Source organism: Pelobates fuscus, chromosome 3 (genome assembly GCF_036172605.1).
Source record: "Pelobates fuscus isolate aPelFus1 chromosome 3, aPelFus1.pri, whole genome shotgun sequence".
In the NCBI taxonomy this organism is placed as follows: Eukaryota; Metazoa; Chordata; class Amphibia; order Anura; family Pelobatidae; genus Pelobates; species Pelobates fuscus.
This window is the reverse complement of record NC_086319.1, coordinates 390,634,342-390,702,188: the sequence shown is the minus strand read 5'-3', so window position 1 is coordinate 390,702,188 and position 67,847 is coordinate 390,634,342. Positions and strand designations below refer to the sequence as shown.

The 67,847-nt window shown below is 43.8% G+C and overlaps 2 protein-coding genes across 2 annotated transcripts; both read right to left on the bottom strand.

Moving 5' to 3' along the window:
- Positions 1–13,383: 13,383 nt before the first annotated feature.
- Positions 13,384–19,564, bottom strand: LOC134601883 (histidine N-acetyltransferase-like). The gene is made up of 4 exons (XM_063446387.1): positions 19,382–19,564; positions 19,007–19,231; positions 13,758–14,097; positions 13,384–13,676 (listed from the first exon to the last, which is right to left on the bottom strand). The coding sequence occupies exons 1-4, from the start codon at positions 19,562–19,564 to the stop codon at positions 13,384–13,386; spliced, it is 1,041 nt and encodes a 346-aa protein (XP_063302457.1).
- A 17,589-nt stretch (positions 19,565–37,153) lies between these two features.
- LOC134601505 (histidine N-acetyltransferase-like) lies at positions 37,154–52,093 on the bottom strand. The gene is made up of 3 exons (XM_063446006.1): positions 51,874–52,093; positions 51,507–51,731; positions 37,154–38,042 (listed from the first exon to the last, which is right to left on the bottom strand). The coding sequence occupies exons 1-3, from the start codon at positions 52,051–52,053 to the stop codon at positions 37,338–37,340; spliced, it is 1,110 nt and encodes a 369-aa protein (XP_063302076.1). The 5' UTR covers positions 52,054–52,093; the 3' UTR covers positions 37,154–37,337.
- Positions 52,094–67,847: the final 15,754 nt, after the last annotated feature.

Here is a 67,847-nt window from a genome sequence, read left to right as displayed (position 1 = left end):
CGTCCGGTAAGGTGCTGGACTTCTTCAGGGATGTCTCTGGGTTCGTCCTTGTGGGTTTTTATGGCGTGAGTAATCCCCATTCATCCGGAACACTGGTTGTTTAGCGTGTGTTTCAATCATGGAACGCAAAAGGACACCAAATGTCCGGGATTACGAAATAATAGTTCCGGGTGCTAAGACACATGCGCGTAACACGTAAAACATATGGCGAAAACGCCTGAATGTCTGACTGATAAGAAAGGATAGAATCAGTGTGATAACACCAGAACCACTACTGCACATTAAGATATGGAAAAAATATATGTATAAAAATGATAATAATAAAATGATAATAAACAATATATGGTAATAACGAAAAATAGGATAAATTAAACACATATCAATAATATATATATAAACATTATAAAAAAATATTATACATATATATATATATATATATAAAAATATATATACGGAAAATATACATTGGAATATATACAAAATAATATATATAAAAAGAACTCCAAATATATTAAAAACAAAATAAAATAATATATTATATACAATATTACAATGTGTATATGTATAGTGTTCTGATGCATCACACTGAGTAATATTTGTATAACCATATATAACCATTTGTTAAGGAGGTAATGTCATAAATAAAGTATTCGTAATCAACCATAGTTATGTAGAGGTGATAGCCATTAATGCCCAACATACTCATGCGTACACAATTTGATCCATTAATTATACACATAAAAATTTGGTAAGGAACAATGCATACATAATTGTGAAAAACACAAAGAAAATAATACTTTTAAATGAGACCTTGTAAGTCAATTCCTTGATTAAGTCCTAAATCTAGAGTTTTGAGGTTAAAAATCCATGAAGCCTCCTTTCTAACTAACTCCTGCATTTTGTCTCCTCCTCTCCATCCAAATTGTACTGAGTCAATTCCAAAAGCTTGGAAAGTATTCCAGCAAAATAGAGGGCATGAATTGCAGTGTTTTGGTACACTGTGATCAAGTTTATTTTTCTTTATATTGTTGAAATGTTCCAAGATTCTGGTATGTCATTTTCTGGATGTGCGGCCCACATATTGGGCCCCACAGCCACATTGCAACAAATAAATAACAAAGGAAGAAGAGCAATGAACATGTTTCTTAATAGTGTAATTTTTTTTAGTATAAGTTCCCACAAAATCCTTAATTTTCCTTTCTTGGTGTTTACTAGTCGAACAATGGCCACAACTATAAAACCCCTGTATTATTACAAGACGGCATTATTACAAGACGGTGTTGTAGGTAATAAACTGGGTGCCAATTTGTTCTTTAGATTGGTTGATTTTTTATAGATGACTATTGGGAGTTCAGGTAACACATGTTTTAAAATATCATCTCTCTTCAAGATGTACCAATGTTTTTTTAAGTACTTTTTCTATCTTTTTTGCTTGAGAATTAAATTGAGTTATGAAGGCAAATTCAAATCTATTGTTAGTATCTTTACTTTTATTTTTATTTTTATTGCTATATATAAACCTATTTTTCTAGCGCCCCTGGCCCGCTGTCCAATGCCGGGGGGTGCGTGGGAGACTTCAAATGGAGCTGACACGCGGTCCTGACGGCACCTCTGTCCCGGGCTCCTATACAAGGCTCGAGGTGAGGCATCTGGGCTCAAACAAGCAGGCGGGCAGGAGCACCGGCCTGTGCTCCTGCGGCCTACAGGGGCTGTAGCCACGATGGAGGCCCCAGCAGAGGCCTGAGCTCGGGGGGGGGGGCACCGACACTGGCGGCCACATCAAAGTTCTCACTAAGGTGCCAACCGCCATCCAGGGCAGCTGCAGCTCTGAGGGCAGAGAGGATGCCTTCTGTATCCATCCCTCAAGCAGGAAAAGTCACCAGGCCCAGGAGAAACATGAGCTCAGAGGCAGGGAAGTTGTTTGCTGGCCAGAATCCCAAAAGGCACTGAGGTAAGATGATCCCTGCCCCACTCCAAACCCATAACCACTCTCCTACACACATGCAGCCAATAAGCAGCACCACCCCACACTCATACATGTCCCCTTGTCAATTTAGCTGTGCTAACTCCCCAGGGCCTAAGTCAGCATTACCTTAACTAATTTCATTGTCAGCCAGTCTACTGCCACAGTTTCCATAGTTAAGCAAGAGTATGCGAAAAGTAGTTAGAGCTGCCTCCTTTCTTCGAAAAACATACCAGCCTTACTAATTTGCATAATTAATTATGTATGGGTGACATCACATTATGTAAATCACAAGGAGTGACCTAAGGGAAAATGCTATAAAATCACAAAAAAAACTACTTAGTTTGATTCTGCTGTACAGAGGATTGCTCCATGTGTCTCCCTGTCGCCCAGTGTGTCAAGTCTCCCACTGTCTCAGTGTCCCTATGTATAAGTGTCCCCATGTCACTCAATGTCCCCATGTCACCCAGTGTCTCAATGTCCCCTAGTCTCTCAGTGCCCTCATGTCTCTCAGTGCCCTCATGACTCAGTGTTCCCATGTGTCGATTACCCCAGGTCTCACAGTGTCCTTATATATCACAGTGTCTCCCTGTGTCCCCTAGTGTCATGTCCCCAGGTCTCCCAGTGACCCTATGTATCACAGTGTCCCTATATATCACAGTGTCTCAATGCCTCATGTCTCCCAGTGTCCTCTTTTGTCTCAATGTTGTGCAGTGTCCCCATGTCTCCCTGTGTCCACCAGTATTCCCATGTCTCTCAGTGTCCCCTAGTGTCTATGTCCCCATGTCTCCCAGTGTCCCCTAGTGGCTGTGTCTCCATGTCTCCAGGGGTCCCCATGTCATTAGGACACTAGGAACACTGAGAGACATGGGGACACTGTGAGGCATAGGGCAACTGAGACAGGGGACATTTGGAGACCAGGGGACACTGAGAGAAATGGTGACATTGAGACACTTGGAGCACTGGGAGACATGGGGACACAGACACTAGGAACACTGGGAGACATAGGGACACTTGAAGACATGGGGACACTGAGACACCAGGGACACTGAGACACTAGGGACACTGGCTGGGAGACATGGGGACATTGAGACACTTGGGGCACAAGGAAACATGTGGACATTGGGAGACATGGGGACACAGAAACTAGGGACACTGAGATGCTAGGGACACTGGGAGACATGGGGACACTGAGGCACTTGAGGACATTGGTTGGGACACATGGGGACACTGGTAGACTAGAGGACACTGGGAAACTAGGGGACACTTGAAGACATGGGCACACTGAGACACCAGGGACACTGAGACACTAGAGTCAATGGCTGGGAGACATGGAGACACTGGGAGACATGCGGACACTGTGTCCCTAGTGTCTGTATCCCCATGTCTCCCAATGTTCCCAAGTGTCTCTGTGTCCCCAAATGTATGTGTAATAATGTCTCCCAATGTCCCTTAGTGTCTCAGTGTCCCCATACCTCCCAGTGCCCCCATGTCTCCTTACAGCCTTTTTCCCCATCCCTCACTTCCCTGAGCTGTAGGCTCTGCAGGCTGGGGGTTGTTGTCTGGACTCTCTGTAGCTGCTCCCCTGCGGATCAGTGAGTAAAGATAGGCAGGGAGGGAAACCTCCTATCCCTTCCTCTCTCCACATACAGCGACCCCTACTGGCCAATGCTGGTATTGCATCATAATCTCTGTTTATACTGAGAAAAATACCAGCATTTGTATTGGCAGTATGACTGCAATATGTATCAGCCTGCACATCCCAGATAGCTAGCCAATCCAAACACACCAACTCTGAATGCCTGCCTCCTAGCTCTGTCATGGCCCATCTCAGATAGCTAGCCAATCCAAACACACTAACTCTGAATGCCCGCCTCCTAGCTCTGTCATGGCCCATCCCTGATAGCTAGCCAATCCAAACGCACCAACTCTGAATGCCCGCCTCGTAGCTCTGTCAAGGCCCATCCCAAATAGCTAGCCAATCCAAACACACACTAACTCTGAATGCCAGCCTCCTAGCTCTGTCACGGACCATCCCAGGTAGCTAGCCAATCCAAACACACCAACTCTGAATCCCCACCTCCTAGATCTGTCAAGGCCCTATTCCACTAAGCTGTGCTGCTCCATGGGCTACAGCATACTGCACTGACTTGCACAGCTTTGTGGGGGCATCATTTTTTGTAGCATGATGCCCTTAAGTTCGGCAGTTATTTTTAGTATCCTTGCGGTAGGCACTCTGATTGGAGCACTTGTCTGCGAGGACAATTTCGGTTGGAAAATGCGGTATAAAAGCAATTTTGTGGTAACGGCTTGGCGCCAAAAGAATAAAATAGTTAAATGGGCGCCTTCAGAATGTTATGCTGCTGCTGCTGCTTGCCTTGTCTTTCCTGCTGTGCCTACTCCCTGCTGCTTACTGTGCAGGGAGAACAAGCCGGTACTTCTGGTATGGTTCCTGAAGTAGGAGCAGATAGTCAAATGGGTGAGTGCCTCCCTGGGGTTAATCAGCAGGCAAAGCTAGGGGAGGTTTTGTGGTCATTATTGCAGGTTACTCAGGGTAAGGCTGGTAATCCAGCACAGGCTTGGTTACAGAATAACACTGTGGATTTTACACATTTACCTCAGTGCACACATTTAGTTAAAGTACCAGAGAAAAATAATACATTGTTAACGAACCTGTTTTGAAGAAGCATTGGCTTGTGAATCTTCAATACTGGGTTTTCATTAAGTAAATTCCATTAAGGAGAAAATATGGAATGATGAATATATTGATATTCTGTCATTAAAGGGACTCTCCAGGCAGCCCCTGTTTACTCACCTGGTTCCAGCGCCGGGAGCCTCGTGAAGCCGCGCCCCCTATTTCGTCAAAATGACAAAATAGGCGGGCGCGAGCAGGGAGCAATCAGACGCTTCCATTTGGAAGCGTCATTGCTCCCTTGTGCGAATGCGTGGCTTCGCCACACATGCGCACAGACTTCAGAGGGCGGCATTCATGACTGACAGCTCAGCTCGCGGTCTTTGACCCGCCCCCTCTCCTCTATGACAGGCTGGAGAGAGAAGGCGCGCACACAGTGCCTTCTCTCTCCTGCACACGTCAGACGTATTTTCAAACGTCTGACGTGTACAGGGCCTTTTTAGGGCCCTGCATGATAGGAAGTCCCTCTAGTGGCCGTCTGAGTGATGGCCACTGGAGGTATTCCTATCAATCAACGAATTTTCTCTGAAAATACAGTGTTTACATTAGATTGCCTGCAGGGAGCTATAGATCTCACCTGAACACATACATTAAGCTGTAGTTGTTCAGGTGACTATAGTGTCCCTTTAATACTGGCTTCAAAAGATTTTTTATTGCAGCATGACAGAGAAGAGGATAGGAAAAGACTAGTCACCAGGTCCTTTAACAATTGGCTTCAAACATTTAGCATTTTTGCAATTTGCAATTTTAGAGGCTTTTACGAATATTGGAGGATTGTCCTTGTAGAATTATGATAACAGTTTTATAAAGCAAATTTTATCGGTTCACAAGAACATAAAATGAGGAATGAAGGAGGTAGGGCCTTAGGCAGGGGCGGACTGACCGGTCGGGCACTTCGGACATGGTCCGAGGGCCCGGCCGGGAGGGGGCCCGCCATCAGGGGGCCCGCCCGCCCCTTTTAATGCTGCAGCCGCCTGAGCGCTCTCTTAAGAGCGCTCAGGCGGCTGCAGCTTCTCACCTCCCCTCCTCTGTAGCGTGGCCGAGCTGCTGTGCGGTCCGGTGCCCGCCCGGAGTGATAGGAAGGTGCTCAGTGTGCACCTTCCTGTCAGTCCGGCCGGGTACAGGAAACAGAAACTCCTGTTCCGCGCGGAACAGGAGTTTCTGTTTCCTGTACCCGGCCGGACTGACAGGAAGGTGCACACTGAGCAACTTCCTATCACTCCGGCCGGGCACCGGACCGCACAGCAGCTCGGCCACGCTACAGAGGAGGGGTGGGTAAGAACAGAGAGGGAGGGGGTGGGGGGGAAATGAACGGAGGGGGTGGGGGGGGGGAAATGAACGGAGGGGGTGGGGGGGGGGAAATAAACAGAGAGGGAGGGGGTGGGGGGAATGAACAGAGAGGGAGGGGGTGGGGGAAATGAACAGAGAGGGAGGGGGTGGGGGGGAATGAACCGAGAGGGAGGGGGTGGGGGGAAATGAACAGAGAGGGGGGGAATGAACAGAGAGGGGGGGAATGAACAGAGAGGGGGGATGAACAGAGAGGGGGGGATGAACAGAGAGGGGGGATGAACAGAGAGGGGGGAATGAACAGAGAGGGGGGATGAACAGAGAGGGGGGGATGAACAGAGAGGGGGGAATAAACAGGGAGGGGGGAAATGAACAGAGAGGGGGGGAATGAACAGAGAGGGAGGGGAGGGGGGTAAGAAGAAAGAGGGAGGGGGTAAGAAGAGAGAGGGAGGGGGGTTAAGAAGAGGGAGGGGGGTAAGAAGAGAAAGGGAGGGGGGTAAGAAGAGAGAGGGTGAGGGGGGAGAAGAGAAAGGGAGGGGGGTAAGAAGAGAAAGGCAGGGGGGGTAGAAGAGAAAGGGAGGGGGTAAGAAGAGAAAGGGAGGGGGGTAAGAAGAGAAAAGGAAGGGGATAAGAAGAGAAAGGGAGGGGGGTAAGAAGAGAGAGGAAGGGGGGTAAGAATAGAGAGGGAGGGGGTAGGAAGAGAGAGGGAGGGGCGTAAGAAGAGATGGGGGTTAGGAGAAGAGAGGGAGGGGGTAAGAAGAGAGAGGAAGGGGGTAAGAAGAGAGGGAGGGGGTAAGAAGAGGGGGGAACAGGGGTAAGAAGAGGGGGAGGGGAGTAAGAAGAGGGAGGAGTAATAAGAGGTGGGAGTAAGAAGAGGGAGAGGGGGGAGTAAGAAGGGGGGTAAGAAGAGAGTGAGGGGGGAGTAAGAAGAGGGGGAGGAGGGGAGTAAGAGGAGGGCAATTGCCCCCTCCCCTGTCTGCAGGCACCGTGCGGGCAGCCGGCAGGGGAGGGAGGAAGAGAGGACCCGGGAGCTCAGCCTGCAGCTCCTCTGGGTCCTTCTTGCACGAGCACAGATCGTTGCCGCGGTTACCACGGCAACGTTACGGCTCTTGCGAGAGTAAACTCTAGCCCTGGAGCTACGGGCTAGAGTTCACTCTCAACACTGTGACCACCAGGGATTCCTGGTGGTCGCAGTGGTGAGAGTGAACTCTAGCCCCATAAACACACTGCCCCCACACACCATACACATTCACACACTGCCCACCATACACCCACACACACCATACACATTTACACACATTGCCACACACACACATACACTGCCCACCCATACACACACAGCCCCCCATACTAACATTGCCACACACATACACAGCCCCCTCATACACACATTGCCCCACACACCCTACACATTCACACACTACACCCCCTCACACACACTGAACCTTTCACACACACTGCACCCCTTACACATTGCACCACTGCTCCTATACCCTACTACAGCCTCATATCCCAGCAGACCCCAGGTAAGTTGTCAAACTGTTCTTAAACGGTTTGACTACTTACTCTGAAAGGGGGGTCCGGCCCTCCTGGCACCATAACGACTACACAGAGCAGTAGTGGTTATTGTGCATGGATTATTTCTTTAAATAATCTACAAGTGCCCCAGTAGCCAGAAAGCCAGCCAGCCCACAGGCCGGCCGGCCAGCCAGCCCACAGGCCACCAGTTAGGCTTACAGCCAGCAAGCCCGCACCCTGCCAACCGCAGCCAGCAAGCCACAGCCAGCAAGCCAACAGCCTGCCAGCCGCAGCCAGCAAGCCAACAGCCTGCCAGCCACAGCCAGCAAGCCCACAGCCTGCCGGCAGTAGCCAGCAAGCCCACAGCCTGCCGGCAGTAGCCAGCAAGCCCACAGCCTGCCAGAAAGCCCACAGCCTGCCAGCAAGCCCACAGCCTGCCAGCCGCAGCCAGTAAGCCCACAGCCTTCCAGCAAGCCCACAGACTGCCAGCCAGCAACAGTAATTAAGGTAAGAGGAGCTAACTTGGCCTAGGTATCAGCGAGCTATGTTGTGTTGCTATATTGTGAATAGGAACCAGAGTGTTGGAGAGACCCCCCTCCAGGCCCCATTAGACTCCATTGTAGTCTCTAATGGGACCTGGAGGAAATTCTTTCTAACACACTCTCTAAAGGACACTGAGATAGCCTCTGCTAGAATGCTCTCCCCCCCCCCCTCCATGGCCCATTAGCCCTCAAATGTAGTCTCTACTGGGGCCTGGAGGCGACTGTTTCCAGCAGGGACACTGAGATGGCCTCTGTTAGAAAGACCCCCTTCCAAGCCTATTAGACTCCATTGTAGTCTCTAATAGGGCCTGGAGGGGATTCTTTCTAACACACTCTCTAAAGGACACTGAGATAGCCTCTGCTAGAAAGACCCCCCTCCATGGCCCATTAGCCCTCAATTGTAGTCTTTACTGGGGCCTTGAAGGGATTATTGCACTTTTGTTCCTTGTGTCTAAAGATTGCGTAGGGTGTGGCTGGAGGCGGTGCATGGAAGCGGGACATGGGTGGCGCTTGCTGCGGAGTATGGGTGGGGCCTGTAAGGGGGCCCTTGATTTATTTTGCCCGGGGGCCCTGAGGGTTCTCAGTCCGCCCCTGGCCTTAGGTAAAGCTAGCAAGCAGATTTCCGCAGAGCCCATACAGATCACAAACCAAACTAATGTTTCTCAAGTGTGCCCTAAAGGTGTCTGTTGGGCTTTTAATGAAGTGTAGTATAAGTGGCCAAATTCATGCAAATTTAGGCATGAATGTTTGACTTGTGCCAGATACCACCCCTCCTTTCAGTGTTTTAAAAGAATGGATTCCACCAGAAGGGAGCAGATTCCTAAAAGCCAAGACCTCAGTGAAAATACAAAATCTGCTCCTTTATTTAAAGGGACACTCCAGGCACCCAGACCACTTCTGCCCATTGGAGTGGTCTGGGTGCCAACTCCCTACTCTTAACCCTGCAAGTGTAATTATTGCAGCTTTTTATAAACTGCAATAATTACCTTGCAGGGTTAACTCCACCTCTAGTGGCTGTCTACTAGACAACCACTAGAGGGCACTTCCTGGTTTCTAGCACAGGAAACCTGTGCTAGAGCGTCGCTGGACGTCCTCACGCTGTTTGAGGACCTCCAGCGTCGCTCATTACCCCATAGGAAAGCATGCGCCTCAGGTAAGTTACTGAAGGGGTTTTCACCCCTTCAGCAACTGGAGATTGGGGGGTGGGAGGGAGAGGGAACCTGCAGTGCCAGGAAAACGGATTGTTTTCCTGGCACTGGAGTTTCCCTTTAAGTTACTATCCAAACCGATAGATAGAGATAGCACAGTTAATTGAAGATGGTTTGTCATTTGGTTTTAGGATACCTGTTCCTTGTTCATCAATGCTTTTTGTAGAAAATCTTAGGTCTGTTTATTTCAATCTTGATATACTTAGAGATAAAATTACTAAAGAAATGTATTTAGGGAGACTTAAAGGTCCCTTTTCAGTCCCACCTTTTAGTTATTTCAGAGTGTCTCCTCTTGGTTTGGTACCCAAAAAGAGAAAGGAACGTACAGGCTTATCCATCACCTATTATACCCGGATGATGCTTCTTTGAATTATGAGGTCCATGCTTCCATCATTTCGGTGTCGTACACTTCCTTTGAAGGTGCTTTGAAATGGGTGAGACTGTGTGGTCAAGCTGCACTCATGGCTAACATTGACATTGAGGCAGTATTTCGACTTTTACCTATTCATCCTGACTGTTTTGGATCATTAGGATTTAAATCTGAAGGCACATTTTGCTTTGACAAATGAATGCTTTACAAACAACTATTCACTATCTGGATGATTTCATTGTCATTGCTAAAGCAGGGTTCTCTGATTGTTTTAATTTGTTAGTGTTTTATGCTTTTAAGTCAACAATTTGTCATTCCAGTGGCTGGTGAGAAAACTGTTTGGCCTACTACCTGCTTACATTTTATCATTGACTCTTAAAAAAATAAAATGTAATTTACCCGATGATAAGATCAGCAAAATGACACAGGACATTTTCTATTTATTAAGTGTTAGTAAAATAATAATTAAGAGGTTGCAGCCTGCTTTGGGCTTATTACGTTTTAATTTGAGTGTAATACCTATGGCCAGAGTCTTTGCCAGGCATATGTCCAGAGCGTTGACCGGGCTAGAAAATGCATCATTATATGTGTGCATCCAATCAGATGAAGGAGGATTTACAGGTTTTGAATGTATTTTTAAATAACCTTCTACTGTGTTTCTACTGTGTGGCAAAGCAAATTTATGTAAATTGGATCAATCTGTCTTTTATTGAGGCAATAGAAGTAACTTCACAGAATAAAGAAAAGGAGTTGTAGCAAATAAACACTTCACATATTTATTTATTTATTTACTTATAATTATTTTACCAGGATGGATACATTGAGATTTCTCTCATTTTCAAGATATGCCGTGGTACATAAACTCCAATGCTTTTTTTTTTTTTTTTTTAACAACCACACAGAACAAAGAAATCAAGCTAGACAATCCCAATTTACACAGGCTAAAGTAACCAAGACAGGTATAAGATTCTTAGCTAAATAGTTGAGGGTACTAAAGACTGGTTTTGTCTGTTCTCCATGTCAGTCAATAACTCGTTTTGATGTGCCGCTATAGCCTCTGTTTGGAGAGGTTCATGCCCACACCTTGTCTCACCAAATCAAAGTGGGGTTTGGCCCTTCCTAACTTTAAGCAATGCTACCAAGCGGGACATATGCTGAAAATTCAAGAATGGCATGTCACAGATTTAAATAAGCCTTGGTTGGTTTTGAAAAGGTCAGGAGCCCCATCCCATTAACTGACTTGACATGGTTACAAACTTTAACAATCTCACAACAGATACCCCCATCTAGCCTTATCTACACAACATTGAGAGTTTGGTTTCAAGTTAAAAAACAAACATCAGTTTCACCAATGTGTAGTCCCCTTTTACCACTTACATACAATCCAGATTTTTTGGAATGCATCCCTAAGATTTCTATGAAACTGGAGGACTTTGTAATTAATCACATCTACATATATTGAGAAATTTCGATATGCTCAGATTAAGCGCTTTTATAAATCTGTACCAAAAAATGCCTGTTGATGAGAGGTACCACTTAGTTTGAGGACTTATGCAGCAGGGGGCATCAATTATGCACGGTATATCAGCAATGTATCAACTGCTCCTTATACAAAAAATAAGTTTTTAAGCGGAGATGGGAGGAGGCCTTGGCGATTTCATTCTCAGAGGACAATGGTCAAAGGTTTTGATACTTAATCACTAAAGCACGGTATGCACTAAATCTCAAGAAACACATTACAACATACTTTAATTTTGGTACCTTACACTGACTAGCTTACATTACATTTTTTCCTACAAAATCAGCACTATGGTGTTGTAATGAACTTCCCAGTACACATCTGCATTTTTGGTGGTCCTGCCATGCTTTAACAGCTTATTGGAAGGGGATCCGAGTGACTTTGGAAATAATTTCGGGTGAAGTTCCACTATTTTGACCCAAGAATGTCCTCCTACACGACATGGTTCTATCAATGTTAGAATTATTTTAAATGCTGCTAGGGCCCTTATTCCTATGTTTTGGAAGTCTAAGGTACCTCCGACCTTACAGAACTGTGTGGGTAAAGTGAGTGAGATTGAAGTTGCTGAATCTAGGATCGCAATCCTACTAAATGTAAGTGAAAAAGATCTGATGTACATGAGATAATTGGTATACACCTTTATATACTTTCAAGGTTTATATGTATTATCTTGACCTTTGGGTCCGAGAAATGGTGTCTTTGAACTAGCTGTATATTTACATTTTATGTATTTATCTTGGGTTTTCTTACTTATTACTTTATTTACTTTATTTTCATTAAAGATTTTTAAACTTAAAATTATGGTTAAAGTTGGGAGAGCCTGTAGGAATCTCTTAGCTATCAGTGGATAGTACATTTATGAGATGTTCTCTCCACAGAATGAATTATACTGAATTTTAGTTAGCTTTTTTTTTTTTTTTTTTAATTCTTTATTTTTGTGGTGCATTCAATGGGTACATACTCTTGTAATGCCACAACAGCAGTAACAAGAAAGGTGGAGTACATAGTTTTACATACATATGGCATAGATGATTACTGCATACATTTTTATAGGAATTAGCATAGTCACAGGCTTATCTACCGTGTCTAGAGTATATGCAAAAGTGTGTCACTGTTAGCGAACTAGACATAATGGTAATCACACTTAAGTGTGTTACATAACAGGTATTTAACTAGCATGCTTTTGTACTTAGGAGAGGTTTATAAATCCTAGCGAGTAAAACATATATACATATACAGTGCCCCTTAGATGATACAGCGGGTCCTGGTGTAAGCCGACCAAGTGTGTTGTGATAAAGCAATTAGGAGAGCATTTAAATCTATTTATCTCGTATACAGGCTCAGAAAGTATTGTACTGAACTAGAGATCTAAGAGGGTGTGATCTAATCTGCTCAAAGTTTAAGATGGTTAGGTTAAGACATTTCAAAACTCTAATGCAGCAAGACATACTAATAGGTTTGAGTAGTCTCATGAGCCAACTCGAGATGCAACCCTCAACTTTTAGGTGGTAGTCCCCCCACATCTATATGCATAAACACTTCCGCCCCCCCTAACTTGCAGCGTCCATGTTTATCAGGAGGACCGGAGTGTCTCGGCTCCGTGCCGATATCAGCCGATGCCCTGCGGGGGGGATCCAGAGTCCCATGGTACTATCTGGGATGTGCTCAGGGGTACCTTAATCCCATAGAAAATCTGTGGAGGGAGCTGAAGGTTTGAGTTGTCAAACGTCAGCCTCAAAACCTTAATGACTTGGAAAGGATATGCAAAGAGGAGTGGGACAAAATCCCTCTTGAGATGTGTGCAAACCTGGTGGCCAACTACAAGAAACGTCTGACCTCTGTGATCACCAACAAGGGTTTTGCCACCAAGTACTAAGTTGAAGGGGTCAAATACTTATTTCACTCATTGATATGCAAATCAATCTATAACTTTTTTGACATGCGTTTTTCTGTTTGTTTTTTTTTTGTTATTCTGTCTCTCACTGTTAAAATACACCTACCATTAAAATTATAGACTCATCATTTCTTTGTCAGTGGGCAAACGTTCAAAATTAGCAGGGGATCAGATACTTTTTTCCCTCACTGTACATTGCAACATTTTGAACTTCAAAAATTAAGAACATTTTGGCATCATGATGGGATGAATGACTTTGTTTCAATAAAAAAATATAATTCATAAAGAGAAGCAGCAGGCATGGTTTATAAGGTATACGCGTGATATTGTCCTAGAACAGATACTAGCAAGTCACATCCTGCATAATCTATTACTTCAACAAGGATAGATTCATGCAATCTTAATAGATGTGAGGTCCATTTCGAGGACCAGCTGCTCCCTGCAGAATTTGAATGGAGTGAATCCTTCAAAGAAGTCATTGAGCCCACCATGTAGACTCTCATCTAGGTACACAAAGCAGATAATGCTTTCCCCGGTGGACAATTTCTTCACAGCCTCCTTGAATTGATATAGTATATGTATTTTGGCAAAAGACAGGTCAGTTCCAAATACATCTATATTCAGGCGGTGCTTCCCTTCCCCTAAGGGCACTGGAAACATGGGGGATCCAAGGCTGAGGAACCCTAAAAAAGTTTTGAATGATGCAGGAGTAGTGAAAGCAATGAGTTCATCTTTGCTTGCAAATTGTTTTGTCTTTTTGATACCAATATTGACATCAAAGCTACCTTTGACATCATGCAATTCGGAGGAGCCAGTGACATCACATAATGCATCACATGGGTATGAGCAGAGCCATTGGACCTTCCAGCGCTGCATTAGATCAAGATTGGCTTTATTGGTGGTAATTGGCAGCCAGGCTTGCATCAGGAAGCCTCCAGGAAGAAGATCCTCTTCTTTAAGACGTCCAGGAAACAAATTGTGCACATCAGAATATTCCAGAAAGACAGGAGGAATGCAATTATCACATGTAGAGGATACTCGAGATTCCAAAATCTTGATTGTCTCGTCCAACTGTTCAGCAGAAATGAATACAGAAATAACAGCCTGGATAAGACATAAATGAGAGATCAGGACGTGTAGGACACCTTGAAAATAGCAATGAGACCAGAAATAAACCTTGTTAGATAAACATCATAGGCAACTCCCTGAAAAGAGAAATAAAGTTGCTACATGAAATGGTTCTAGTGATACAGTATAACAGGCATAGGCAAACTTCGGCACTACAGATGTTTTGGACTACATCTCCAATGATGCTTTGCCAGCATTATGGGTGTAAGAGCATTATTGCCGAATATTGCCTACCCCTGCTGTATAAACGTAGGTATATCCAATTATTAAGTTTTAAATGGTGTGTTACTTGCCTAAAGAATGGATTTTTGCATTCAAAAAATGGCCTTGTAACCAAAAAACCTACACATGCTGGATATTATAGTGTCAGGATTACAGAATGATCCAACACGTAGAATTGTGTAACACAGAGGACTGATAGGTAACATATACCAGACCTTAGAATGGCCGGACTAACGTACCAAAGAATAGTCAGGAATATCCAAGGTCAAGGGAAACAGAAAGAGACACAACGATAAGGAAAAGCCAGGAGTCAGGGATGCCAGAAAACAGGGAAGTCAAAAACAATGCCAAAGTCAAATAAAATGGAGATAGTATAGTGTAAAAATAGAGATAGCTCAGTGTAAGGGTGGTGGAGATGGGGGGGATGGGAAAGCTCAGTACAGAGCAGGTATATAATATTGATGAAAATTCACAAAAAGTACAAATGACTCATGACAATATCAAATGTATGCTTACTAATGCAAGGAGCCTATATAACAAAATGGGGGAACTAGAGGCAATAGCATACACTAAACAATATGATATAATAGGCATAACAGAGACACGGTGGGATGAGACAAATGACTGGGCAGTTAACTTAAATGGGTACACATTATTTAGGAAGGATAGGAAAAACAAGAAGGGTGGTGGGGTATGTTTGTATGTCAACCATGAGTTAAAGTCAAATCTTAGGCATGTGGAGTGTGATGAGGAAAATGTGGAAGCTTTATGGGTGGATATCTGCTTGGGGCAAATGAAGGGAAATCAGCTATTGGTTGGGATATGTTATAAACCACCTAATGTAAATATTAATGAGGAAGAACAGCTGTTAGAGCAAATTAGGAAATCTGCAAATCGGGGTAAGATGTTAATTATTGGAGATTTTAATTACCCGGACATAAATTGGGATAGAGTGACTCCTACTTCAGCAAGGGGAATCAGGTTTTTACATTTGTTAAATGACACCTTTATGTCACAACTGGTGCAAGCACCAACTAGAAAGGATGCTTGTCTGGATCTCGTCATAACAAACAATGTTGATCTTTTGATCAACATTCAAGTATGGGAGTATTTCGGAAATACGGATCACATTATGGTAATTTTTTAAATAAACTCAAAAAAGCAAAAGCATGTGGGGTATAATAAAACGTATCATTTTAAAAAGCTAATTTCAATAAGATAATGGCAGCTCTACAAAATATCAACTGGCATTAACTCCTTAGTGTCAAAAAACACTGAGGATAAATGGAAACTATTCAAACAAATATTAGAAAGGTACATTTCTCAGTATGTACCATTGGGTAATAAATATAAAAGAAACAAATTTAAACCAATGTGACTTAGTAGAGAAGTAAAACAAGAGATTCAAAATAAGAAAAGGGCATTTAAAGCATTTAAATTGGACAAACCAGAGGCATCCTATATAAGATATATGGAAGCCAATAATGCTTGCAAAAAGGCAATTGAAGTTGCTAAACTAGAAAATGGGAAATTGATAGCCAAAGAATGCAAAACCAACCCCAAAACGTTTTTCAAGTACATCAATTTAAAAAAAAATAAAAAATGAAAAACATCAATTTAAAAAAAACTAAAAAATAAAAAATGAAAGTGTAGGTACACTGGATACACAGTTAATGAAGACCAGGAAAAGGCAGAAATTTTAAATAACTATTTTTCTTCAGTATATATTAATGAGGATCCTATGGCAAGAGATTTGCAAAAAAGTTGCAGATAACTTGTGATTGGATAACTCGAGACAAGGTGCTACAGCTGTTAGAGAAAATTAATGTAAATAAAGCTCCGGGGCCTGATGGTATTCACCCATGAGTACTTATGGAGCTAAGTAGGGATATAATTGAACCTCTGTATTTAATTTTTCAAGATTCTTTTGTTTCAGGATTGGAGGAAGGCAGATGTCGTTCCTATATTTAAAAAGGGTTCAAAATCCTTGCCTGGAAATTATAGACCTGTAAGCTTAACTTCGGTGACTTTGTTATTAGCGATAATCAGCATGGTTTTATGAAACATAGGTCATGTCAAACTAACCTAATTGCATTCTATGAAGAAGTAACGGTGTTGCAGTGGATGTGATCTACTTGGATTTTGCCAAGGCATTTGATACGGTTCCTCACAATAGGTTAGCCTTCAAACTAAAATAAATTGGTCTAGATGATTATTCTTGTTCTTGGGTAGAACATTGGCTTAAGGATAGAGTACAACGCGTTGTCATTAATGGTAAATTTTCAGGCTGGACAAAAGTAGTAAGTGGTGTCCCTCAGGGTTCTGGTTTTTTTAAATCATATTTATAGATGATCTTGAAATGGGCATTGAAAGCCATGTTTTGGTGTTTACAGATTACACAAAACTTTGTAAAGTAATAAAATGTGAGCAGGATATTGCTTTGCTGCAGAGGGATTTGGATAGATTGGGGGATTGGGCACTAAAATGGCAGATGAAATTTAACATAGAGGAATGCAAAGTTATGCACTTTGGGGTCAAGAATGCACAAGCAACTTACACCCTAAATGGTAGTGAATTAGGGATAACCACACACAAGAAGGATTTGGGAACTGTTATAGATAACAAATTAGGCAGCAAATGCAATGTCAATCTGCAGTTGCTAAGGCCAGTAAGGTTTTGTCATGTATAAATGGGGGCATACATTCTTGGGATGAAAATATAATTTTGCCTCTTTATAAATCACTGTTAAGACCACACCTTGAATATGCTGTGCAATTTTGGGCACCTGTTCTAAAGAAGGATATCATGGCACTAGAAAAAGTGAGGAGACAAGCTACAAAATTGATAAAAGGAATGGAGCATTTTAGTTACGAAGAAAGGTTAAAAAAATTGAAATCTCTTTAGTTTGGAAAAACAGCGCCTCAGAGGGGATATAACATTATTTTGGGGTCAAGAAATAATTTTTTCCTAGTTTGTTGCAAAATTGGAAGTGCTACAGACTGGGTTTTTTGCCTTCTTTTGGATCAACAGCAAAAATATATGTGAGGAAGGCTGAACTTGATGGACGCAAGTCTCTTTTCAGCTATGTAACTATGTAACTATGTAGGTGTAGGAAATTAACTTTAATTGCCATTTTCTCTTGTGTTTGTCACCTTGTGTGTCTGTAACTGTCACGACCCCTGGTGCTTGTATCGGCCCGGCAGCGTCTGGTCAGAGTGGTCATGCTGTAAAGGGGAATAACATACCTGGATCGTGGTGGATTGCCACTTGATCCTCATCCCCGACGGTGCCCAGCTGGTGCAGCATTTTTACGGACGCCGGCTGGTGCGGTCTCAAAATTTATAATAATAAACCTATTGCCATTAACAAAAATGGCGCCTACGTGCGTGTGGCATCATCGACACACACGAATGTTTTTTGGTCAAAAGTCATCTTTAAACCAATGAATGCACAGATAGGCATATTTAAGCCTGAATAGCCTTTTATCAGTGCCCTGTCGTGGTTTCCACTTGCTGGTTGTCTGAGAGTGCATTCCTGTTCATTGATATTTCTGGTATTTGACTTTGGCTTGTATTCGAACTTCCCTACCTCTAGTATCCCGACTTTTGGCTATTATTACGTTTAGTGTTTGTTTCTGTACCCTTGACTTCGGATTGTTTATTGACTATTCTCTTACATTAAGTCCGGCCATTCTAAGGCCCGGTATACGTCATTTGTGTTTACATAGTTCTGCGTGTTGGGTCATTTAGTAGTTGTGACAGTAACAAGGTCAAACATTCAAGGGTATGTAAACTTTTGATCAGTGCCATTTGGGTGATTTCTATTATCATTATGATTTAAAAAGGAGCCAAACAACTATTTGATAATAAATGGCTTCATATGATCACTGTCCTTCAATAAAATATTTTATTTTGCATGATCAGTCATATTTTCTGACAGGGTATGCAAACTTTTGAGCACAACTGTATGAGGGGCATTGCGATAGTCAGGAGATAAGAGGAAACATAGATTATCATCATTTGTATTACTGAAAAAAAAAACAGGTAATCCAGTAGACGTACTGAAAATAGGTATTTACTTATATGTAGGCACTACAAAATAATACATATATGATATTTTAAACAAACAAACAAAAAAACAATGACAGTTCTTCTGTAAAATAGCCATGCCTTCTTTTCAAATATAGAGGCTTTGTTTTAGCAGGTTTGGTACACTGCCTATTATTAAACATGATCAGCATAGACAATTATGAAAATGTTTAGCTTGAAAATGTGAAATATAAAAATACAAAAGAAGTGACATATAAGCGTATCTTTTTCTAAGAAGGAACATATATGCACAAAAAAAGGTGAAACAATTAATGTACGTTTTAGACCCCGTAGGCCATGGTACCTAATCATAGGAGTCATATACTGTATACACACACATCTTGTGCTCATCTCATATCTACAGGAATACCTGATGACTGGAACTTATTAGATGAATATTTTGTTTAGATTATAGATCAATATTGTCATTAGAATCCTGCTTGCACTTGTGGTATTTGTGTAATTGTATTTCAGAGTGAACAACAAAGGATGAACAGCTAAGAAGATGAAGCATATGAAAGAAAAGATAGAAAAAAGGTTGGAGAGAAATAATGGTTTAGATGCAGTGAGTTCACCTTGGAGTGTATAATGTGGTATGTATTCAACATGGTGGCAGGTGGGTTTTCTACAGTAGTCAAACGAACTCTGGTGACAGTGGGATGGTCGGAACGTAAGGTTTTAAAGCAAAACCTCTGGAGTATCCCAGCCACACCACAACCTCTCATCCAATCGGCAACACGAAGACCCTGCACGACAGCTGTAATACCATCATCAACCAATAAGAAGGAGTCGAAACCCACCTAAAATCAGAGACCACAATCATGTCAAGAATGTTTCTCCTTTCTAAATAAAAAAAATTCATGCTAAGTCACTAATCATTCACTTCCATTGATTTGATATCCAGAAAGTTCAATCAGGTGTCTTTCAATAATGTATTTTCTTAAACTTACCACTTTACCCTCTGATTTGGCAACGAACATCCTCCTCTGAGGGTCCTTCAGCCATGCGTGGTATCTGTATGGCAAGTAATCCACCCCCATGTAGATCCCCTCTGAGATTGCCATGACCCCTTCATAATCTCCATCAGCGGCAGGACCGATTCTTATATCAGGGGTTAAAACAGAAGACATCATAATGAGATAACCTTTATCAGCTTGCTTTATACTGCTGAAAACACTGAAACAATGTCTAAAATATGAAGACAGAGTCCAAAACCGCAAACCTCCCCCCTTGGCCTCAAAGGCTCTACAAGCACCTCCTCCTTATACTCTGACAAAACATATCCAGGCATATTCCTTCTGAGATTGCCAAATCCCATTCATAATCTCCAGCAGTGGCCAGAAGGATCTGTATATCAGGGGTTAAAAGAAAAGTCATGATAAGAAGACAATGTTTATCAGATTGATACAGCTGTAATAACTATATAAGGAGAAAGTCCAGAATGTGTCCTCAACTCCATTATACTCTGACTTAACTCACCCAGACACAGACTTTTAAACTCTAAGAAATAAAATAAAAACTCCTCCACAGTTACAGTGCATAGAACACTTACCTCGTATTCTTCCTAATACACAGATATAAAGACTCTCATCTCATAATACTGAGATCCAGAGCCGGCGCATCCTATAGGCGACTTAGGCAGTCGCCTAGAGTGCACCGGCCCAGGGGGCGCAAGATTTTAGTGACTGGCAGGAGGGAAGCAAACAGCGCTTCCTCCTACCTGTCACTCAGTGTAGTGCGGGCGGGCGGCGCGGGTGGTCGACCGCGGTACAGGAGCATCCGTTTACTGTACCCGGCCGGACTGACAGGAAGTGACAGCACCCGGCCACGCTACAAAGATAGGTAGGAGGTACAATGGGGAGGAGGAGGGAGAGAACCACTGATCGGGGATGGATTGGGGAAGCACTAAGAGACAGTGGGGCAAGGGAGAGCAGTAACGGACAGGAGGGGAGAGCACTGAAGGACAGGAGGGAAGAGCACTGAGGGACCGGAGGGAAGGAAATATCACTAACGAACTGGAGGGGAAAGCACTAAGGGACAGGAGGGGAGAGCGCTAAGGGACAGGAGGGGAGGGGAGAACACTAAGGGACAGGAGAGGAGACCTCTAAGGGACAGGGGGAGGAGAAGAGATGAAACCACTAAGGGACAGGGGGAGTGTAAGAGAACATTAAGGGACATGGGGAGTGTAAGACAAACAAAGAGGCTGAGAAAGGGGTGAAAGTATAGCACAGAGGAGCTGGTAGGGGAGACAGACACGCAGAAGGGCTCAGGAGACACACGGAGTCACTTGTGAGGGAGACACACAGAGGAGCCTAGGGGGAAAAGATACACGCAAAGGAGCTGGGAAGGGTAAGGCACAAAGGGGCTTGGGGGAGTAAGACACGCAAAGGGGTTGGAAGGATGTAGAAGACATACAAAGAGGGGGGTAAGAGACACACAAGGGGCTTGTAAGAGATAAACGTAAGGAGGGTGTAAGACACAAAACTTAAAGAAAAAAAATATACCAAAAAAAAAGTATATTAACAAAAAATATATAATAATAAAAATAAAGAGCTGCTCCCCTTTCAGCCCCTATCCTACCCCGCGATCCCTCTCTTTCACACTACACACTTACACAATGCACAGACACACAATGCGTCCCGACACACACACCCATGCAAAGAAACATATAATGCATCCCTACTCACACACAGACACACCGAAACATACAATGCATCCTACACTCACACAGAAACACACAATGCATCCCTTACATACAAAAACACACAATGCATCACTTACATACACACAGAAACAAAATGCATATTTTACACACACTCAATGCACCCCTTACAGACACATGCACTGCATTACATACACAGAAACACACCTTGCATTCCTTACACATACAAACACAGATTCACACAATGCATCCCTTACACATACACATACACACACACCCAGAAACACACAATGCATTCCTTACACACAAACACACACTGCATCCCCTATACACACACTACATCCTTTACACAAATTGATATCCCTATACACTACATTCCATAAGAACACACACACATTACATCCTCTACAGTAACACACAACACATCCCCTACACACATACACTCCACTCCCTGTGCGCAAACTCATGGGTGGGCCATGTAGGTGGACTTATGGGCAGGCCTAATAGGCATACTCACGGTCAGGCCCTGGGGGCCCAGACATTGAGCTATGTAAGGGACCCCAAAAAAATGGAGCTGCTTCCTATTCGTTGATTTTTGTGAGCACTTTTACAAACACCCTCCAGAGAGCGTGTTCTACAACAGACCAGTGGAGCCAGACTGCAGCCTAAGCCCATCATCATCCTCTTGTCCTCATCTGGTGGTAAGTGGGCAATCCAGTATATTATTAGTGGTACTAATCTCTAATTTACCTCACATTAAAGGGACACTGTAGTCACCAGAACCACTACAGCTTAATGTAGTGGTTCTGGTGTCTATAGCCTGTCCCTGCAGGCTTTTCAATGTAAACACACTGCCTTTTCAGAGAAAAGACACTGTGTGCAGCACTGGCGTTGGCCCATATGGCAGATCATATAGGTGGTGCATTGTGATGTCACATGGTGGGCAGAGCATATGGGCGGGTGGCAAATATTTGTTTGCCTATGGCGGCAAAAATCCTTGCACCGGCCCTGGGTGCATATCATCCCGAGCCACTTGGCTGAAGGCCACTCGCGCTGTGCACCTTATTAAAGAAAATACCAAATATCCCTGGGCATGATTATACAGCCAAAGACCTTCAAACTAGAGCTACTCCATCTCTACAATCTGTAGGTGCATTTCCTTTTTTTTTTATATATATTTAACTGTACGGGATATTCTACACTATATTTTGTGTTGCTCTTCTTTTCTTGACATATCCTACCACCACTAAGAATGTATCTACTTCAGGGAATACACCAATGCGCTAGTCCCTCTAGCCATTATATGTATCTTCTATCTTACCAGAATGGAAAGACTCTAGCGTGGGTGTTTGAGCTGCCTATGTGTTTCAACTAGAAACCTAGTACCCAGATATTTTGCAGACATGCAAGGAGGATCAGCACCTGGTGGGGAACCAAGCTAAGATTGGAAATCCGTTTACCCAATTACCAGAAAACGGAACCAGGATACTTCTTACATTAAAATAAAAAAAAAAATCGGCAATTCCGGTGTGATTTGAAAGAACGTTAATGGCACAAGAATGGGCTGTACTCTACAACATTTGGTTCACAGATAAAGTAAGAAAAAGTAACAAATATTTATATTATGTATTTATTGAATATATAATATAAATATATCTTTTTTTCACTGCTTCTCCTTCTTTCCTCTAGTGCTCACTTCTCACTTGAGCTGTGAATAAAATCAATGTTTAGTGACAGTCGCCACAGACAGAACTCCAAAGCACAAAATAAAGAAAACAAGTGCTTCCATGTAGCGTTTCGGAGTTCGAATTTCAGGTGAATCTCTGATCACGCAATTCCTTGGAAACCAAATGTGAACGTCTACCACAATACCTGAAAAGACCATTTATAAGCATACAAACAACAGTATTGATATGGACCATGATACATTAAAGGACCACTCCAGGCCCCACAACAACTTAATCTCAATTAAGTCATTATAGGTTCTAGACGTTAAGGGTGCCAACATGCTTTAAGGGGTTAAAATGGTTTTGAAACGGTTTAACCTCAAAGTTCTCTTTAAATTGCCCATCTACGCACCCCTGAACCTTCTACTTTAGCCAAGGCACTAATGCAGAAACTCTGTACCAGGGAAAAACTGAGTGTGTTAATTGACCCTCTCAGTCTATCATTGGCTACCCATTCAGAAAACAACTTTACAACAGTATACATCGTCGTATAGATTTTTCATGCATTGTGCTCAGCCTTTAGATGTAAAAAAAAAAGTTGGTGTGCAAATTGCCAGAAACATCCACCAAGCCTCCTCCTGTGCAAGACCTGCACATGAATTGTTATCTGTCAACCTATCTTATATTGGTCAACTATTTGCAATGCTACAGCAACTATCATCACTGAATGCATAGTTACTGAGTTGGCTGTGGAAGGCAACACCCAGGCCTGTGACTCTGCTAACATCATACTTGAACTCCAATTTTTCATAAGTCCAACTTGACTAGCTTCCTGATAAGAAAATGTTCCATGTCATATAGCTACGTTGTGGATTATTGTGCAATGAAAATAACCATTTTTAGCATCTAACTATATTGCATTTTAACCCCTATTTTATATTTTTCTCACTAATATTTGTGTAGATGTATTTCAGGGTGGTCAACAAAATATGTGAAATAGCAAAGTGGTTCTAAAAGAAGGTTGAAGAGGAATAATGGTACTGAGGCAGTGAATTCACCTTGCAACCTCTCATCCATGATGCAACACATCAACCTCTATAGCTGTAAAGCCACCATCAACCAACACGAAGGAATTGGAACCCACCTGAAAATAGATCACAATGCTATCAAGAAAGTCCTCTTTCCTTATTACACTAATGCACTTCACATAACACACAATCAACTCCATTGTTTTGATTACGCACAAGTCCAAGTCCAAGCACAAACATCCTCCTTTAAGTGTCCTTCAGACATGCATGGTAATTAACAAAAGGAATGTGGTGGAAAAAGAGGGGGACAATAATGTTAATCTGGTCAATGAAGACGCCCCCAGGAAGGTGAGGTGTTAGAATTGTGATTGAATCACCTTAAGTTAAGCCAACTGTGTTGAAGTTGGGAGAGCTTGGAGAAATCTCTTAGCTATCAATAAATTGTACATTTATGAGATGTTCTCTCCAGAGATGGAACGGAATGACTAAAAATTTCTAAATGCAGCAGAGGGCACCAGACACCCATGTTAATGTAGCATTAATACACTTACCAATTGGTAGAGGGGTCCCACTCTGATATTGGTCTACTTGGATAAGAATGTTTTCATATATGTGGAAAGATAAGAGAACTAATCATAGTTTAATAAGTGCTTTTATTACTGAGAAAATACTAAACATAAAGCAAGGCCACTTAGGGATCAATCCCACTGCTCTTTCTTGAGGATAATTATCTCTTAAACATGTAGAATCCAAGGTTTCAATAAACATGGCCAGTCCTTCTCTGCAAATGAGTCACCTGGTAGGGGCCTTACAGCTAGCAATTCATTGAAACCTTGGATTCTGGATGTTTAAGAGATGGTTATACTAAAGAAAGAGCGGGGGGATTGAGCCCTTAGTGGCATCGCTTTATAGTGGCATCTCTTTGTATTTGTGCAATTTACTTTTTTTCAGTAATACATGTACTTACTACACTATGATTGGTTATGTTATCTATTCCTACTTTTTTTATCAAAGTGGACCAATATCAGAGTGGGATTCCTATACCGATTGGTAACTTATATTGGTACTTATATTAACAGTGGTGTCTGGCGCCCTCTGTTGTATATAGTAATTATTATATGCACGTCTGTTTTATTTACATTTTAGAGCAGTGTTTGCCAATTGGTGTTCTGCGGAACCCAAGGGTTCCGCGAGAACAAAATTGGGGTTCTGCGGCATTTCACCACATCTAAGATGGCTGCTGCTACCTGCTGTTCCCGGAAGGTCTGAAACCGCAAAGATTGCGCAACCGCAATCTCATAAGAGATCGCAGGAGCGCGATCTTAAGCCCGCCCTGCCATCAGCCCACCTTGCCGTCAGCACGCCTTGCCATCAGAGCCGCCCTAGCGGCCGCCCTGCCATCAGCCAGCCACTTAGACTTAGCTCGTCCGTGAGAGAGCTCGCGTAGTCATCAGCCAGCCCAGCAGTCAGCCAGCCAGCCCTGCCACCAGCCATTTTCTATTACTCATGGTAGAGGAGTGATAGAGAGTGGAACTGATAGTTAAAGCTCTTTTATTGTCATAGATAGAAAGCACTGTTAGGTAGGGACATAGGAATCTCTGTTAGGTAGGGACATAGAAAGCTCTGTTAGGTAGGGACATTGAAATTCTCTGTTAGGGACATTGAAAGGCTCTGTCAGGGGCATCTATCAGGGGCATTGAAAGACTCTTTGAGGGGCATTGAAAGAAGTCAGGGGCATTGAAATTCTCTGCTAGGGACATTAAAAGGCTCTGTAAGGGACATTGACATACTCTTTGAGGGGCATTAAAAGACTCTGTCAGGGGCATTTAAATTATCTGCTAGGGACATTAAAAGGCTCGGTCGGTGGCATTGACAGACTCTGTCAGGGGCATTAAAAGACTGTCAGGGGCATTGACATTCTCTGCTAGGGACATTAAAAGGCTCTGTAAGGGACATTGAAAGGCTCTGTCAAGGGCATTGAAAGACTCTGTCGTGGGCATTGAAAGACTCTGTCGGGGGCATTGAATGACTGTCAGGGGAAAAAAAACGGTTAACTGTATTTTTCAAAGTGTTCAAATCTTTTTGCTCCACGTCTAACTCAAAAACGCAGTTCTTTCTAAGAGTGTTATCAAGACCAGCATCCTTTTGCGTCAGGCTGTGAGATGTGTAATTTTTCAAAGTGTTCAAATCTTTTTGCCCCAAGTCTAACTCAAAAATCCTGCATTAGTTAAGTTCTTTCTAAGAGCATTATCAAAATCAGCATCCTTTTACGTCAGGTTGTGTATTTTTCAAAGTGTTTTTTTTTTTTTTTTTTTTTTTTAACCAATAAACAACCATGAATTTTGAAAGTTGGTTAAAGCAGGGAACTCTTCAGAGAAAAATTATTACTACTTCTACCTGTTTGGCACTTATAGAAACTGAGAAAGAAGATACAACTAAATCCAGAAAACATGCCCGAAATAGTTGTACCTACTGTTCCTCAAATAACAGAGACAAGTGACAAAAGAAAAAGAAAAGCACACAATGCTACCCAATCTTCTTCTCAAACAAAGAACAGCAAATATGATGATAGCTACTTGTAATTTGGATTCACAAGTGCCAGAGATGAAGATTGTCCTGAAGCACAATGAGTACTTTGCAATAAAATATTGCCAAACAGTTCATTAGCACCTGTTAAAAATACATTGTCATTTTGAGCAAAACCACGCAGAGTACAAAGATAAAGACATTGACTTTTTTAAGCGAAAGCTAAAGGAGTACCAGATGAGTAAACAATTTATGAGCAAACATTTTCAAAATGCTAATGAAAAGGCCACAGAGGCTTCTTACAGAGTGAGTTATCGCATAGCACTTGTAGGAGAAGCACACACAATTGGGGAATCACTAATAAAACCATGTGTAAAATAAATAGTGTCATGTATTTTAAGGGAGAAGTTGAGTAAAATACATTGAAGCTGTGCCACTTTCCAAAAACACCTACTGCACACACACACACACACACACAATGCACCCCTCACACACACTATACTCCTCACAAATACACACTACACCCTTCACACATACACACAGTAGCTCCCAAACACACTGCACCACACACACACACACAATACTTCCAAACATATATGTGTATATATATACTACAGAACCCCTCACACACATACTGCACCCCTAAACACATTCCAGACACACACTAGATCCCTTACCCAACTCTGGATCATCTACACATATACACACACTAGATCCATATCTACACTCTGAATCCTCTACACACACACTCACTAGATCTCCTATACACACGCTGCACCACCTACACATGCTCATTACATTTCTGTATCCCCTATGCACACACTAGATTCCTTATAAGCAAACACATACTACATTCCCTAAACACACACGCACTACAGACTGTATGCGCACACTCGCTACATCCCCTATACACACTCTGCCCCTATACACACATTCTCTAAAGCACCTAGACACACATACATTACATTACACCACAAACACAACATGACTTAAACCAACCTATTAACACAAAACCACACCACAATCAGCTCACTCTACACACACGCAATCCCATAATCAGGCTCCAAACACATGCATAGTACTCTTTCCTGGCATTTTTGTCTCCAGGTATTCCATTTATGGAGACACCAGAGACAAGTTTCAAGCAAACACAACGCAAGCATGTTAATAAATTTGCTTGCGCTGTGCAGAACAAATACAGGGCCGTTTTCTTCAGCAGAGCTCTGCGCATGGTCTGCTGTGGCAGAGCATTGAACCAACATGCTCACTTTGAGATGGGGCGTGCTTATCTGGCAAAACACACACCCCTTTTCAGTGAGCCGCTGTGATTAAAAATTTCCCCGCACAAATTTAATTCCCAGTCCGGCCCTGTACTCACAAAATAAATTTCTATCAATATTATTGCTATAAACCTGTTATGTACTCATACCTATGTTTCTGTGTATTTCATTCACATGCAGCTATTAGGTACTTTTACTTAGAGATTTATTGCCATTGATCTATGTTAAAGATGCACACAACAAATTACTGTATATCTATCATACACGCATACACACCACAAATTACAGTACATTGTAAAAATTTTGAACTTCATAAATGAACAACATTTTGGCATCATAATGGGGTCAGGGAAAAGACCTGAATAATATACTTCAAGGTTTCCAGATTAGATAATATCGAGGACTCTGGAAATCAGACCTGCAGACACAGGTTGTCAGTGTAAATTGATTTCTAAAGTTTAATGGGAGAGGAAGGATTTTTATGCAAAAAGAGAACAGTGTCTAGTACAGGCCCTGTGACTCCATACACCTCCAGACAGCTAACTCTGTCGAAGGCATTTCCAGCGTCCAGAGCAACAAAGGCCACCAGGAAGGAAATAGATTTGCAGATATGGATCAGATGTAACAGTTTGCAATGTTATCGCCTCCCTCACGGTTCTTAACAAAGTCTGTTTGATCAGGATGAACTAATTTGGGAATGAAATTCTTAAATCTCTCCATCAGGATCTTGGGAAATATTTTAATATCGGTATTCAACAGGGATATGGGGCGATAGTGAGGAAATTATGATCTTTGTCTGGTTTAGGAATCGGGTTATACAGGCTTGTAGCATCTCCAATGGGAACGGGCAACCCTTATTTATTTCTCCAAATATTTTTTATAATATTGGTTTGGTAGGTAGTTGGTATTGGTATGAGCTGTGGTGGGCTCAATTATCTTATAGAAACGGGCTGTGTAACCATCTGGCCCTGGGGATTTTCTCTCCTTGAGGTCTTTAATAGATTTAGAGATCTCATCCAGGGTCAGAGGAGAACTCAATTTCTTCTTTTTCTTCATCCTTGCCCAATGTTGGTAGTTTCAATTTTTTGAGAAACTCACGTCTTGCTTCTGAGGTTGCCTGTTCCGATCGGAGATTATACAGAGCCCTGTAATATGAGGCAAAAGCTTTACCTATATCTGATGGAGAGATATTAACTTTGTCTCAATTAATTATATTCCTAATTATTTGGCTTCTTTTTTTAAATTTAAGTTTGTCCGAAAAATACTTGCTAACTCTATTATCCCCATGGTACCAAATTTATTTTAATTTTATTATGGCGTTCTTTGTTTTATTTCTAAATTTATTTATTATTTCCAATTGGGTCTCCCTAATTTGAGCTGATCTCAGATCTGTAACCATTTTTCTATTTTCCTGCTCCAATTTAGCCAAAACAATATAAAAATCATTTAAACTATTCCCACTGGATTTCCTGCGTTGGACCGCCAACTTAGTTTGAAAACCTTGCATGATGCTTTTGAAAGCACACCATAGTGTGCCACTAACCTTATTATTGCCATTATTCAAAAATAATTATTTAGCCTGTCTTAGCAGATACTTCCAGGTTTCATCAGAATGTATACGTTTTTTTTATTCAACCTCCAGGAAGTTCTGCCCTCCCATGGTCCATTTTCCACTATCTGTACAAGTATTGGGGCATGATCAAACCAGGTAATTATATCAATTTTTGATTTCCACAATTCGACCAGGTTGCAGCTTTTAGTTAAAAAGTGATCAATTCTTGAATAAGATTTGTGAATTTTCGAAAAAAAAAAAAAAGTAAAAATCACGATTGTTAGGGTTTTGAGTTAGGGCAAGAGTGTAAAGCAGGGATCCTCAAACTGTGGCCCTCCAGATGTTGCTGAACTACAACTCCCATGATTCTCTGGCTATCTTTGTAAATCAAAGAATCATGGGAGTTGTAGTTCAGCAACATCTGGAGGGACACAGTTTGAGGACCCCTGGTGTAAAGTGACTGATCAGGGTGAGATTGTCCAAGCATCTTTGCTATGAATGAAATTGGTTGAATCCAGGATTAAGACTCAAGGTGTTTTAACCCACCCAAACACTTCAACCTACAGCTGCATTCATGCAGGAATATAAAGTAACTGCTCGGGATACTATTAACAAATCATTGTACTTTTTGTCAAAGAAAAGATTTGTTCGAGTTAGGATTAAACCTCAAGTCGTAATTACCGCCAGAAATATTCCAAACACTTTTGAACCTACTGCTATGTTCAGAACCGAAGTGCAAAATAACTGCTTAGGGTAATGTCAGCTGAGCAGTATACTTTTTGTTATGACTGAGGTTAATTAACATCAGAGTTAAATCTTTAGATATATTCCAAACACTGCAACCTGTAGCTATAATCCATGCAGTAAAATTGACAACTACTCTTTGCTCAGAGTAATATTGACAAAACAATATGCTCCTTGTTGTATAAGAAGTTGGTCAAAGTCAGGATTAATTCTCCAAACCCTCTAACCACCAGATATTTTCTAGATAGCTAAACCTCCAGGAGAGAAAAGCTGCTTAGGGTGGTATCTACTAAGCAGTAAACTTTTTTGCTGTAGAAGAGTTTGGTTAAAGTCAGGGTTAGATCTCAGGAAACTTTCACCACCAGGAATGTTCCGGCATTAAGCTAACCTACAGCTATAATCCAAACAATAATGTAAAGTGGCTGCTTAAGGTGATACTGACCAAGCAGTAAACTATTTACTATTAAGGAGGCTTGTCATATCAGGGTTAAATCTCACAGCACTTCAGCATCCAACTATCTTCCTGACAGGGGTGTAGGCTAACTATTTGTGGTAGATTTGACTAAGCCGTATGTAGCGGATGGTACTAGGGTTGTCCTAATAGACTGTGGTAAAAATGCAATTTGTGTGTTGTTTTCTTCTATATGGTTAAACTGTATGTAGGATTTGTATGATTGTTTGGTATTTTCCATCCTTATTCCATACGAATGGAAACTACCGAACCAATAGACCACCCCAGAGAGAAGTGTGTACCTTATTAGACTTCACACTTCTCCAACCACAGGTTAATTGGTACTTTGTGCATGTACTTTGTGCACGAAAATCTCAGCGGTGTTTGGTCGTCGAGTGTCTGGAACTCAAATCGGACACTCAATTACCCGAACACCGTGGAGACCTCCAGGGCTCCGTAACTCACGAACGGGAAGGCTAATCAGCCCCCCGTTCGGTAAGTTTAAAGTACCGAACAAGGGGATTCATACGAATGTAATGTTAATCGTGGATGGCAGTTTTTTATGTGTGTTTTACCTCCCGAACGGAGACCGACCGCAGGGCCAAAACACATGGAACCCTTTTCGGATACCACCTCGTGTGCGGTCGGTCAAACTACACCCTCCACCTAACTCCCGAACCCCTGGTCCGATCTGGGTGAATTTTGGATATCTTAGTCACCCAGATCAGGGCTACCAGGGGGTACCCAAAGTATTATTATCACTGCTTGTTTTAGGGTACATCCAGAACTCAGGGAAAACTACAGCATGTGTAATGGGATTAAGTGTCACACAGAGGGGAGGAGATGTGTGGGAGGTAACGGTTACACTATTGGATACTGTACTGATTAATGTGAATCCCTCCCTTGCATGGGAGAATGCTTTATAAGGAGGCTGTGTGGATTAAAAGTCAGTTCTGCTCCTGATGCTGTGTGTCGTCCAGTCATTAGGATCTGTATGGGGATATTCGTGGATTATATTAAACGGGAATTATTACTTTATGGTATTTTTACTACTTGTTCCTGAGCCTCACTGGGATATTTAGTGGAGTTAACCTGTGGGATACCAGGCCTCCGCTACATTGGTTGGCAGCGCTGGGATCCAGACTCACAGAGGAACAAGTACCAATGAAGTACGGATGGAGATTGACTATTCTACTCTAAAACGCTCCACGCTAAAAGACCTCCTGGAAGCAAGGGGCATTCAAGCCAGCAATAAAAAGAAAGCGGTACTTATTACCGAACTAATGGCGGAATACCGAACAGATGGCGGTTCGGTTCCCGAACATAGTGATTCGGCAGAAAGACAGGAACAAATGGAGTTCCAGAGACAGCTATAATTTAGGCTGTCTTTTTATGGAGAGAACCCACCGGCAGAGATCATCTCCAAGACAATGATGGAAGTCCAGGAGTTTGTACTGAGGCAAAGGGTAACGACAACTCCAGAACGTAACTCAGCAGTAAACGGGATAACAGAGGGTAAGCCAAAAATACCTTACCAGGCAATTAAAATGTATGTGGAGGCAGAGGAAGATATAGATGCATTCCTCCAAGATTTTGAAAGACTGTGTACCTTACATAACATCAGCTCAGAAGATTGGGTCCCCATTTTAGCTGGGCGACTAACCAGGCGAGCAGCAGAACCTTACCGTACTGTACCCGACGAAGAAATTCGGGACTACAGTCGGTTAAAGGAGGTTATATTGGCTCGGTATGTCATCACACCAGAGGCATACCGAAGGCGGTTCAGGGAACTAAAGAAGGTGGAAAAGGACTCCCATGCAGAGTGGGCTTGTAGATTACAGCGGTCGGCTTTCGGATGGGTACAGGCTAACAAAGCACAGTCCATGGAGGACATATTACAAATGTTGCAGCTAGGAAAGCGGATGACTACATGGATGCTCGCAGGCAGCAAAAACCTGTAGTCCTTAAGACCGCTGTAAGACCCCTAGGGAGGTCAAGCTACCCCACCAACACAACAGCACCACCCCGACAACTACCACCATCAGCCACTGCCCAACCGAGATTACGCCAGCCTAGCTCTGGGCCATGTCACCACTGCCAGAAATGGGGACACTACAAACAAGAATACCTGCAACTCCGAGAGTGATCCACCTGGATCCGACCAGGACCACCACCACCACCGAGAGCAGCAGCCCACTACTACCAGGATGTGATCACGACACCCTATGGCTCATCAGTTCCAATCACCACCGTAGAACAGTGGGAAGTGCTACATGAGGCAGATCCCATACAGGCAAATGCTGATAACCGCCGGCATCACAGACAAACCGTATACATGGAGGGTAAAGCTGTGCAAGGGGTCCGCGATTCAGGAGCCACTATAATTTTGGTCAAAAGCCACCTAGTCTCGGATAAAGCCAAGACAAGCAAGACTGTAGCCGTCAGGGTAGCCGGGGGAGTAGTATACCGGCTACCTACAGCAAGGGTTCATCTACATTAGGGAGTGAGGTCAGGAGAGGTGGAAGGGGGGTTGATGCCACAATTGCCCGCGGATGTTTTGCTGGGAAATGATCTGGGAAGGCTCATGTCTGCTTTTGAGCCCCAGACCCCAACCACAGGGGAAGACCATCCCGTGGTCACCAGACAACAGGCCCGCACCCAGGTCCACAACACACTGCAGGAGGTTCAGGTAAGAGATCCCTCCCCTTCATTAGATCGTGTCCCCTGGGCCCCTCCTAACGAATTTGTAGCCAAGGTGATAACTGACCCTACGTTACAAATATATAGGGACAAGGTCGCAGCTGACCAACCCGGGGGGGGAGGGCAAGAGATTTATGTGGGATAAGCAGCTATTATAGAGGGAGTCTGACAAACAGATAGCCGGGTCAGACCCGATAGTTATGAGGCAGCTAGTGGTGCCGCAGCAGTACCGAGTCGAGTTACTCCGGATAGCACATGATATTCCGCTATCCGGACATTTAGGGGTAAGTCGAACCAGATACAGACTGACCCAAAGTTTCTTTGGGCCGGGAATCAGCCAGGAAGTTTGCAGGTATTGCAGCACTTGCGATACGTGCCAGAGGGTAGGAAAAAGGGGAGACCGACGAAAGGCAAAACTACACCACCTACCCATAATCGAGGAGACTTTTAGCAGAGTAGCAGTGGATTTAATAGGACCCCTCCAGAAAGCTAGCCCTTCAGGCAAGAAATATATCCTGACTGTTGTGGACTATACCACTATATATCCAGAGGCGGTGGCTCTGACTAATATCCATGCTGAAACGGTGGCTGAGGCCCTCATGCAGATCTTCTCCCGGATGGGGTTACCCAGGGAGATCATCTCGGATCAGGGTACCCAATTTACCGTGGAAGTCACCCAACACCTCTGGAAGTTCTGTGACATTAAGCCTATTATCAGTGCCCTTTACCACCCCCAGACTAATGGGCTCTGCGAACGGTTCAACGGTACAATGAAACAAATGCTCCGAACCTTCGCAGAGACCCACAAGGACTGGGAGCGATTCCTGCCGCACCTCCTCTTCGCTTACCGTGAGGTGCCGCAGGAGTCCACTGGGTTTTCCCTGTTCAAATTGTTATTTGGGAGAAGGGTAAGGGGCCACTAGACCTGATTAGAGAACATTGGGATGGAGACCGGAGCGCAGACGGCACTCCCATCATATCATATGTGTTGGCATTCCGAGACCACCTAGAAGCATTGACTAAGACGGTAAAGGAAAACCTTCAGGCGGCTCAGACCCACCAGCACACATGGTACGATCGTGGACCGTAGCTTCCAGGTCGGACAGAAAGTTTTAATTTTAAAACCTGTCCGTCATGATAAGCTACAGGCCGCCTGGCAAGGCCCTTATAAAGTGGTGGAACAGAGATGTGACACCACTTATATAATCGGCTCCTGTGCTGGAACTGGAGGGCGACGCATGCTCCATGTGAACATGATGAAGCCCTACCAGGAACGCTCCGAGAAGGTGACCGCTATATGCGCGCCCAACTCTGACGAGTTTGACAGCCTTCTGCTCCCAGACCTGCTGGGAGACGGTCAGTTGTCTGGGGATTTAGGCGAGGTTGCACTGGAAGACCGGCTGAGCTCCCAGGAGCGTATAGAGGTACAACAACTGTTAAAAGAGAAGCAAGACACCTTCTCTAATGTACCTGGATGCACCTGGATGCACCTGGATGCACCTTCTCTAATGTACCTGGATGCACTCCTCTGGCCACTCACCGGGTAGAAACCCCAGGACAACTTCCCATGCGCCATGGGAAAATATGGGAAGCAGTATGGGAAAATATGCGCAAGGAGATTAAGGAATTGCTCCAGCTGGGGGTGATTGAGCCCTCAGACAGTCCCTGGGCTTCTCCGGTAGTTCTCGTGCCAAAGCGGGATGGTACGACCCGTTTTTGCGTGGACTACTGGAGGTTGAATGAGAAAACCGTGTCCGACGCCTAGGATAGACGAACTGCCTCCCCGGATCAGACTGGGTATGCCGGCTTGTGGGCAAGGGGGAGCAGTGTAGCGGATGGTACTAGGGCTGTCCTAAAAGACTGTGCTAAAAATGCAATTTGTGTGTTGTTTTCTTCTATATGGTTAAACTGTATGTAGGATTCATACGAATGGAAACTACCGAACCAATAGACCACCCCAGAGAGAAGTGTGTACCTTATTAGACTTCACAACCGCAGGTTAATTGGTACTTTGTGCATGTATCTGGGTGGCCGCCGTTATGTATACGAACACGTGGTGGCGACCATCTTACGCACGAAAATCTCAGCGGTGTTTGGTCGTCGAGTGTCTGGAACTCAAATCGGACACTCAACTACCCGAACACCGTGGAGACCTCCAGGGCTCCATAACTCACGAACGGGAAGGCTAATCAGACCCCCGTTCAGTACCGAACAAGAGGATTCATACGAATGTAATGTTAATCGTGGATGGCATTTTTTTTTATGTGTGTTTTACCTCCCGAATGGAGACGACCGCAGGGCCGACCATGTGCGGTCGGTCAAATTACACCCTCCACCTAACTCCCGAACCCCTGGTCCGATCTGGATGAATTTTGGATATGTTTGTCACCCAGATCAGGGCTACCAGGGGGTACCCAAAGTATTATTATCACTGCTTGTTTTAGGGTACATCCAGAACTCGGGGAAAACTACAGCATGTGTAATGGGATTAAGTGTCACACTGAGGGGAGGAGATGTGTGGAAGGTAACGGTTACACTATTGGATACTGTACTGATTAATGCGAATCCCTCCCTTGCATGGGAGAATGCTTTATAAGGAGGCTGTGTGGATTAAAAGTCAGTTCTGCTCCTGATTCTGTGTGTCATCCAGTCATTGGGATCTGTTTTTGGATATTCGTGGATTACTTTGCTTACGGGAATTATTACTTTATGGTATTTTTACTACTTGTTCCTGAGCCTCACTGGGATCTTTAGTGGAGTTAACCTGTGGGATACCAGGCCTCTGCTACACCGTATTCATTTTGTTATTAGAAAACATTTCTGTTCAGTAAATCTTATTACGGTTTGTGTATTTTTAACGCCACTTCCACCACATTTAACCTGGCGACGTTATTCCCTTATTGTGCTCAAGGAAGAAAAACAAAAACAAGTTTACAAACAGAATATTAAACAAATTTAATTTATCAACAGTCCCAGGTGTAGGATCAAGTAGATGTTCCAGATAGATCTCTCTTTTGCTTAACCGGTGTTTCACTGGAGGTTTAAAATTTATGTGCCCTCTTTTTTCCCTTTAAAAACTCGGTGTATTGGAATAGAGAGAGTTTTACCCCATTGGAGAGGAGGGAATAGGTTCCAACAACTGTCCGAAAGGGAAACCTTTTGAATCCATAAGTTGCGTACTCTGGAACCACGGGGACTGAATGTTGACATAGACTCGATTTGTTTTAATTTAACTCTAGGTCATATGGCCGTTCTTCCATCTCAATCCAACTTGACTGATGTAAATACTTATTTCTTGTATTTTGCTTTAATTTAAATAAGAATCAGGTTTCCCCTTACTACAAATTATTTACATATAGATTATGGTAGGTAAAAAAAACAACCTTTCTAATCATAATAAAATAACATTTTTGGTGAAAGACACTTTGAAATATTAGTATGTGTCTTTTTGAAAAAATGAATATATGTCTCTATATTTTATGTTTATTTGTATATTCTTATAAGATTGTAACTGATTGCTGTCAGTATAAAAAGAACATCCAGTAATTAGATACATAATTTAAAGGACATATTTCAGAATGATGTATGATCAGCTGAGACTACAACATTAATCATCCTCGACCATGAACAGGTGAAAAGGATCTGGGAACCACCAATAGGAAGAATGAAGGAGAAGACACCCACTGGAATCACCAATGAACTAAAGGGACTAGTCCTATCTAAGGGGACTGATGGGAGGGTGGAATTAGGCTGCTTTTTTGGGAGCACCACTGATGTAATTGTTTTTATTGAATATTGGTCTCTGAAGAAGTCCCATAAGAGGACGAAACGCGTAAGACTAAATTTTCTTTTATATTGCATTTTTATACTTACTACCCATAAACCTTTTTTCTACTCATCTACCTGTCGGAGTCCAGCATTGTTCCTGATATTGGGTGATACCAGCCCCCCCAAATACCAGGCAAGGCACCATTAGAGTGCATAAAACTTCAAAATCCTGTGAGTGCAATCTTTAGAAGGGATTATTATATTTCGATCAACTGTATTATTCTATGTTCTTTTTTTTTATTATATTTTAGGTTTATCAGCTGTATCCCCTGTGTATTATATTTTTGTGCTTGTTTAGAAATAAATCACCCTGGTGCTCTGCATAGTCCAAGAAAAAAAAATGTGAGATGATACCCATCTGATATTTATAATAAAAAAAAAAGAAAAAAGATAAGTTATAAAGGTATAAGCATGATATTGTCCTAGAAGTCACATCCTGCATAATCTATTACTTGAACAAGGATAGATTCATGTGCTCATAATAGCTGTGAGGTCCATTTCTAGGACCAGTTGCAGCTTGCAGTGTTTGAATGGAGTGATTCCTTCAAAAAAATCATTGAGCCCAGCACGTAGACTCTTCTCTATGTTTACAATGCAGATAATACTGCCCCCAGTAGGCAATTTCTTCACAGCCTCCTTTAACTGGTATAGTACATGAATTTTGGCGAAATACAGGTCAGTTCCAAATACATCTATATTCAGACGGTGATTCCCTTCCCCTAAGGGCACTGGAAACATAGGGGATCCAAGGCTGAGGAAGCCTAAAAACGTTTTGTATGATGCAGGAGTAGTAAAAGCAATGAGGTCATCATTGCTTGCAGATGGTTTTGTTTTTTTGATACCATTATTGACATCAAAGCTACCTTGCAATTGGAATGAGCTAGTGGCTTCACCTAATGCATCACATGGGTATGAGCAGAGCCACTGAACCTCCCAGCGCTGCATTAACTCAAGATTGGCTTTATTGGTGGACATTGGAAGCCAGGCTTGCACGAGGAAGCCTCCAGGAAGAAGATCCTCTTCTTTAAGACGTCCAGGAAACAAATTGTGCACCTCAGAATATTCAAGGAAGACAGGAGGAATGCAATTATCACATGTAGAGGATACTCGAGATTCCAAAATCTTGATTGTCTCCTCCAACTGCTCAGCAGAAATGAATACAGAAATATCAGCCTAGATAAGACATAAATGAGAGATCAGAGTAAGAAGGGCACCTTGAAAATGGCAATGAGACCAGAAATAACCTTTGTTAGATAAACATCTCAGGCAACTCCCTGAAAAAAGAAACAAAGTGGCTACATAAAACGTTCCTAAGGAAACCGAATATACATAGGCATTTTCAATTATTACGTTTTAAATGGTGTGCTACACATGGTGGATATTGTAGTATGGCTCGACTAGTGACCTTCTCCTGTCTGCTGCTCCAATCCTTACTGCTAACTTGAACTTGCAAGACTTCGTTTGGGCAGCTCCACTCCTTTGAAACAACTTGGGAGTGCCTAAACCCATCAGGCTATCGCCTATTCTTCAAAATGGAACACTTGAACAGCTTTTTTTTTTATCTGTTTGCTGAGAATAATCATTACGTCGGGGAACTAAAATAATAAAAAATGCCAAATCCCCAGTAGAATCTCTCTCTATAGTTACTGAATTCCTAGGCAAAAAGCTAGTGGTAAGATGAAATCAGAACATTTGTAAAGGGGAGAGATCTACTAAACTGTTGATTGGCTATAGTGTAGACTATTGCGGGGGGTATAGAAAGACCATCCATGGGAAGTTTATTAGGATGGGAGGAAAAAATGTAAATAAGCAGATAAGTATCTATATGTTGTACCAGGATCTTAGCACCCATGAAGGTGCAGGAGGGAACACCGGTTTAAGGATGGAGCCAATTTTCCCTTAAGGACGGAGCCAATTGTACAAGTTGTGATCAAAACAAAATGTAAAAAAAACAACAAAAAAAAAACTGGAATTTGCGCTATATGTCTAATTCACCCACACACTTTTATATATTATTATGTGCTCACTTCCTGTCAGTACAACCGGCGGCCGGGTATAGGAAACAGAAGGTCCTGTCTTGAGGTCCGCGCCACACTACACAGGGAGGTAGGAGGACAAGGGGAGAGGAGAGCCCACCAGGGAAGGGGGATGAGAGCAGAGCCCACCAGGGAAGGGGGAGGAGGGAGGGAGAGGGGAGCAGAACCCACCAGGGAAGGGGGAGGAGGGAGGGAGAGGGGAGCAGAGCCCACCAGGGAAGGGGGAGGAGGGAGGGAGAGGGGAGCAGAGCCCACCGGGGGAGGAGGGAGGGAGAGGGGAGCAGAGCCCACCGGGGGAGGAGGGAGGGAGAGGGGAGCAGAGCCCACCGGGGGAGGAGGGAGGGAGAGGGGAGCAGAGCCCACCAGGGAAGGGGGAGGAGGGAGGGAGAGGGGAGCAGAGCCCACCAGGGAAGGGGGAGGAGGGAGGGAGAGGGGAGCAGAGCCCACCAGGGAAGGGGGAGGAGGGAGGGAGAGGGGAGCAGAGCCCACCGGGGGAGGAGGGAGGGAGAGGAGAGCAGAGCCCACCAGGGAAGGGGGGCAGTAAGAGGAGAGACCACCAGAGAAGTTTTTACAGGCTTTAGGGGACAACCTGAGAGCTCAGGCACTGCATAAGCTGGCTATTCCGACCATCCAAGTGGATAAGTTGATTTACTTGTTTCTAACCCAGAGAGCTACGAGAGAGAGAGAGCTACGAGAGAGAGAGAGCTACGAGAGAGAGAGAGCTACGAGAGAGAGAGAGCTACGAGAGAGAGAGAGCTACGAGAGAGAGAGAGCTACGAGAGAGAGAGAGCTACGAGAGAGAGAGAGCTACGAGAGAGAGAGAGCTACGAGAGAGAGAGAGCTACGAGAGAGAGAGAGAGAGAGCTACGAGAGAGAGAGAGAGAGAGAGCTACGAGAGAGAGAGAGAGAGCTACGAGAGAGAGAGAGAGAGCTACGAGAGAGAGAGAGAGAGCTACGAGAGAGAGAGAGAGAGCTACGAGAGAGAGAGAGCTACGAGAGAGAGAGAGAGAGAGCTACGAGAGAGAGAGAGAGAGAGAGAGAGAGAGAGAGAGCTACGAGAGAGAGAGAGAGAGCTACGAGAGAGAGAGCTACGAGAGAGAGAGAGAGAGAGAGCTACGAGAGAGAGAGAGAGAGAGCTACGAGAGAGAGAGCTACGAGAGAGAGAGAGAGAGAGAGAGAGAGAGAGAGAGAGAGAGAGAGAGAGAGAGAGAGAGAGAGAGAGATATTTCTTGGAAGGAAAGGAGCAGGCAGATTCCCTTTGATGCAAAAAAGTGGGGTAATGAAAGTGGAGCAGAAAGGCCACAGCAAACAAGACCCAGTGGAGCGCTTATCTAAATAACTTGACTCACCCTTATATTAAGGGGTATGTAATACGAGAAAATCTAAAGGGAAAAAAATATAATGGAAACAATAGTGTAGTATATCTGGACTTGGTATTCTTAGAGAGAGGAGCTGTATATATAACAAACTCACATGGTTCAGATCATAAATGCAGAGGTATTTTAAAGCAAATACCAAGCTTCTTCAATAGCTGTATGGTAATCCTCAAAGAAAAGGAGAGAAAGGGAACAATGGACCAGAGTCCTAGTGTGTTATCTTCAACCCAATGTGGCAGTAAAACAAGTACAAGTGCTTGCTCACCTTTGAGAGAGCCAATCCAAACTGGGCTCTCAGTGTAATAGGTAATGTGCCCTTAAGAGGGCACTACTCTTCTTTGTTTGCAGGAGAATAGATGCAGGTCGTAGGCTCATATAAAAAATATAAAACTAATTTATTGTAAAACACTTACATAAAATACAAAATAAAAGTCCCATAAAATAATGGTGAAGGGATGAGTCCTCGTCCGAGACGCGTTTCGCCTTATGAAAAGGCTTTTTCAATTGGTATCCTGCTTGTATAATCCCGTCTGTTTAAATAGCCAGAAAGTCCTCTCCTATTGGTGCTTGCTGTCTTCCGGATCACCAAATAAGGAGAGGGGTGTTTCCATCATCTGTTGTAAATGTCCTTAATTCCGGAAGTGACGTATCGTACTTGCCGCAATGTCACTTCCGTTTTGTTCGTAACCCCCATTTTTGTTATTGGCAAACATGTAGTCTTCAAGCATACTTCCATAGCATTTGTATTCTTGGTATTGCATATAAAATGTGGACAAAGAAGAGAAGGAAAGGGGGGGTCAATGTAATATCATAACTCCATGGACATTGAAATCCAAAATAAATAAAAACAAAGAGAGGTCACTTCATTATAACGAACAGCAGTTCATATTCTCTATGTAAGGCAACTTGTCCTATTCACCTTATGTATAGGGTACATGAATGCATTAAAGGGTCTTCAATAGCATTACTCCCTTAAAGAGACACACATCTAATTGATGATTAACAAAATATAAAGATAAACTCAGGCTCGTATGGTCCATATGGAGCAGCTTGCCCTATCAGCCATATGTATGGGGTACATAAGTACACAAATTAATCTTTAATGAAGTTACCTTAAAGAGGTACATGACAGATTAATTATTAGTAATACATAGATTAAATTACAAGCATCTTGGTTCATCACAGTGAAGACCATATGTGAAGGCTGAGAGGAAAGGGAAAAAAAATATAGTGAATAGGACAAGTTGCCTTACATAGAGAATAAGAACTGCTGTTCATTATAATGAAGTGACATCTTTGTTTTTATTTATTTTGGATTTCAATGTACATGAAGTTATGATATTACATTGACCCCCCCCTTTCCTTCTCTTCCTTGTCCACATTTTATATGCAATACCAAGAATACAAATGCTATGGAAGTATGCTTGAAGACTACATGTTTGCCAATAACAAAAATGGCAGTTACGAACAAAACGGAAGTGACGTTGCGGCAAGTACGATACGTCACTTCCGGAATTACGGACATTTACAACAGATGATGGAAACCCCCCTCTCCTTATTTGGTGATCCGGAAGACAGCAAGCACCAATAGGAGAGGACTTTCTGGCTATTTAAACTGGCGGGATTATACAAGCAGGATACCAATTGAAAAAGCCTTTCTATAAGGCGAAACGCGTCTCGGACGAGGACTCATCCCTTCACCATTATTTTATGGGACTTTTATTTTGTATTTTATGTAAGTGTTTTACAATAAATTAGTTTTATATTTTTTATATGAGCCTACGACCTGCATCTATTCTCCTGCAAACAAAGAAGAGTAGTGCCCTCTTAAAGGCACATTACCTATTACACTGAGAGCCCAGTTTGGATTGGCTCTCTCAAAGGTGAGCAAGCACTTGTACTTGTTTTACTGCCACATTGGGTTGAAGATAACACACTAGGACTCTGGTCCATTGTTCCCTTTCTCTCCCTTTCTTTGAGGATTACCATACAGCTATTGAAGAAGCTTGGTATTTGCTTTAAAATACCTCTGTGTTTATGATCTGAGCCTATCCCTCTCAGTCTCTGAACCATGTGAGTTTGTTACATATACAGCTCTTCTCTCTAAGAATACCAAGTCCAGATATACTACACTATTGTTTCCATTATATTTTTTCCCCCCTTTTGATTTTCTCGTATTCCATACCCCTTAATATAAGGGTGAGTCAAGTTATTTAGATTAGCGCTCCACTGGGTCTTGTTTGCTGTGACCTTTCTGCTCCACTTTCATTACCCCACTTTTTTGCAAGTTATTGTGTTAAGGTTTGGAGGTACCTTCACGTGTGTGAGCTGCTTAGTGGAATCAGGTTCTTCACCATATTATATTCTAAGCACCTACATAGCACGGTTTATTTGTTATTAGATTCCCTTTGATGCAGTGTATCTTTATATCAGAGGATAAACACTTTTGTCTTTACTGCTATTGTGTCTGTATTATTGACATTAGGGGCTAAATACCAGAGCCTCTGTAGGTGATCGGCTGTGAAGGTTATATTGATTGTTGTCTGCCTGTGTTTATCACTGCCTCCAATCTCTAATATACTCACCTTATTATTTACATTTTTTTCCTAAATCACTCCTCACCCCGTCACCCCTTGTTATAGTCTACTCTATAGCCAAACAGTTTAGTAGATCTCTCCCCTTTACAAATTTTCTGATCTCCAATCTGATTTCATCTTACCACTAGATTTTTGCCTAGGAATTCAGTAACTATTGAGAGAGATTCTACCAGGGATTTGGCATTCTTTATTATTTTAGTTCCCCCACCTAATGTTTATACTCCATTAGCAAACAGATAAAACTGCTGTTCAAGTGTTCAATTTTGGCAAACAGAAATTAAGCCAAACAAGTCACTGACTAGACAGCCAAATGGATAATCTATTTCCGCACACACTTTTTACCGTTTACTATATTCCAAACAGTTACCTTATTGTTGATCAAATGCCATAATAGGGATCTCTCGATAAGGAGTTCCCTTACTTTTGTGCATAGAGAAAATAGCACTCCAAATCAACCTATCCCTAAACGAGCCTTTCAGGTCACCTGATCTATAATAATTTAGACAATACTATTCTGTATTGGCTTCTGTTACTGCTAGTTTGCATTTGACACATAGCAATCCTACCGAGACTAGGTTATTTTTTATTATATTTGGTATTTTTCATACTACATATTATCTTTATCCTGCTTTAGGTTGCTATTGTCTATTTCTTATTGCCGTTTAGTATTGGGATTACCCCCATTTTTTTGGCAAACAGTAACTGCTCAATAATCTGCTTACATTTTTATAAGCTATATGTGAGGCGCATTGCTATAGTCAGGAGATAAAGTAGAACAGATTGTCATAATTTGTATTACTAAACAAAATAAGAAAATAATTGTAAATTAGCTATTGTGAGTTTTACTTTTAATACCCAAATAATACCCATTTCAGTGTATGTAGTAACCTAATCTTTGCTCATGTGAATATTAAGTCTTCTTTGGAGAGAAATAAATAACTAATGCCCATTCACATGTCTGAAAGCCATGCACAAAACTGAACATTTCAAAAACGCTCTTTGACCTGACTTCAGGCATACCTTGCTCATGAATATTGGAACAAACTGGGTTCAAGCCACATGCACCAAGTATAAAAAGTTGGTATCGTTAATGTCAAGCAGTAAAGAGACTGCTTTTGTATATAAAGTCACTCACCCTAAACAAAGCCTGGCACAGCAGGGTATTCGGTTTCCCAAGCCGAGCAGATAATGCTCTTTAGAAAACTTTCCAGATATATGGTATGCAAACATGGATCCTGGTATGGTTACATCATGTTTGGTTGGAGCCCAGCTTACCTGATGGAAGACTATGGTCAATTTATCCGGATATATCAAAAATGGATCCTGGCACTCATTGGGTGGATGTTTAAATGGCTGCACACCACTTTATTGAAGAGTAATGTACCTTTACAAAGAAAAGATTTCAAAGCCTTTGGAATCATGATTTGAAATGTATGTTAATCTTCAATAAAGAGGTGTGCTACCTTTTAAATTTCTTCCTGGTGCCAGGATGCATTTGTGCCTTTTTGATAAATTGTCCATGGTCTGCAGTCAGATAAGTAGATCTTTCAACAAAAGAGGACTTAATGGTCGCCCTGACGTAGAAAGGGTAATCCAGTAGATGCCCTGAAAATAGGTATTTACTTATATGTGTACCCTACAAGATAATTACATTTGTGCTCGGAATTTAATATGTAATGGATTTTGTTTGATATGAAAGTTGGTTGTGGTGTGCCGAAACCAACGTCCGAGTGGGCCTGTAAATAAAAGAGGGCAAAAAGAAGTTCGAAAAAACACACTTTATTGCATTTGTTACATGACTAAATTTCTGAAGGCTTGGCGAAGCTCTCATTCTGGTCGTGGAATGTACGTATTGTATATAGAGGATTTCCAACGACCCAGTCTCTTTATGATGTGGACCGGAGTGTTCGTACTTGAAGCTGATGAAGAGGCTCCTATGCAGAAGGAATGCCCGGAGAACAAAGCTGGGTTGTAACCCAATTTCCCCAATAAAATTCTAACATGCGTGGTGAATTTTGCTGTAGTGAGTGGGTGCCCTTGTAGTTGTAAGAGCGGTGAGTGTGGTAGTTGCGTGTTATGAGTTGACCATAGATGGTCTAATGCCTTAACTGGACACCAAGCATTATCTGTTGGAAAGAGAGGGATGATAGTGGGGTGTAGTGAATGATTAGTTTTGGTAGATGGGATCGTGAGAATGTAATAATCATCGTCTATGTTCGTGAGTTGTGAGGTTTTAAGGCTGTGTGTGGTATCTCCTTGACAAACAACGGTAAATTCCCTAGGTCTTAGGAACCCATAAAAAGCTAGATGGATAGCAGATTTGATCACCAGGTTTGTGTTAGGATCAAATGGGGATTCGTCAAGGAGATTGCTGAGTAGTCTAAAGATAGGCCCATCTATTGGAAGTCTGGTGGTGATAAGTGGAACCGAAACTTTCAAGATACCCTTTAAGATTTTCTTGATGGGGTATGATGACAAAAAGGGGATGTTGTTAGGGAAATTTGTGAGGCTGTGATGCTGCACCCCCGTAAGGTATAGTTTTATTGTATTGTGGGAAAGTTTTAAGTGTAAGTGGCAAAAAGAAGCGAAAGCCACCATAGTTTGGGTAGAAAAATCACCTTGTAATCCGAATTCAGCTGTGAATTTATTGAAAACTGTAAGTGCCCTATTGTAGGTGATAGTTGTGTTGGTTGATAGTGCTTGGTGTGTAAGAGTCCTAGCGTGGTGCATAAGTGTTTTCAATCCAGGATTAACTCGTGAAACATCGGTGTTCTGGATGGTTGATGGTGGGCTGACGGGAGTGCCTGGAAAAATACCTGGAATTGAGATCGAGACAGAGCATCAGCAGCCGTGTTGTGAATACCTGGGATGTGAAAGCAAATTAAGTGGAACTGGACGGTTGCTGCCAGCCAGGTCAGCTTGCGAATCAGCCGCATAATGGTAAGAGAGGAAGAGCGCCCCTTGTTAATGATATCGCAAGCTGACGAATTGTCGGAAAAACATTTTACTGCCTTGACAGACCAGAGGTGACCCCAGGTGTGTGCGGGGTAAGTTTCAAAAAGGGCTGAAATTTCTCTAAAACCCGGCAAGGCATCTGTCTCAGTGGGCCAGTGACCCCTAAACCAGCGATTTCCGAATATAGCTGCGAACCCCGTGTTGGCTGCAGCATCAGTGTAAATGCAGGGTGAGGAGTCGGAGAGAGGGGGAATAAACATGGAGATACGGTTCCACTCAGTCAAAAACTTCCCCCACATGAGTAGGTCAGCTTTGGCGTGCTGGTCCAACATAAATGGGCAGGCGTCCGGTACCCCGTGAAGCAGACAAAGAAGCCTGGACACAAAAGACCTTCCCTGCAGAATGATGCACATCGCGAAGTTCAGGGACCCTAGTAAGGACTGAAGTTCTTTCCTGGTGCATACATCATTCCGCAAGAACATATCTATTTCCCCTCTCAGGCGGAACAATTTCTTGGGGGGAAGACTGGCGCAGAAGGTACCAGAGTCCAGCTCTATACCTAAGAAAGTAAGTTTAGTAGTGGGTCCAATCGTTTTAGAGGGAGACAAAGGTACACCAAGGGTGGAGAAAAGTGCAGAGGTGCTGAGGATATCGGTGGGTGTGTGTGTGCTCAGTTCTATTATGAGGAAGTCATCCAAGTAATGAATGACGGCGTGACACCTAGTAATGTTCAGAAGCAGCCAGCATAGAGTTTCTGCGAAAATATCAAACAGTTTAGGGCTGCTTCTGAACCCGAAAGTAAGTCGCGTGGAAAAATAGTACCTGTTTCGCCATTTAACACCGTGCAAGTGCCAAAGTGATGGGTGCATGGGCAGTAATTTGAATGCCTTGGTTATGTCTGTTTTACTGAGCCAAGCGTTGTTACCAGTTGAGATGATGGTTTGTATAGCGTCGTCAATTTTTACGTACTGTAGTGAGAATTCATCTGCAGGAATGAGTGCGTTAATGCTGGGAACAAAAGAGGAGTGCGGTGCCGATAAAACAATAATCATGCGCTGTTTATTTCAGTATTTATGTACAGCTATGCCAATGGGGTTAGTGCGCCAGGAGGAAAACGGTGAGGAGGTGAAGGTGCCGATCATGAAACCTTGTGCTATTTCTGTGGAAAGAAGAGTGTCCATAGCTTCTGGGTCTAGGCAGGCTGACAGGAGGTTCCAGTGTGCCTGAGGAAATGGCTATGAGACCCGTGAGAAAGCCCTGGGTGAACCCGGTTATCAAATATTGCACTAGGTGTTTACTTGGATGAGTTTTTAATTAAAAAGCCAGGTTTTCGAGATTAATGTTGGTTAGTCGCTTGCTAGGGGACAACCTGGCTGGGCACATGGTCTTAGTGTGTGCCCTGAAGCAGATGTGCAACAATCTACAGGCGCTGAAGCTGCAGGAACCTGCATTGAAATTGTTGCACACCTGCGCTTTCCCTAAAAAAAAAAAAAAAAAAAAAAAAGAGATGGGCCTACCCAGTTTATCCCGCTGACCACCTTCATGTTTAAAGTGAGGAGTGGAAGTGGATTGAGGGGTGGGAGTGGGTGTGGATGGAATAGCCATAGAAGGGCACATACAGAATTACATATGGCACAGGACGGGGGCCTTAGACCAGCGAAGTGGCGACAGAATAATTCTGTATCCATCTGACACCAGTTAATTCTTACGTTAAACTGTTTCAGATGTGTCGCCGCTTTCGCAGATATTGATTTATGATAATCATAAAAGGATGAGCCCCCGTACTTAACGCCCAAATCCACCACTTTATGGAGATAGAGGTCCAGTTCCTCTCTCCTATGGGGATATACCGAGCAGGTGACATCACGGTATATCCCGAAGGCCAAAACAAAATTGGGAATTGATCATTTTTTGTTGAGCCTAGGGTCTCTGGTTTTAAGAACCACCGAGATATCACCAAAGTTATAAGCCCTGACACCAGATGACACGCAATGACACCAGACACACGTCCTTCCCATCTAGGATTTCTTTCCTAATGGAGTCTGGGACGGAGTGAGCTGGTGACACGAAAGGAGATGCAACTGAGGCAGGAGCTGGAGGGGGAAGTATAGTGACAGGTGTTGGTGCCATAGGTACTGCCGGGGTGAGGGCTGAGAGATCAGGAAGGTTACCTGGGGGGGGGGGGGGGCGATGGCACTCTCCACCTTGCTTAACCTGCTGCTTAAGGTCTGAAGGTTGGCCAGGATTGCCGCAAGGGTGTTCTGGGTGGCTGTGCTAGCGCCAGATGGTTGACTTTGAGAGCTAGTGCCTGGCCTAGGCTCAGGGGCTTGATTGGTCAAAAGTCTGTATAGTTCCGCCTTTCGGGCCGTAGCAGGAAAGGGGATGCCCCTAAGCCTAAGTTCGGTCGTAATTTTAGGTATAGTCCATGCTCTCAAAGACGTAGGGGTAGAAGGGGCGAGAGATACTCCTGGAGACTCGGGTCTGATAGGAGTGGATATTGTGTCCTCAGCAGGCAACTCGTCGACGGGAGATGTATCTTGCGACATTCTAGAAATGAATTATATGAATTGGATTTAGTAGGGGTGTCTAAGAAAATTATTTCAAGGGGTGGGGGATTCTTCAGGTGAACTGGACTGTAAGGTTATTGCCGAAGCAAAAAACGTAACTTTGACTAGTGACGGATGAGGCCCTACTAGTGCCAAGTGGCAGTGAGAGGCTCTATGATTTGGGCGAGGTGAATACGTTGCCACAGATGTGGTGGCGGGATGTTGCCCTCTCGATGACATTTAAAAGGTTCAAAACGTGTGGCCGTGGAAAGTGAGGCCCTGACTACGGCCCTGTAGAAGAGCGAATGAGGCGTTTAACTGTGATTTAGGCGTGGGGCCGTACCTCCGTGTTAAGGTGGGAGATGATTTGTCTCGGTGAGCTAGGTCTGAAGTCCAGACCCTGTGAGCCAGTTCACGTACCATCTATGGGATAAATTGGCGAATTATGTGATGGTAGGATACTAACCTTGATATTGATTATACCAGGGGACTTGACCTTCGAGTATTTATGGAAGAGAGGCCCAGCAGTTGGTGATATCGTAGAAGAAGCCTAAGGGGTTTAAGACAGATGTAGATCTGTGTGAGCGTGGCGTATGAGCACATCACGAATTACTGGGGGCATGGACGAGTGATACGAGAGAGTAGCAAATGGAAAGTGAAGGCTGTCTGCGGCCTTGAAAACAGAAACTGAAGTAAAATAAATACTGACGTTTAAAGAAAATACTATACCTGGATATAAGGGACAAGAACCAGGGTTTTGCGATTTAGAAGAGGCAAAGCTGTTGATGCTATCGTAGAAGAAACCTAAGGGTTTTGAGACAGATGTAAATCTGAGTGGGCGTGACATATGAACGTAGCGTGAGTTGAAAAAGTAAAGTGATGGCTCTCTGGGGTTTTGACAAAACAGAACTAAAGTAAAATAAATGCTATACCTGGATTAAAGAACAAGAATCAGGGTTTTGCAATATAGAAGGAGCAAAACGCTTGGTGCTATTGTAGAATGGAAACCTGGATTTAATAAATTTAGCCGTAATATATGACAAAAGTACGATCTGTGGAGATCAAAGAAATTTTTTAAACAGGGCTGAGATTAACTTGCACGTAAAGGCATAGTATAATATTGTGTGAATAGTCATTTTGTGGAAACACCTCCAAGTAAGTATGATAGTAGCTGCTGCTAGAGTTTAGTGCAGGGAAGATACAGATTATACAGAATAAAACAGAAAATACCATAAAAACCACTGGCTGGCGATAACAGCCCAAAACTAGGTATGTGAACTGATACATGAAAATACAAAGGAAAGTATGAATTAAAGGGAAACTGTACTCACCGAAAATACAGCTTATTTTCCTCCCAAACTAAATTCTACCCATCCCCTGCACCTCTGTAACCCCCCTTGCAAGACATATAAACTTCAATAAATATTATAATTCTTACCTTATTTCCAGCGCCGCGTCACACATCCATCCTCCGTCGTCTACACCCCCTTCCGCGTCATCCGATCAGCTGACCCACTCACCTTCCCTCCGCCAATGAGCTCATACTCATTGGGAATCATTGGGAAGCAAGAGCGCATGCGCATCTAACGCAGCGCCCCGCCCCTCGCACGCTTCACGCAGAGATTCATTGAATCCCCTTGTGAAGCTGCATTAGACCCACGTGATGTGCGACGTCCTCATACAGTGCGTGGGGGCGTCGCACGTCGTAACTCACCTTTCCTCTCCTATGGATGCTGAAGCACCATCTAGCGGCTAGGTAAGAGAAGGCAGCTGGAGGTGGGATTTTCAATTTAATCAAAACACTGCGGTTTAGCAAAAACCACAGTGTTTTGACAAACTTGGTTAAGAGGGCCAAGGCACCCAGACCACTCAAATGAGATGAAGTGATCTGGGTGCCTAGAGTGTCCCTTTAAGGTTTTAGCAACCAATATGTCTTGCTTATTATAGTGAAATTTACTGGCATCCCTTTCCCATACAGTATAAAAGTATATAGCCTTTGTAACAGCATGAGTTAATCCCCAAGTGGATTTATATGTATACTTAATTGCTAGATTAACGTTTGTGCTGTAAATATTTTTTTTTTTTTTTTTTTAAGTCCTTGAGGGGGTGGGGGGTGTAGGACCCGCCAGGCGGGTGTACGAAAGTGCCGCCTAGATGCTGACATGAGGGGACTGTGGGTGGTCCCCGGTAAGATTTGCCGACATGTGCGTTTTGGTCCCCCGAAGAGACCACAGTGCGGTGTGGAGGGGATCGGAATGTAACGCATTTAAACTCACGGTTAGCTAGCACGCGAGCCGGACCGCCGATAGAACGGAGGATCTCAGCCGTAAAGCCAATATGCCAGACGCCCAAACCGGAAGTGACGCGAACCTGAAGACACGCGAACCGGAAGTAGATCAAGGAACACTTGAACGTCAGAGGTGAGTAGGGGCCTTACTCCTCCCACAAATTCAGGTCTAATGGCCTTTCTACATATGACATTAAAAAAAAAAAAAAAAAAAAAAAAAACAAACACACACACACACACACACACACACACAAAACTGATGACAGTTCTTTAAAATGTCCCTGCCTACTTTTCAAATGAATAGGTTTTTGTTTAGCAGTGTTGATACAGTGATTATTATTAGATATGATCAGCATGGAAGATTCTGAAAATGTAAAAAGAAAAAAAAAATACAAATTCCGAAAAAGTGACAAAGAAGCTTATCTTTTGTAAGAAGAAAAATATATACAATTCCTGAGCAAACCCTGGGGGTTTTGAGAGTGCAACTAAACCATGCACAATAAAAAAGGTGAAATAAATAACTATGTTCTAGACCCCTTTTAGCAGCAAGGCATGGTGTCTAAGCATTGGAGTCTTATACTGTACATACTAAGAACTTCTGCTCATTTCACATCTACAGGAATACCTGATGACTGGAACATTTAAGATGAATATTTTGTTTAGATTATAGATTGATATTGTCATTAGTATCCTGTTTGCACTTGTGGTATTGTGTAATTGTATTTCAGAGTGATCAACAAAAGGATGAACACCTAAAAAGATGTAGCATTTGAAAGAAAAGCTAGAAAAAAAAAAAAAAAAGGTTGGAGAGAAATAATGGTTTAGATGCAGTGATTTCACCTTGGAGTGTATAATGTGGTATGTATTCAACATGGTGGCAGGTGGGTTTTGTACCATAGTCAGACGAACTCTGGTGACAGTGGGATGGTACAAATGTAAGGTTTTAAAGCAAAACCTTTGAAGTATCCCAGCCACACCACAACCTCTCATCCATTCGGCAACACGAAGACCCTGCACGACAGCTGTAACACCACCATCAACCAATAAGAAGGAGTCGAAACCCACCTAAAAATAGAGACCACAATCATGTCAAGAATGTTCCTCCTTTCAAAACCACGCTGAGTCACTAATCAATCACTTCTATTGATTTGATAACCAGTAAGTGCAATCAGGTTTCTTTCAATAATTTATTTCCTTAAAAACTTACCACTCTGCCCTCTGATTTGGCAACAAACATCCTCCTCTGAGGGTCCTTCAGCCATGTGTGGTATTTGTATGGCAAGTAATCCACTCCCTTGTGGAGCCCCTCTGAGATTGCCATGACCCCTTCATAATCTCCAGCAGCGGCAGGAAAGATCTGTACATCAGGGGTTAAAGGAGAAGACATGATAAGAGAGAAACTTCATCAGCTTGCTTTATACCGCTGAAAACACTGAAACAACGTCTAAAATATAAAGACAGAGTCCAAAACCGCAAACCTTCCCCCTTGGCCTCAAATGCTCTACAAGCACCTCCTCCTAATACTCTAACTAAACGCATCCAGAGATAGCCAAATCCCATTCATAATTTCCAGCAGTGGCCAGAAGGATCTGTATATCAGGGGTTAAAAGAGAAGACATCATAAGAAGACAACGATTATCAGATTGATACAGCTGATAACACTGAAATAACGATATGAGGAGAAAGTCCAGAATTTGTCCTCACCTCCATATACTCAGGACCAGACTGGGAATAAAAAGCAGCCCTGGACATTTTTTACACCAGGCCTAACATTAATTGTGCCAACTGTGACAGATATACAGGTGGAAAAACACAAAAGATTGAAAATTATTTACCCAACGTTTCATCCCCAAAACTTGAATAGTCCAATAATGGGAATGAAACATTTACTGATTGCTGCTGCATGTCTGATTTCAATTAACCTTTTCTTGTTTTGTCCTCAATCCTATGAGTGACCTCTGCATTGGATATAGTTTTATACCAGGGAATGAAAGACTAAAAGAAGGGCAGGGGTATCCACTAAACAAATATTTTTTTGTGAATAAATTCCAAATATTAGGCTATAATAGTCAAGCTGTCACTATGGCTAAGTTTGGATTTTTCAAATCTGCTATTTTGGTCTAAATTATGCAATTCAAATTTTCACTTCCTAAAATTAGAAATTTAGTGAATAACCCTTTGGCAAATGTAAAACTCTTGTTACATTTATATACGTGTGTGTAATTTCCAAATGTGTATTATGTATGCATATGTCTATTAAAGGACCACTATAGTGCCAGGAAAACATACTCTCCTCCCTCTTCTTCCGTCATGGGCTGCGTGCGGGGCAAGAGCCGCGCGCGCATTCAGCCAGTCCATAGGAAAGCATTTACAATGCTTTCCTATGGACGCTGGCGTCTTCTCACTGTGAAAATCACAGTGAGAAACGCGGAAGCCCTCTAGCGGCTGTCAATGAGACAGCCACTAGAGGCTGGCTTAACCCTATTATAAACATAGCAGTTTCTCTGAAACTGCTATGTTTTTTTTTTTTAAAAAGGGTTAAACCTAGCTGGACCTGGCACCCAGACCACTTCATTAAGCTGAAGTGGTCTGGGTGCCTATAGTGGTCCTTTAACATACATGTATCATACTGATGTTTGTGTATGGGTGTGTTTGTATGTTTGTGTATATACACACACACACACACACACACACACCTTGATAAATTTGCTTGGAATCTAGGAGCCAGAGAATTCAACATCAAAAATAAAATACTTTAAAGGGACACCATAGACACCAGAACCACTACAGCTTAATGTAGTTGTCCTGAAGTCTATATCCTATCCCTGAACGCTTTTAAATTAAAACACTGGCTTTTCAGAAAGGCTGAGTTTAAATTGTTGCCTGGTGACACCTCTAGCGACAGTCACTCAGACAGCCTCTAGAAGAGCTTCCTGGGTCAGTGCTTCACACTGTGCAGCACCTACGTTAATGTTCCCTATACGGATGCATTGATTCAATGCATCTGTATAAGAAGTTAAATTGGCACAGCGGCCTTTTGCCGTAAATACACAATAGTCTCTCAATGCTTTCTTATGGGGAAGCATTGGGTTGGCTGAGATCGTCAAGATTAAGGATTTCAGCCATGGAGGTGGGGCCAGCCACAGCGTGGGAAAACAGTTGAGTAAAAAAAAAAAACCTTTCCCATGTGATTGGAGAAAACACATACACTCACTGACCGACACACACACTCACTCACAGACAGACACTCAGGCCGACACTCTGACAGACACACACACTCACAGACATACTCACAGACACACTCAGACAGACACACACTCACAAGTAATTACTTTTTTATTTAAATCTAAATACACCCAGCCTCCCTACCTTTAGAGAGCTGGAGTGGATATGCTTTCCCTGGGGTCCAGTAGGGCTGCTGTCACCTCTCTACTCAGCTCCCTCGCGCAGCTCGCGCAGCTTGCAGTGATGCCGGGTTATGATGTGACGCCGGCCCCCATCTCACTAAATTGCAGCTCCCTCGCCGTGGCACTAAGTCAGCCGCCCGCCTTCCTCTGCTCTCCATTACCTGGCCGCTCCCCTCGGTCAGCCACCCATCTCCCTCCCACAGCTCTCAATGGGCTGGCCACCCCTCCCCCTCCCTCAGCAATAAATGAGCTGCGCACACAATTCCGTCTGTCAGCTGCCTGCCTTCCTCCCACAGCTCTCCATGAGATGGCCGCCCCCTCCCTCCTTCAGCCACCTGCCTGCCTCAGCCCCCAGTGATCCGACTGCCTTGCCTTCCTCTGCTCTCAGGCAGCCGGTCACCGTGGGGGCTGAACAGACTCCTGGGATTTGTCAAGCCCTATATATATATATTAATAATATACATTTGTGCAAATATATAGATGCATAATACTCCCTGTAGCGGAGAGCAGTGGTAGCAGGGCTTCTTCTCTGCTAGTTACTCCAACAGCTACTTAGGAACAAACAGGAAACTTCAAGACAGCAGGCATAAGTACAAGATGATACATGAATATCTCATCACCCTTCCCAATAACTGGACGACGCAGGTTTTGCCCCAAAGGTTACCATCCTGTGGATTCCTGCGGCACCTCCCGATAGACAAACAGGAGATGCGGCAGGAATCGTTCCCAATCCCGATGGGTTTTTGCGAACGTTGGGAGCATCTGTTTCAATGTTCCATTAAAACTTTCACAGAGCCCATTGGTTTAAAGGGTGATAGGGGACGCATACTATTGGCTTATTGTCACAGATCCTCCCAGAGGTGGTAATCTCTGCTGTGAATTGAGTACCCCGATCCCATTTGGGATAAAATTTGCATGAGGGCCTCGGTGATGGTTTCAGCATTGATATTTGTTAGGGCCACCGCCTCTGGATACCACCACCATATATTTCTTGCCAGAGGGGCTAGGCTTTGCTAATGGCCCAACTATATCCACTGCTATTCGGCTAAAGGGCTTTTCAATTATGGGTAGGGGATGAAGCTTAGCTTTCCTGGGATCTCCCCTCTTACCTACCCTCTGGCAGGTATCACATGTCTGGCAATACCTCCTGACTTACCCCTAAATGCCCAAAAGTGGGATATCGTCCGCTATCCGGAGCAACTCCTGACTGTACCGTTGCGGTACCACTAACTGTCTAGTAGTGATCGGGTTGGACCCAGCTACTAGCTTCTCTGATTCCCTGTACGGCAACTTTTTGTCCCACACAAATCTTTCCTCCTCTACTCCTGGCTGGTCAGAGGTGACTCTATCTAGATAAATCTGTAGCGTGGGGTCTGTGATCACCTCTGCTTCAAACTCAGTGGGCGCAGCCCAGGGCAAACACTCTAGGGATGGGTTTTGGTCTCTTACCTGAACCTCTGGATGTGAGCTTTGGTCCTGGGTGCGGACCTGTTGCCTGGTAACCACTGTATACACTTCTCCTGGTTTGGGTTGTGGCTGAAATGCAGAGGTGAGCTTCACCAAGTCATTCCCTAACAAAACTTCAGCCGGTAAATTGGGCATCAACCCCATCTCCACCATCCCTGTCCCCACTCCCCAATCCAAATGAACCCTTCCAGTGGGTATACTGCTCCCCCGGCTACCCGTACACTGCAGTGTTTTTGGTTCTGGTATAGCTGGATACCAGGTGGCTCTCTACCAGGGTTAGTGTGCTCCCCGAGTCCCGAAGTCCTTGAACCCCCTTACCCTGCAGGTATACTGTTTGTCGGTGGTGCTGGCGGTTGTCTGCATCGGCTTGGAGCGGATCTGCTTCGTGCAGGACGTCCCACTGTTCGACTGCGGACACTGGAACTGGTGCTGGGTTGGAATAGGAGATGGGTGCTTCCGCTTGGTAATAATGAGCGGCTGCACGCGGTGGTGGTGGTGAACCTGGTTGGATCCAGGTTGCTCGGTCTCTGTTCTGTGGACAGTCTCTTTTAAAGTGCCCCCACTTTTTACAGTTATGGCACTGTATGCTGGATGGCTGACACCTGGGCTGTGGGGCAGTAGGTGGTGGGAACTGCATATGTGGTGCTGTGGGACCCATTGGTAAGCGGGCAGACCAAAGTCAGTGGTTCAGGAAGCCTCTGCTGATGGTGGGCTTCCAGATATTCATCGGCCCTCCTGGTGTCCTCTGTGAGGGAGGTGGGATTCCGGTCTCTGAATGTCTGGTGCCAGCCCATTGAAGAACTGTTCCAGCAGGACTAGCTGCAATAGCTCTTCTACGGTGCGGGCTTTGTGTGTCAGTATGGATCAGTGTGTGTCTCAGTATGGATCAGTGTGTGTGTCAGTACGTATCAATGTGTGTGTGTGTCAGTACGGATCAGTGTGTGTGGATCCTAGCGCAGCCTGCAGGCCCATTCTGCATGCAAGTCTTTCTCTGTTTTCTTGAGGTCTCTGAACCGCCTCTATGCCGAGCAAAAGAAGGCTGATTGGCCCGGTATGCTATTACCCCAGAGGCATACCGGGCCAATAAGACTTATTTTACTCAGGCATAGTTCCTGATCTCTTCGTCTGGGACAGTGTAGAATGCTTCAGCTGCCCTCCAAGATAATCTACTTGCCAATAAGGGCACCCATTCCTCAATGTCCTCATTGTCTTTCAAAATCTTGGAGGAATACATCAATATCCTCCTCAGCCTCTACATAGTTCTTAAATGCTTGATATGGGATTTGTGGCTTACCCTCTGGCACTGTAGTCACTGCTGGTGTTGTTTCTGGTACTTGCCGCTCTCTCTGACGCAGCACGAATTCCTGCACCTCTGTCATGGTGCGGGTGATAATCTCTGTGGGTGGGTTTTCCCCATAAATGGATTACCGAAATTGCAGCTCTCTCTGGAACTCCAACTGTTCCCGTTCATTTGCCGAACCGATTCGTTCGGTATTTTGCCATCATTTCGGTAACAAGCATAGCCTTTTTCTTGTTACTTGCTGGGATGCCTCTTGCCTCTAGGAGATCTTTTAGTGTAGACTGCTTGAGAATGGAGTAGTCGATCTCCATCCACGGTCCATTGGCGCTGCTGATTCCTGGTGCTTGTTCCTTTGTGAGCTCCGGATCCCACTTCTGCCACCAATGTAGCAGAGAGCAGTGGTAGCAGGGCTTCTTCTCCGCTGGTTACTCCAACAGCTACTCAGGAACAAACAGGAAACTTCAAGACAGCAGGCATAAGTACAAGATGATACACGAATATCCCATCACTCTTCCCAATAACTGGACGACACTCAGTATTAGGAGCAGAATTGAATGTTTAATGGCCAAGCTGGTCTTTTATGCAGGTTTTGCCCCAAAGGTTACCACCCAGGTGGACCTTGTGGGGCACCGACAAAAATATACATCCACCAATAAACACAGAGTCAGGTCATAAGACACTCCCATACATTACAGACAATATCTTCCCTCTGCTCAGGGGATAATTGAGTTAATTACTGTATCAACTCAATTATCCCAAAACAGAAAAATCATACTTTTCATACTTTTCTGGAAATACCCCAAAAACATATCCTACATTCATAATTCCCCTGATAGCCCCGATCTGGGGGAGCAAGAAATGGGGGAGCTGGGGGAGCTGGAAAATCACCCAGATCGGTTCAGGCGTTCGAGAGTTTTATGGAGGTCTTAGTTTTACCGACCGTACTGGAGTTGTAAGCCGAGAATAGTTCCATGAGTTTTGGGTGTGCGATCGGTCTCCATCGGAAGGTTAAACTGCATGAAAATATACATATGGTTTGTGTCTTTGTTTGTTTAATTCCTCTTATTCGTATGGTTCTTTTTACCGAATGCCACTTGTTCCCTTGAGTTCCCACGAACTTATGTGAGGATGGAAGTCTCTGCGGTGTTCGTGCTGTCTTGTGTCCGATTTGGGTTCCAGACACTCGACTACCAAACATCGCTGGTGTAATTCGTATGCTAAGATGGCCGCCACCACGTGTTCGTATGACGAACGGCGGCCACCCAGGGAACACCTAGTAAGTTTGTGCGGTTGGCAATTTAAATAGTGTTAACCAAGTTAGGGAAGTCAATTGATGCCACGCTCCTCTCCTGGGTGGCCTGGTTGTTCGGTAGTCGGTTCGTTCGAACCATATGTTGAAAAATAGCTGAAACAGGATTCTTACCGAATAACCAGACGAATGAGAGCCAATATTATGTTGTTACTTGTTTCTGCAAGTAACCAACAGGGAAAGTAATTGAAATAAAGTAACACAAGCGTAGGTGGACAGCCCTTGTGGTGAAGCCCATTCCGTTACACTCCCACAAATCACAAAATCACATAGATAAAGCAAAACGATATATATATATATATTTTAAATTCAATCTGTAATTTTAAATAAAAAAAAAAACAGATATAGACAGACACATGGATTTTTAAATAATGGATACTCATTGGCACACCCACTGGTGTGTAGTCACGCATGTCCACACATACACATACTGACATATACTCATCAACAGACACTGGCACACAAATAAACTAATGCTGTATCTCATACAAACCCTGGCACTCAATCACTAATGCATACACACTCCCTGACATACACACACATTGATCCATATTGACACACACATTGATCCATACTGACACGCACACACACAGACATTGACCCATACCGACAAACACGGACATTAATCGATACTGACTCACACACACACATTGATTCATACTGACACACACACTGATCCATACTGACACACACACATTGATCCATACTGACACACACACTGATCCATACTGACACACACACTGATCCATACTGACACACACACATTGATACGTACTGACACACACACTGATCCATACTGACACACACACTGATCCATACTGACACACACACACTGATCCATACTGACACACACACATTGATACGTACTGACACACACACACTGATCCATACTGACACACACACACACACATTGATACGTACTGACACACACACTGATCCATACTGACACACAAACTGATCCATACTGACACACACACACTGATCCATACTGACACACACACATTGATCCATACTGACACACACACATTGATACGTACTGACACACACACACTGATCCATACTGACACACACACATTGATACGTACTGACACACACACTGATCCATACTGACACACACACTGATCCATACTGACACACAAACTGATCCATACTGACACACACACACATTGATCCATACTGACACACACACACACTGATCCATACTGACACACACACATTGATCCATACTGACACACACACACATTGATACGTACTGACACACACACACTGATCCATACTGACACACACACACACACACATTGATACATACTGACACACACACACAGATCCATACTGACACTCACACACACACACACACACACACACATTGATACGTACTGACACACACACTGATCCATACTGACACACACACTATCCATACTGACACACACACAATGATCCATACTGACACACACACATTGATACGTACTGACATACACACATTGATCCATACTGACACACACACACACATTGATACGTACTGACACACACACACATTGATACGTACTGACACACACACTGATCCATACTGAGACACACACTGATCCATACTGACACACACACATTGATCCATACTGACACACACACACTATCCATACTGACACACACACAATGATCCATACTGACACACACACATTGATACGTACTGACACACACACACTGATCCATACTGACACACACACACACACACACACACATTGATACGTACTGACACACACACAATGATAGGTACTGACACACACACATTGATCCATACTGACACACACACACTGATCCATACTGACACACACACATTGATCTATACTGACACACACACTTCAAAAATGCACACAAAACACACTCAGAAATACACCCTCAAATATACACACACTCTAAGAATCAGTAAAATTAACATGAAATGCCTAGGTGCCACTGCTCACTGAGCCTACCTAGCTACTTAAAATGATCTGTATTCAGCTCCTTCCCAGCAGCCTCCCTGCCTGACAGCACTTTACACACAGGAAGCAAAACTTCGACAGACCCGCGTGGGCTGCCCTGCTCTGCCTGATTGCCAGGTCACATGCTTCCTGTGTTTGAAGGCTTTCAGGCAGGGGCCAGGACTGCCATCTTCCCTGCATTTGCTCCAGGCTCCTGCCGGCTGTCTGCTCATTGTCGCACTTGCGAGCAGCATTGAACGTTAAATTTCCAGCACTTGCTGCTCGCGATTGGATAAAGGAAAGTCCATTCTAGAGGTGAGAGATGTCCTGTGCCCCTCAGGCCCCCAATGTGAGTGTGTGTACTGGGTGGGGGTAGAAAGGGCTGCTGCACTGTGCGGCACCAAGTGCCATGGCCCACTGCAAAATTTCCTGGTATCCCGGTGGGCCAGTCCGGCCCTGCATATACTCTGACTGAACTCACCAGAGCAGACTTATAAACACTAAAAGCATAACATTACTTGCTGGCTATGTGTTTAAATTATATTCCTTCGGACTGTAACACTGTGTGAGTCTGTGACAGCCCGAGGGAATGCATCACTTCCGGTATACCATTCTGACAAGGTATACTATTCTGATAGAACACTGGACTGAGCAGCTGGAACTGTGCTGGGTGTTTTCAGCACCCAGCAGCTTCCCCGGCACAGGCCCCGCCCCAAATGAAGCCCGTCTCCTGCACATAAGCCCCGCCCCCGCAGTTAAGCAGCAGCCCATGCTGCTGCTGGAAAGGCAAGATGATGGCTGTCTGACCGCCAGCAACAGCCTCCAGTGACAGGTAGGCTTAATGTGCTTGTGTGTGTTTGCTAGTGAGGAAGCTTGTGTGTGTCTGCTAGTGAGGAAGCTTGTGTGTGTGTGTATGAATTCAGCAGTCTGTATATGTGTATGGACTAAGCAGTGTGTATGGATTCAGCAGTGTGTGTGTATGGATTCAGCAGTCTGTATGTGTGTATGGACTCTGCAGTGTGTGTGTATGGACTCCGCAGTGTGTGTGTATGGATTCAGCAGTCTGTATGTGTGTATGGATTTAGCAGTGTGTGTATGGACTCAGCAGTGTGTGTGTGTGGACTCAGCAGTGTATGTGTATGGACTCAGCAGTGTGTATGGACTCAGCAGTGTGTATGTATGGATTCAGCAGTCTGTATGTGTGTATGGATTCAGCAGTGTGTGTGTATGGACTCAGCAGTGTGTATGTATGGATTCAGCAGTCTGTATGTGTGTATGGATTCAGCAGTGTGTGTGTATGGACTCAGCAGTGTGTGTATGGACTCAGAAGTGTGTGTGTATGGACTCAGCAGTCTGTCTATGTGTCTGGACTCAGCAGTCTGTCTCTGTGTATGGACTCAGCAGTGTGTGTGTATGAATTCAGCAGTCTGTATGTGTGTATGGACTCAGCAGTCGGTCTCTGTCTATGGACTCAGCAGTCTGTATGTGTGTATGGGCTCAGCAGTGTGTGTGTGTTTGCTAGTGAGGAAGCTTGTGTGTGTGTATGGACTCAGCAGTGTTTGTATGGACTCAGCAGTGTGTGTGTGTATGGACTCAGCAGTCTGTGTGTGTATGGACTCAGCAGTCTGTGTGTGTGTGGACTCAGCAGTGTGTGTGTATGAATTCAGCAGTATGTATGGGTGTATGGACTCAGCAGTGTGTGTGTGTGTATGGATTCAGCAGTCTGTATGTGTGTATGAACTCAGCAGTGTGTGTGTGTGTGTGTGTGTATGAATTCAGCAGTCTGTGTGTGTGTATGGACTCAGCAGTGTGTGTGTATGAATTCAGCAGTCTGTATGTGTTTATGGAATCAGCAGTCTGCATGTGTGTATGGACTCAGCAGTATGTGTGTGTGTATGGACTCAGTAGTGTGTGTGTATGAATTCAGCAGTCTGTATGTGTGCATGGACTCAGCAGTCTGTGTGTGTGTATGGACTCAGCAGTGTGTGTGTATGGACTCAGTAGTCTGTATGTGTGTATGGACTCAGCAGTCTGTGTGTGTATGGACTCAGCAGTGTGTGTGTGTGAAGTCAGCAGTCTGTATGTGTGTATGGACTCAGCAGTCTGTGTGTATCGACTCAGCAGTGTGTGTGTATGGACTCAGTAGTATGTGTGTGTGTGTGTGTATGGACTCAGTAGTCTGTATGTGTGTGTGTGTGTGTGTGGACTCAGCAGTGTGTGTGTATGAATTCAGCAGTCTGTATGTGTGTATGGACTCAGCAGTCTGTGTGTGTGTGTGTGTGTGTGTATGGACTCAGTAGTATGTATGGGTGTGTGTGTATGGACTCAGCAGTGTGTGTATGAATTCAGCAGTCTGTATGTGTGTATGGACTCAGCAGTGTGTGTGTATGGACTCAGCAGTGTGTGTGTATGGACTCAGCAGTGTATGGACTCAGCAGTCTGTATGTGTGTATGGATTCAGCAGTGTGTATGGATTCAGCAGTCTGTATGTGTGTATGGATTCAGCAGTGTATGTGTATGGATTCAGAAGTCTGTATGTGTGTATGGACTCAGCAGTGTGTGTGTGTATGGATTCAGTAGTGTGTGTATGGACTCAGCAGTGTGTGTATGGACTCAGCAGTGTGTATGGACTCAGCAGTGTGTATGTATGGATTCAGCAGTGTGTGTGTATGGACTCAGCAGTGTGTGTGTATGGACTCAGCAGTGTGTGTGTGTGTATGGACTCAGATGTTTGTGTTTATGCACTCAGCAGTCTGTCTCTGTGTATGGACTCAGCAGTCTGTCTGGGTGTATGGACTCAGCAGTCTGTATGTGTGTATGGAATCAGCAGTCTGCATGTGTGTATGGACTCAGCAGTATGTGTGTGTGTATGGACTCAGTAGTGTGTGTGTATGAATTCAGCAGTCTGTATGTGTGCATGGACTCAGCAGTCTGTGTGTGTGTATGGACTCAGCAGTGTGTGTATGGACTCAGTAGTCTGTATGTGTGTATGGACTCAGCAGTCTGTGTGTGTATGGACTCAGCAGTGTGTGTGTGTGTGAAGTCAGCAGTCTGTATGTGTGTATGGACTCAGCAGTCTGTGTGTGTGTATCGACTCAGCAGTGTGTGTGTATGGACTCAGTAGTATGTGTGTGTGTGTATGGACTCAGTAGTCTGTATGTGTGTGTGTGTGTGTGGACTCAGCAGTGTGTGTGTATGAATTCAGCAGTCTGTATGTGTGTATGGAATCAGCAGTCTGTGTGTGTGTGTATGGACTCAGCAGTCTGTGTATGGACTCAGTAGTCTGTGTGTGTGTATGGACTCAGTAGTATGTATGGGTGTGTGTGTATGGACTCAGCAGTGTGTGTATGAATTCAGCAGTCTGTATGTGTGTATGGACTCAGCAGTGTGTGTGTATGGACTCAGCAGTGTATGGACTCAGCAGTCTGTATGTGTGTATGGATTCAGCAGTGTGTATGGATTCAGCAGTCTGTATGTGTGTATGGATTCAGCAGTGTATGTGTATGGATTCAGAAGTCTGTATGTGTGTATGGACTCAGCAGTGTGTGTGTGTATTGATTCAGTAGTGTGTGTATGGACTCAGCAGTGTGTGTATGGACTCAGCAGTGTGTATGGACTCAGCAGTGTGTATGTATGGATTCAGCAGTGTGTGTGTATGGACTCAGCAGTGTGTGTATGGACTCAGCAGTGTGTGTGTGTGTGTGTGTGTATGGACTCAGATGTTTGTGTTTATGCACTCAGCAGTCTGTCTCTGTGTATGGACTCAGCAGTCTGTCTGGGTGTATGGACTCAGCAGTCTGTATGTGTGTATGGATTCAGCAGTGTGTATGGATTCAGCAGTCTGTATGTGTGTATGGATTCAGCAGTGTATGTGTATGGATTCAGAAGTCTGTATGTGTGTATGGACTCAGCAGTCTGTCTGGGTGTATGGACTCAGCAGTCTGTATGTGTGTATGGATTCAGCAGTGTGTATGGATTCAGCAGTCTGTATGTGTGTATGGATTCAGCAGTGTATGTGTATGGACTCAGCAGTGTGTGTATGGACTCAGCAGTGTGTGTGTGTGTGTGTGTGTGGACTCAGATGTTTGTGTTTATGCACTCAGCAGTCTGTCTCTGTGTATGGACTCAGCAGTCTGTCTGGGTGTATGGACTCAGCAGTCTGTATGTGTGTATGGATTCAGCAGTGTGTATGGATTCAGCAGTCTGTATGTGTGTATGGATTCAGCAGTGTATGTGTATGGATTCAGAAGTCTGTATGTGTGTATGGACTCAGCAGTGTGTGTGTGTGTATGGATTCAGCAGTGTGTATATGGACTCAGCAGTGTGTGTATGGACTCAGCAGTGTGTATGGGCTCAGCAGTGTGTATGTATGGATTCAGCAGTGTGTGTGTATGGACTCAGCAGTGTGTGTATGGACTCAGCAGTGTGTGTGTGTGTGTGTGTGTGTGTGTGTGTGTGTGTATGGACTCAGATGTTTGTGTTTATGCACTCAGCAGTCTGTCTGTTTGGACTCAGCAGTCTGTCTGGGTGTATGGACTCAGCAGTCTGTATGTGTGTATGGATTCAGCAGTGTGTATGGATTCAGCAGTCTGTATGTGTGTATGGATTCAGCAGTGTATGTGTATGGACTCAGCAGTGTGTGTATGGACTCAGCAGTGTGTGTGTGTGTGTGTGTGTGTGTGTGTGTGTATGGACTCAGATGTTTGTGTTTATGCACTCAGCAGTCTGTCTCTGTGTATGGACTCAGCAGTCTGTCTGGGTGTATGGACTCAGCAGTCTGTATGTGTGTATGGACTCAGCAGTGTGTGTATGAATTCAGCAGTCTGTATGTGTGTATGGACTCAGCAGTCTCTATGTGTGTATGGACTCAGCAGTCTGTGTTTGTGTGTGTGTATGGACTCAGCAGTCTGTCTCTGTGTATGGACTCAGCAGTCTGTATGTGTGTATGGACTCAGCAGTGTGTGTATGAATTCAGCAGTCTGTATGTGTGTATGGACTCAGCAGTCTGTATGTGTGTATGGACTCAGCAGTCTGTGTGTGTGTGTGTGTGTGTATGGTCAGCAGACTGTGTCTCTGTGTGTGTAAGGACTCAGCAGTCTGTGTGTGTGTGTGTATGGACTGTATCAAGGGAAATGTGTTTTGTTTTTTAATAATACTTGGAGGAAAATAATGAATTCTTCACCAGGGATTATAAAAAAAAAAAAAAACATTGTGTCAGGGGCGGGGCTTAACATGTTGCAGGGGCGGGGTCAAACTGCAGTGAGGGCGGGGCTAAATGTGCCCCCCTACTTTTGTCCCTGGTCCACCATGTGCCCCCCCTAAAATTGAATTCTAGAGACGCCACTGCACCTAGATAAGGCAGCAATCATAAAACTTGTTGAGGGTTTTTTTCAATCTAATTGAATTTGGCCTCTGGATTCAGTATGAACCCAAATAAATTGTGTGGTGTTATGGAATAGCCACTTCCTCAGGGATTGAAACCTATATAGAGGTTCATATTGTTTCGCAATCTACTATAGAAGGTTTAGAAAGAACTTGTCATGAGTGCAGGGCATCCCGGTATAACAAAGACCACTAACCTTGACTTCTGGTGACCTTCCCAGAGGGGCACATAAAGAAATATGTGCAAGCGTGAGATATTTGTGCTGCTAAAGAATGTTCACAGCAGGGACGGTGTGTCCATAGGTCCCAGTCAGGCCATGGCTCCAGGCGGCACTTTGACAGTAGCAGCATAACTCCATACTGTGTATCTATCACCCTACTCCCGTAAGCGCCGCTGAATACGCTACCCCTCATCCATCCCCTCATGGTCAAAGGTGTGATTTCTATGCGGTCAGCTTCAGTTAGGTAGAGGGGGCGCTCTCAGCAGCTTTACTGCATGCCTGGAGCGCCCCCACGTGAGCACATACAGGCAGGGTTTGAGTAAGATGAGTGCTGCCATCCAGGTAGGATGTGGACAGCCCATGGCTTCTGAAGATCAGGACACCACTAGGGAGCAACTTCCAGGAGCTGCCTTCCTCTGCCCTGTGCCTGGAAGATGATCTACACTACTGACCTGTACCTGGAAAAGGTAGTGTTTGTAATGGGCTCCCTTCATTGCTTCAAGCCCCATGTATGTAAGGGAGGAGGAAGAGCTGCTTACTGTGTGTTTGCTTAAGTATGTATGTATTATATAGTGTGCGTGTGTATATGTAGTAGGCATTGTGTGTATGTCTATGTAGTACATGTTTATGTATTATGCAGTGTGTGTGTGTCTGTGAATAAGACAGTGTGTGTGTATTCATTAGGCAGTTTGTGTTTGTGTTACCAAAAAATAATGAAAAAAACATTTTTCACAATATAAGTGATCTCTCAGAGGTCCATCCAGCCATTTATATTAATAAAGGGATAACCCTTCTAACATTAAGTCATGATAGCACTTTCACAAAGCTATATTCATCAGTAGATATATCTGGTCTATCTCAGAGATAGGGGCTGGGGGGAGGGGACAATAAGTCCCTCCCCCTCCCCTATTGATATTTATTGCCCCCACCCGCCGCTCGGGGGTGGGGGCCGGGGGGAGGACAATAGGTTTATAAATGACATATTAGAACTCCCCCCTCATTGTTTTTATTATCATTTATGGCCCCCATCTGCCGCTCAGGGGTGGGGGCCAGGGGGGTAGGACAATAGGTCCCCCACATTCTCATTTAGGGCCCCCACCCGCCACTCAGGAGTGGGGACTGGGGGGAGGACAATAGGTCCCCCCCTCAATGCTATTTAGGGCCCCCACCAGCCGCTCAGGGGAGTTCCGTATCTGGAGAGAACATCTCATAAATGTACTATTTATTTATAGCTAAGAGATTTCTCCAAGCTCTCCCAACTGCAACTTAAGGTGATCCTTCTGTTTTATTTAGATTTTAGATGATTAGGGAGTTGTCCTTTTGAGTGTCTGCAGTCACAAAATTTGCCCTTACCCACTGTTAGCCATTTAGTGTTTTCACTTTTAATGGTTGTAAGCATGAATGCTGAATGAGACTAGAGACGGGAATAAAGGCAATGCTAGGTGGCAAGAAGACCAGGGGCTTCAGCCCAAGGGCACATGTTATGGCCCTTCCCACATAAATTGATTTAAAAGAGCACTATAGTGCCAGGAAAACAAACTCGTTTTCCTGGCACTATAGGGTCATTAGGTCCCCCCCACATTCAGGGCCCCCCTCCCGCTGGGCTGAAGGGGTTGAAACCCCTTCAGCCACTTACCTTTCTCCAGCGCCGGGCTCCCTCTGTGTTGGGGAACTCTCCATGCACGCATTCAAACAGCCCATATGAAAGCATTACTCAATGCTTTCCTATGGACGTCCAGCGTCTTCTCACTGTGATTTTCACAGTGAGAATCGTGGAAGCACCTCTAGCGGCTGTCAGTGAGACAGCCACTAGAGGCTGGATTAACCCTGAGTGAAACATAGCAGTTTCTCTGAAACTGCTATGTTTTCAGCAGCAGGGTTAAAACTAGAGGGACCGGGCACCCAGACCACTCAATTGAGCTGAAGTGGTCTGGGTACCTATAGTGGTCCTTTAAAGGAACACTATCATGTTAGGAATAGAAATGTGTATTCATGAAGCTATAATTCCCCGTTGACGGTTTCCAGATTTTCACCTGCAAAGAGCAAAAATGGTATTCTACATACCTTTTCTTCCTTGAAACACTGGCCTCCTAGCGGAAGCTCTGCCTCCTTGGCTGAGATCATCAAGACTTTCTGGAGG

Coding starts and splice junctions, on each gene's coding strand:
- LOC134601883 (XM_063446387.1), bottom strand. CDS start 19,564: ATGATGTCTTCTGTTTTAACCCCTGATATAAGAATCGGTCCTGCCGCT. Junction 19,232..19,381: donor CCAAATCAGAGGGTAAAGTG/GTAAGTTTAAGA, acceptor CTCTGATTTTAG/GTGGGTTTCGACTCCTTCTT. Junction 13,677..13,757: donor TAGCTTTGATGTCAATATTG/GTATCAAAAAGA, acceptor AAACTTTTTTAG/GGTTCCTCAGCCTTGGATCC.
- LOC134601505 (XM_063446006.1), bottom strand. CDS start 52,053: ATGTCTTCTCCTTTAACCCCTGATGTACAGATCTTTCCTGCCGCTGCT. Junction 51,732..51,873: donor CCAAATCAGAGGGCAGAGTG/GTAAGTTTTTAA, acceptor CTCTATTTTTAG/GTGGGTTTCGACTCCTTCTT. Junction 38,043..51,506: donor ACCACATTATACACTCCAAG/GTGAAATCACTG, acceptor TGTCTTATCTAG/GCTGATATTTCTGTATTCAT.